Here is a 65,907-nt window from a genome sequence, read left to right as displayed (position 1 = left end):
AAACTTTGGGCAATCAAAATCCCTAATTTGAACATGTATCGCATCTCCCTAGTAATTATGTGTCCATTGTAAATTACAGTGTATATGCATAATGATTTGTGTTAGACCAATTAAAGCTTCTAAATAAGAATATATATCTATAAAACTATCTCTAAGTACCTGGCTATCAGTTGCCAAGAATGCAATACCAAAAAACCTGTTTGAAGTTGGGACATAACAATCCCATATCCTTGTTACTCTGATCTTGACTATCTGATTTTGGCCCGGGGGTTTAAGTTGGGAAATATACTTGAAGCTCATTGCAGGACTTGTGTAAAGGGGAAAAAACAAACATGATTAACTGATATATTATATATGCAAAATCTCATTGTATGAATTAGTAGACAAAGAACAAATTTTGGGATAACATGTCTAAAAGTTTCCTTATTGCAAGAAAGATTTGTTTTTCTAATGACATAAAAACATACCATGTCTTTGTACATAAATTAATTTGTGATTGTAAGAAAAATTATTCTTAATCTTCTCCTATTGGACTTTGCAGTGTCCACTTCAATTATTCATTAATTTGTCCATATATGTGCATGACATGGTATACTAATATAGTGAAGCTATGTTAAAAACAAAAAACAAACGAAAAAACAACCTAACCACCAACTCGCAAATACACATCAAATGAATACCAACATATATGTACACGTCAAACACCAACTGTTAATATAATATCTATCCACATCAAATGATTCCCATAATTGCCTCTTAATTAATAAAAACTATGGACCATTTGATATTTTTCCCTATGACATTTCCTCAAAAGAAAGAAAGCTACACAAGGATATTTTTAATAATTCCTATGGAAGATAATCTAAGTGCAATGTAAAAACTGGGAAAATAACAGCTAATAACCAGAAAAGTAACTTTACCAAACACAAAAGAACAAATCTAAATGTAAATCATGAAATCATCATATTATATATTACATAATAATAATATTATGTATATAACAAATAACATAAATAAATGTAAAACATGCAAAGACCTTGGAATGCAAAAACAAAGAAGTGATGTATATAACAAAAAACATTAGGTAGATAAACACAACTCATGAACATCATCATGTAGGTTATAGCCAGAGAAATGATTTCAATTCATATTTGTGTATACATAGAACAATTGCAACTTTATGAAACATCAGCAGATATCAAACAATTAAAGCTAAAGGCCAATAATAATAAATAGCTGCAAACCTCAAAGCAATACTAAGACCAAGCTTGTAATCAAGAGCATTCAATAATAACCAGTTCTAACATTGAGAATGCTTATTTATAGAAGATTATTACCAAATGTTTTTTTTAGTAAATTATTAATTAGCTTAATGATTGAGCAATTATTGATTGTTACTGATAAGGCTTGAGGATAAATATGCTTGTGTATCTTTCATTCATTATCTTAAATAGCCATTAGCTTCTAGGTATATGTTGAACCTATTCTGAAACAGCATTGAGGAATGATGGAATTAATCTAGAAGAATTACCTATAGCTTGGGTAGATAAATAATATAGAGATAAACAACCACACATCGCGACGCTCACCGTCGTAAGCAAACAGTTACCATCGACCTCCACCTCCCCCTGTGTTCCAGCCTATACCTCATAGATACCGGCGCTTCTCTCTCACTAGGTTTCCTCCAGAGCACCCCATTTGTAAATTCGAGTGAGACGCCGCCGCTGCTGTCTTCAAGCCCAGGGACATCGTCCAAGGCCGATCTTTCCTCCTGCATCGTCACCATGGCCTGCGGATCCAGCAACCCAAACGGCGCCGGCGATGGCTTCAGTCCCTCGGCAACCGCACTGAAGCCTTAAAAAAGCTTGACCAACAGGGTGGAGAGAAAGAGAGACAGAGAGAGAGAGAGAGAGAAATGATCTCTTTTTTAGCAAGAGTGGAATTGGGTTGGAATTGTCAACGTCGCGGGTCCTGATAGGGTAGTTGGGTGCTGGGAACTATTAAATGGGCCAAAGAGTGGGAAAAAGCTGGTGGCCTACGGTGGTGGTGGCTGAAGTCTACGGCTCAGATTAGGTCTAGAGAAGTAAGAGTGGAGCCCACATGATTAAAGTGTTTGGGAAAATGCAATGCTTTTGGACATTTGTTTTTGTAATTTGTTGATGTTTTTTCATTAAAAATTATTTAGATAAATAATATAATATTGTAAAATGATTCATAAAAAAATCTTGTCTAGTTTCATTCTTAAGGTTCGGTTTGAATATGATGGAGGAATAACAGTGGGGTCCACATTATTAAAGAAGTGTTTGGTAAAATTCAATGTTTTGAATATTTGTTTAGGTAATTTGTTGATTTTTATAATTAATAATTATTTAGATAAATAATAAAATATTGTAAAATAATTGTGATGAAAATTTTGCCTACATTCGTTGGAGTTGGTTACTCATGGATTTTTTTTTTGCTTTTGGATAAAACCCATGGAATTTTTTTTGCCTTAAACATGATATATATATATTGAAAAACCAAACCCAATCTTATTATTATATATGTAATATATATGATGAGGTAAAAACAGAAACAATATTTATATTATCTTTATTTTTTTAAAATTTAATATATATTAAGAGATAAAAACAGAAACAATATTTATATTATCTCTATTTTTAAAAAAATTTAAACATACCAATATATATATATGGATAAATCAATCAGTTACACATTTGTTATTTTGTTTTTCAATGTTTTTTTTTAAATTTTTTTAACAATATCTCTATATATATTATATATATAATCTTTAAAGGGGGAAAAGTTCTCATTTTAACAAATACTGACGCATACTTTATTTCATCCTATTGTAATTAATTGAAAAGTACATATTTTCTTCATCTATAAATTTACCAAATGCGTATTTTAACACCCAAGTAAGACTAAACATGTACTGATATTTAGAATGAGCTTTTAAAAAAATTAAACCTTTGTGCTAACTGCTAAATCATGAAACTTTTACCAAAGATTTATAAATCATATAGTTCCAAATGGCATGGCAAGGCTTCCTATATATATGTTTTTTTGAAAAAACAAAAAAAACCAAACCCAATCCAAAAGCATTGAATTTTATCAACTTTATATAATGTATTTAAAAAGTACATATTTCCTTTATCTATAAATTTACCAAATGCGTATTTTAACACCCAAGTATGACTAAACATGTACTGATATTTAGAATGAGCTTTTTAAAAAAATTAAACCTTTGTGCTAACTGCTAAATCATGAAACTTTTACCAAAGATTTACAAACCGGTCTGGTTGATGAACTGGTTGATCAAACATTGATTTTTATCAAAAATCAAACCCAATCATATTGTTCCAAATGGCATGCCAAGGCTCTCAGGGATCAACTTATAAAATGAAAATTATTAACATAAGTATGAGAAATGTCGACAATTTGGGTCATGCATCAATGTCATGTTTAATTTTTCACTTGCAACTACTAAAAACCAAACCCAATCATATAGTTCCAAATGGCATGGCAAGGTTTCCTATATATATGTTTTTGAAAAAAACAAAAACCAAACACAATCCAAAAAGCATTGAATTTTTATCAAAAACAAACCCAATCATATAGTTCCAAATGGCATGGCAAGGTTTCCTATATATATGTTTTTGAAAAAAACAAAACCAAACCCAATCCAAAAGCATTGAATTTTATCCAAACCAAACCCAATCATATAGTTCCAAATGGCATGGCAAGGCTTCCTATATATATATATATATATATGTTTTTTTGAAAAAAACAAAAACCAAAACCCAATCCAAAAAGCATTGAATTTTTATCAAAAATCAAACCCAATCATATTGTTCCAAATGGCATGCCAAGGCTCTTCAAATTATTAACATAAGTATGAGAAATGTCGACAATTTGGGTCATGCATCAATGTCATGTTTAATTTTCACTTGCAACTACTAAAACCAAACCCAATCATATAGTTCCAAATGGCATGGCAAGGCTTCCTATATATATGTTTTTTTTAAAAAACAAAAACCAAAACCCAATCCAAAAAGCATTGAATTTTATCAAAAACAAACCCAATCATATAGTTCCAAATGGCATGGCAAGGCTTCCTATATATATGTTTTTTTGAAAAAAAAAAAAACCAAACCCAATCCAAAAGCATTGAATTTTATCCAAAAACAAACCCAATCATATAGTTCCAAATGGCATGGCAAGGCTTCCTATATATATGTTTTTGAAAAACCAAAAAACCAAACCCAATCCAAAAAGCATTGAATTTTATCAAAAATCAAACACAATCATATTGTTCCAAATGGCATGCCAAGGCTCTTAGGGGATCAACTTTATATAATGTATATATTTTTAATAAAATGCTTTCAATTAATTAATTAATTAAAATAAATAAATGTTGAAGGCACCAAATTGATATTTTCCAATTAAATTATATAATTTTTTTTTTCTTTGACAAATTGGCAACAAACATAGAAAACTACTAGCGGGTGCGGTTATACTAGCACTAAGTACCGGATCCCATAAGAACTCCGAAGTTAAGCGTGCTTGGGCGAGAGTATTACTAGGATGGGTGACCTCCTTGGAAGTCCTCGTGTTGCATCCTTTCTCTTTTGGGGTGTTTCGTGGTGACAGGATGAATCTCTTGCGAAGCCTATGGGGAGAATCCGGCAATGGTGGTGACGGTGACTGCAAGACTCCCTCGTCTCAACAATTTGGTGCTTCATTGGCAAAGGTTTGTTGCAAAGAAAGATGGTGTTATCGTATGCTCAGCTAGTAAGTTCTTCTTCGGGTGAGGCTTCCCCGACGAAAAAGGTGGCCTGTAGAAGCTTCAGCGGCAACTCTTCAATCCAGGTCAAGTTGTCAGGTGCTAAGCAGCCGTGTTCTCCAAAGAATAACTCGTGTGGGGTTTGCTTCAGATCTACCCATGAGACGACGGAGTATCGGCACCAAGTCGTGTGTTTAAGATATGCTTGTGTTGGCCATATAGCAGCTTGATGTCCGGTGGAACCGAGGTGAAGTCCTCACCGGAAGGGGTTATATGTCCGCTCAAAATGTGGGGGCCGCAATCGATCTCGCCAGTGCAACCGGATATTAGAGAAAAAGGATTGGGGCAAGATGTCTTGAGGGCTCATAAGATCAGCAAATCTTCTCTCTCAATCTCGCTATCTCCGAAGTCCATGGAATTGAGAGAAGAGCTAGCTAAGGTTGTTGTGCTATCTCTTGTAGATAGGTTTGCCAATGAATCCAATTTACTCGTCACTATTCTTTCAATCATCAACAGAGATCTTGTTGGGCCCATTACACCTCTAAATGATTACACTTATCTGTTGCCGATGGTGAGCAGGGAGGAGGTTAAGGAGATTTGCAAGATGGGTTCCTTCAAGGCGATGACCAAGACGGTCCTTGTGGGCTAAAACTTTCTTCATGGTCGGTGGAATCGGGGGTGGTAGGCAGAGCTTCGGGGGAGGGACAGTGGATACTCATTTGGAATTTACCTTTGCACGCCTGGTGTTGGTCCATCATCTCGGAGGTTCTTCGTCCGATGGGAGAGTTGGCCGCATTGTCAAAGGCGGAGCTACCTCATAAGCAGTTCATCTCAGCATTGGTTCCACATCGAGTGGGAGTTTCACTGCCATTAGAGTTAGACTTCAGCTTGGGGATGCACAAGTATCAGGTATTATTCACAGGGAATTGAGGAGCTTTCTTGGTTTATCGTTGTGAGCTGGGCCATTATGTTCTAGCAGAGAAGGAGGGTGATGCTGGAGAGGGATCTGTGACGGAGGTGCGGTTAGGGATGAAGATCGTTAAAGCTCCGATGAAGACAGCCAGGTCCAAAGCTAAGGTGGTGGTCGAGCCTTGCTCCCACGCCGGTGCAAGGTGAGAGATAGGTCCCCCGCCGAGGCCCCCTGACAAAGATAGCTTGGAGGTGGTGCCGGAGAAAGGAGCAACTAACTTGGTTCTTAAGGAAACATCGGCGGTAGTCAAGCCTACCTTCCACGTTGGCGTAGAGGCGTGTCCCCCCCAAGAGCCGGAACCAACTCGTCGGACTGGTGGTCCATCTAGTGCTCGGAGGCGGATTGAGGGTCATGGGATGGCTCGGTCTCTCGAGCAAAGACTGTCTAATCATGCAGGGTGATTAATGTTGTAGGGTACGAAAAAGAGACGTGTCGAGCAATGGCGTGCTCGTCCGCTGAAAGCTCTGGACCAAGTTAAGGATGGGACACATGGCAAGATGGCGTCGTCCGAGGTTTTAGAGGCACACGTTAAGGAAATGAGGGATCAGATTAAGGTTACTTCTTTGGGGAACAATGAGAGATCAAATGTCCCGCGGAATCTGGTTAATGATATTGCGTTGTCTTCTCCTGGTGTCTTGAATGTGGAGTTGCTGGAGCATAGTAAGGTGGGTTGTAAGAGGGGACATTGCTTTGAAGACCCAATTGCACTAGATATTGGGCTTAATTTGGGTCTGGGCCATAATTTGCAACCTGATAATGTCATGGAATTAGGAAATCCTTTTGTTAATCTGTAAAGTGGGCCAACATGTGGGGCGGACTCCATCGGTGGGGTTAGTGGTGGATTTAGGATTTAGACTCTGATTATGGGCCCGATGTGGGTCAGGGGTCTCTTGGGAATTCAGTTATGGAGATTTCGAGCCCTATGGTGTCTTTGGGTAATAAGAAGGGGGGTCTGAAGTTTCCATCCTTCAGAGTTAAGGGGTTGAACTTTAGAGATATTGCTGTTATACCTGACTTGGCACCCCCAGATGGTTTTAAGTGGCAATTCTTGGAGGTGGTATGGGCCCTTGTTCTGAGAAGTGTACTTCCAAATGCAGGTGGTAGCAGTGGTGCTGATGTGGCGATTGAGGAAGAAGGAACCAATGCTCGATCAATAGATGTTCTGGCGCCTGACATTGGCAGTGAATCGAATGAGTCGATGTTGAAACTTATGCCAGAGCTCAATGGAGGAACTGAATCTTTGTTGATTAGGCAAGCTCTAGGAACCTAGAAAAGTAAACGGCAAAAAAAACCTTTGTTGTGATTCAATGAGGAGGCGGGGTATCTGCAGAGCCTCCTAAGTCGACTAAAAAGAAAGGGGTTGGGGGTGACGGTGCCAAAGGTATGATCTCTAAATTGCTGCTTATTTCTGATTGATCAAATTTGCAAATTTCTAGTTACTGTGATGCATGTGGCATTTCTTTCTCTGATCCTGTGAATGATTGTATTAATCATATTTGTTCGTTAGAATTGGCACATTCAGTGAACCCTAAGGGATTGGCGGAGACCTCTTTAGTGGTCCGCAAGAATTAGTTTGTTGTTAATGAATATAATTAACTAGAATGTTAGGGGTCTAGGTAGGCCAGCTAAGAGATTTCTAGTTAAGGATTTTTTGAACCTTCATTTCGCTAAAGTGTGTTGCTTACAAGAAACAAAACTTGAGGAGATCTCACCATCAACTTGGCGGGAGATTGGGGGTACTCACCTTGACCAGTTCGCCTTTGTGCTAACAAAGGGATCGGCAGGAGGAATTGCCTTAGGATGGAACAGTGTGTTGTTGACCGGGATGTTGGTACACGGGGGGGTATTTAGCTTATCGGTGGATTTTGTTTCTAAGAAGGATAACCTTATGTGGTGATGTACTGTGGTATATGGGCCTAATGAGCTGTCTCACAGGCATGCTTTTTTGGGAAGAATTGAAGGGCAGCAAAGGTGCTACCGATGAACCATGGGTTATTTGTGGGGACTTTAATGCGATCTTTTATGTGGAGGATAAATCTCAGGCAATCCTAACTTGGAAGATATCCGCCGTGCCAACGCTTTTATGCATGATTTGGGTTTATAGGAGCTACCTTTAGTGGGTAGAAGATTTATATGGACTGACGGGCAAGATGATCCAATCTGGGTCAAACTTAACCGTTTCCTAGTTAATAACAATTGGTTGGCCCGTTTTCCAAGAGTGATTCAGATGAGTCTGCCTAGACTCGGGTCTGATCATGTGCTAATTCATCTTGAAGTGGGTAACCATTCTTCTAGACCAAGACCATTCCACTTTGAGCTACCGTGGTCCATGGTAGAGGGGTTTTAGGAGTTGGTGCATTAGTAGTGGACTGAACTTATACCTGTGAGGTGTGGCGCCTTTATCTTCTCTAAAAAGATTATGGGGGTTAAGGCACTCCTGTGTCAGTGGGCTAAGTTTAACTTCAAGTCTATTAAACTTAAAAACCTAGCCTTGATGTAGGATGTTGAGTCAATGGACATTGCTAAGGAGTCTAGAAGTCTTACCCTAGTGGAGACTCGGGAGGAACAGGAGTTACTAGCAAAATTGAAGGAAATTCTTAAGCAAGAAGAAATCTATTGGAAGTAAAGGTCTAGGGTACAATGGTTAAAAGAGGGGGGATAAAAACACGAAACTCTTTCATGCTGTAGCCAACGGTCGTAAGAATCACAATTTCATTCCATGTCTTAATCAAGAAGGAGTCATGATTGTGGATCTCATGAAATTGGCGTAGTTTTTCACCGCACACTTTTAAGAAGCGCTTTGGTTATAAGTTCAACAGACTCCGGGTTGACTTCCAGAAGCTCTTTCAAAACAAGGCCCCATTTGATATGTCTATTCTGGAAAGTCCTTTCTCATTGGAGGAAGTTAAAAGAGTAGTGTTTGACTTGGGGGTGACAAAGCCCGGGATCAGATGGGTTTCCAATGCATTTCTTTTAAACAGCTCGGGATACGATTTAATTAGACCTCCTTCAACTCTATGAGGACTTCTTCTAGCAAAGAGCCAACTTAGAGAAGATTAGCTGGGCTAACATTGCTCTTATTTCTAAAGTGGAAACACCCGAGTCCCCGGGTGTAGCCAACGGTCGTAAGAATCACAATTTCATTCCATGTCTTAATCAAGAAGGAGTCATGATTGTGGATCTCATGAAATTGGCAGAGTTTTCACCGCACACTTTAAGAAGCAGTTTGGTTATAAGTTCAACAGACTCCGGGTTGACTTCCAGAAGCTCTTTCAAAACAAGGCCCCATTTGATATGTCTATTCTGGAAAGTCCTTTCTCATTGGAGGAAGTTAAAAGAGTAGTGTTTGACTTGGGGGTGACAAAGCCCGGGATCAGATGGGTTTCCAATGCATTTCTTTAAACAGTTCTGGGATACGATTTAATTAGACCTCCTTCAACTCTATGAGGACTTCTTCTAGCAAAGAGCCAACTTAGAGAAGATTAGCTGGGCTAACATTGCTCTTATTTCTAAAGTGGAAACACCCGAGTCCCCGGGGGATTATAGACCTATCAGTCTGATAAACTCTTCCTTAAAAATTATTTCTAAACTGTTGCCGTCACGTCTGAGCATGGTGATAAACTCTCTTGTGGACAATGAACAATCTGCTTTTCTAAAAAGGACGCTGTATTCTGGATAACATTGCAACTACTGAGGAACTGATTTTTAGTATCTACAAATGACGGCTACCAGGGTACATTCCGAAAGTTGATTTTTCTAAGGCGTTTGATCGAGTTGATTGGGACTTCCTCTTTGACTTGTTGAAATCCAGGGGGTTTGGGGATCGTTGGATTGGGTGGATCAAGTGCATATTGTTCTATTCTAAGTCTTCCATTCTGATAAATGGCTCGCCAAATGGTTATGTGCGTTATCAACGTGGGCTACAACAAGGGGACCCGTTATCATCAATGTTGTTTGTGCTGGTAATGGATGTTTTAAGTACAATTTTCTCCCATCTACTACGGTCTAAGGTCTTGGTTGGTGTGCCTTTAGGGGAATTTAGAAGTAGATGCAATCTCCATTATGCGGATGATCTGTTGGTGTTGACCATGGGAAGTCTCGAAGATCTGAGGATCATAAAGCTTATTTTGTATGTGTTTGAAGGGATGTTAGGCTTAGCTACTAACTTCTCCAAAATATGCTTATACTCCTCTACTTTGGGTGTGCTCCCCGATCTGAATGCTGCAGGAACATTAAGTTGTGAGAGGGACATATCTAGGTATTCTGATCTCTGGGTAAAGGCCAAGAAAACAAGACTGAGAGGGGCACGTCTCTAAGATTAGAAGAAGGTTATCCTCGTGGAAAGTGAAACACTTATCATTAGGTGGTCGCCTTATACTAGTGAACTCGGTTCTCTCTGCGCTACCAATGTAGTAGATGTCCTTGTTTAGGTTACCTTGTTGGGTCATCAAGGATATCAATCGGATTAGAAGAGACTTTTTGTGACCAGAACCGGACATTGACGATCAGAGTTGTAGATTGGTCGGATGGAAGAATCTCTAGCATTCTAGTGACCAAGGAGATGGGGAATTTTAGACCTGTATAACTTCAACCAGGCGTTATTAGTAAAGTGGTGTTGGAAATTTATGTCGGAACCCTCGTGGTGTGGTACGGATGTTATACAATTTAATTATGAGATGTCTCATTGGAACATGTTTTCTAGGCAAGCGGGTAGGATCTCTTTTTTCTGGAAAGAGGTATCGAGTTGCCTTCTAGCTCTAAGAGGTTGTGTCTTACAAGGGATAAACTCGGGGACGGAGACATTCTTTTCGAAAGACCGCTGGCTAAATGGATGAGCACCTATGTTCCTTTGGCCTGAGGAATTCAGAAGGACTCAGTGGCCCAATGGCACAGTTCGCGAGCAGAGTTATCTTCTTGATCAGGCCCCATTCTTTGAAGATGTGGATGTATTGCCTTACAGAGAGCGGTTTCGGGGGTCTGGTGGGGGAATTGGGGGATAAGAAATGGTGGAGGCTTATAGGAAACGGTAGATTCTCAGTTAAGTCATTCTATAACTTCCTAAATAATGGTGGGTTGCGTTGCCCAATGGCGAGGTTCTTCTGGCGAAACTCGTGTCCGAAGAAAAGAAATATTTTCAACTGGCTCGCTTGGAAAGATAAGATCCTTACACTTGAAATCCTTGAAAGCAGACGTTGTAATCGGCTTCCAACTGCGACCTGTGTCTTGTGCCATTCTGCGATTGAATCGGTGGATCATCTTTTTTTATAATACTCTTTAGCTAGACAGGTGTGGGATTACTTTGTGAGACTTCTCTACTTACCGAAACCGCTTCGGTCTTTGCAGTTACTTGGGGTAACTGGAGATCGTCTATGAGACTGGCCTGTAGGGATTTAGGGGACTTAGTGGTAAAATCGATTGTGTGGAATATTTGGCTTGCTAGGAATGATTGCATCGTTAACGCTAATATCTTGCATGCACATGCTCTTATGTTGAAAATTGATGCATGTTATTATCACGGTTCTCTATAGTTGCCGAGGGGTCTAGAGTGAAGTTGGAGGACTTCATCTCCGCCATCCGGCGTAGTCTGGAGTTCTTAGGCCCTCGTGTGGAGGCTTTAGGTGGCACTCTGTCTGCGGAGGTGGTTCAAGATCAAAATACGGGCTAGTTGGCAATGAAGGGTCTAAAGGCTTGAGGAGGCCTTCGTTTTCCTCACGTTTGTGCTTCTGTGGGTAGTATCTTGAGTTTGTTGTTGTTTGAGTGTTGTGTTCCACTGCTTGTGGCTTTTTTTTATAGTTTGTTGTTGTTCTTTTTGCCTCTCTCTGATGGGGAGTGGGGGTGTTTTGTAAGCGCTTGTTTTTTAATTGAAGTGGTTTATCCACCTTAAAAAAAAAACCATTCTTTGGGTCCTATATAACTATATCTATATATATATATATATATATATATATATAAATATATTCTCAATTATCTATTTGACAAGCAAATTTTGTTATTATTAATTTTTTAAAATCAAATAAGGTGCAAAGAAAGTGCAATGCTGTACTAGTACTGGAATATTATTGTTCTTGGATCAGTACTATTCAAATGGGCACTTATAAGAGATGCTGTAGAATAGTAAAAAAATTATAAGCTTTGATTTAGTTTTTGTGGACGTGGCAAGACTTTTATCACTTATAAGATATTTCACTGAATTAATAATTTTGGATAAAATACTTGGATGGTCATTCAATTATAAAAAATTTTAATTTGGTCATCCAACTTTGAAATTATGGTTATTAGGTCAACCAAGCTCATGTTGTTAACGGTGTGTTGATGTGGTTATTAGGTCAACCAAGCTCATGTTAGCACAACCACGTGGCATAAAATATTATTTTTTCTAGTCTAAGTTACCATGTGGCTTAAGTTGCCACGTGGACATCCACGTGGCATGAAGAATATTTCCCTATTTTACTTGGATTAGAAAAAATAATATTTGATGCCACATGGTGCTGACGTGGTGAGAAATGAGTGACATGTATCGCCATGTCAGCACATCGTTAACGACATGAGCTTAGGTGACTTAATTGAAGGGTAAAAATTTTAGGAGGGCACTGTACTATGATCGTTTTTCACTTTGCTCGCTGAATTTCAATTTGTTTCTTTTCAATCACTCTATATTGATTTTGTTTCATCTGGAGGTTATCCATATGATTCCGATCAATTTTTGTTGAGCTGGCCATCGGAATTACACTGTCATGTATTAAACTAAAGTCATTTAATCCACGCTAGCTTGGACACGTCAGCAAGGTGTATTAGAAATACACATCAGCATTTCATGAGAAACCCTTGGTGAGGTGTATGCTAATGTATTTCCCACACACCTTGCTAACGTGTGTAAGCCAGTGTGGATTAAATAACTTCAGTTTAATGCATGACGTGTAATTCCAGTGTAACTTCAGTTTAATGCATGACGTGTGATTTAGGTGGGCAACTCAGCAAAAATTGATCGGAATCTTATGGGTGATCTCCCGATGAAACAGAATCAATGTAGGGTGATTGAAAAGAAATAAATTGAAATTCAGTGAGTAAAGCGTAAAACGTTCATACTAAAATTTTTATTCCTTAATTGAACATAATTTAAAGTTTAATGACTAAATTAAAAATTTTTATAGTTGAGTGACTAAAATAGGAGCACTCGAATAGTTCGGCAACTATTCAATTATTTTTCCCATAAATTTTTAAGTGATCAATAAACTATTTTAACTGGTGCAACATTATATTTGTCTTATTCTTAATAATTTTTTTTTTTTAATGTTAGGCACTTGTCATTTTGTTTTTAAAAAAAAAGCAATATAAAATTGTTTAGAACTAAATATTTTTTTCAAATTTAGTAACCAAAATGAATTTTACGGGCTAGGGACCAATAAAGACTTTCACCTTTGTTTAATACAATTAGCATGAGTCATCATCAATCATTGTACATTTGTACATGAATACAACTCTAACTTAATAAATAAAAATATAAATAAAAATAAAATATCTCATCCAGAACTTATTCCTGCTCACTTCGTTTTCACACAAGCATTTGGAGCACCCAAATTCTCACCGAAAACAAATCTGAAAACTCATACATACTACCAAACTAACAAATCAAATAAAGCCACGTAGTCATCTGGTCACAATATTGGTCACTTCTTTCCGTTAGGGTCCCACTGGCAAAGCGCGGGCGCTTATGGTTTGCGAGGATTGCGAAAGATGCCGCGTCGAATCCCAATCACTTCCCATTCTCGCCAAATTCGATAGATAATTGCTCTCGGATATCATGGTGCTTGATTTTTTTGTGGTTTTTTTAGGGTTCTTTTTGAACCAAGAGACCATCGCTGTGGTGAAGGAATTGGGAAAAGATGACTTGGAGTGTTGTTCATGATGGAGATGGATTTCCTAGAGTTATACTGACTGATGGCGGAGGATCCTCTGCTGAGGTGATTTAACAACTCTCTTTTGATTCAATTTAGTTTTTGTTTTTCGTTTTTTGGATTTTTGTTTGGTTTGTTTGGATTTTTTTGATTGAAATGGGATGATACTGGTGCATTTTTGTCGGAATTGCTTTCTGGATGGTGGGATTTACTGTTATATGTTTACTAAATTTATGGGTTTATCATCAACTTGGTTGTTTATCTTGAAATTTATGTATTTTAGGTGCTGGAAGTGGTTGTTCTTACTGAAGAGAAGTGTTTATGATTTTTTTTTAAAATTTTTTTGTTGTTATTTTGTGGATTTGTTTTAAAACTTTGAGTAGTTTTTGGATTAGTGTGATTGATGTGGCAGGATTCATGTTGGTTTTACTTGTCAGGTTTGGAGTTTGATTTTATGGTTGTTTGTGGATTTTAGTATTTTAATAGGAATTTGAAAGTCATAAATGTCTGCTAAATTTATGAGTTTATCATGAGCTTGTTCCTTTACCTTAAACTAATCTACTTTGGTGGCTATAGTGCTTAAGTTCATTGAAGAAAGGTTAAAAGTAAGACTTTATAATATATATATATATTCAAATTTTTTGTAATATTGTTTTGATTATTGTGATTGAGATGGCTTGAACATGCTGTGTTCATGTTGGTTATACTTTTTTTTTGGGTTCGGAATTTTTTTTTCTGGATTTCATGTTGTTTGTTTGTAAGTTTTAGCATTTGAATAGTGCTGTGGAAGTCCTATGTTTGGTAAATTATGTGGTTATCATGAATTTGTCTGTTTACATTGAAATTGATCTATTTTAGTGGCTGAAGTGGTTTGTTGGGGAGATGGAATAAAATGTTTGGGCTAAATGAAAGAGAATTGAAACATAAGAGACTTAAAGCTGTTCCCTTTCAATAACAGCTACTTGGATTTCTTTTTCCTTAAATATTAAAGTCCAAAACACTAAATACCTTTTAGGGCAGAATGATAGAGCTTTTTATTGAATAATTTATAAATTCTAATGAAGTTTTAAAGTTTTGCATACTACATGATGATCACCAGCTTGTGCAATATGGTGTCGTATATCATGCTTTCTTTTAACTCTGTTAAGCACCTTACAAGTATCTCGGATCATGCTAGTCATCAAACAACTTTCACCGCTATGTGTGCTTTTACAGAAAAAAAAAAAAAAACATCTGTTTGATTTTATACAAGCAATTTTTTTATTCTGTGATATTAACACTTCATATATTCATACAAATCCCACGGAATGATCTGATGAAGATTCTCTTTTCAGGTTCTGCTTTATGGTGGACAGGTTGTGTCATGGAAAAATGAACGTCGAGAGGAATTGCTTTTTACTAGCAGCAAGGTACTTTCTATATATTAGTAACCCACTAGGCTAAGTCGCTGCCTTAATACATATGATTGTATTGCTTTTTGATCAACCTGCTCGTGTGTTTTACTATGGTAGACCATTTAAGTGCCAATTGGACCTTTCATTTGTTAAGGTCTTTCTTGCATATATTTTTGCCATCTTTCTAACAAAGATGGTAATATTTCATTATTTTGTTGAATTTGCCATTTAATGACAAGGGTTGTGGGGATGAGCAAATGCAGGCATGTCAGATAACAGGTCCTTATGTGTCAGGAAAAAAGAATAAAGTTGATTAAAACTTTTCACCTGGGGAATGGAACCAATAACCATAAGTTGAGGTTGATGCTGTTGAGGCAGAGCGTGTGCTAGTTTAATTTTTTATTCATAGGGATAAAGTAAAAAATATTTCAAATACTTAATATTTTTTTACAAGAAGAAATTCTCTGGAGGTACCATACAATTATAGCCTATTGGGATCTATTATTTATTATCTATTTATTTATCTCTTGACACTAATTCATTAATCAGATTCTACTTACAAATTGAGTTTCCGTTAAAACATCTGTTTTCTTGTTTATTTAAATAATGCTATATATGGTGTTTTGTTGCACCACATAGGTTTAAACACCTTATTCACATAAGACTGTTTCTTTATGTTTAGGGAAGGCAGTAGTTATATTTCTCCTTGCCAACTCATTTCTCTCAGCGTAGCATACATTTAGGCTAATTCTGTAATCCTTCATATTGTCCTCTCCTTGTTAATTATTTCTTGAAAGATAACTATGCTGATTTTTGCATATTACTTGGCAAGCATCTTTATTCTATGTTTATTTAACTTGCATATGATAGTAGAGTACATGCTGTATCTCTTTCATATTATTCAAATATGAGGATATCTAAATGCATCAGTCATTCTTGCTATTAGTCTACCATTGTGAGGTCTCCTTGTTTTTCCCTATGCAGACTTCCTTCAGACCACAAAAAGATGTTAGAGGTGGAATACCTATCTTCTTTCCCCAGGTTGGTTTTAGCCAATCTTGCAATTTTAGGTTTCATTTTCTTTCTTTGAACATCTTTTCATACTTAACCAGTTTTCTTCTGCAGTATGGAAGTTTTAAGTCTCTAGATCTTTCTGGATTTGCAAGGAATAGATTATGGGCATTGGATAGTTCCCCAGCACCACTTCCTCCTCTCAAAAATCATTCTTCAGTTGACCTCATTTTGAGGTCTACAAATGAGGATGTAAGAATTTGGCCTCGCAGGTATGCTTACAGAAAGCTTCAGCCAGTCTATAGAAATAGAAAAATGAAAACTTAGCTCATACATGAAACACTCATGCTTTTTGATGGTTCATGCAGCTTTGAGTTGCGACTTCGTATTATATTAGGTCCTAATAAGCTGACTTTAATTCCCCGAGTGAGGAATACTGATAACAAGGACTTCTCCTTCACATTTGGAATTCGTAATTATATCTCTGTTTCTGATGTCAGGTATGCAAACAAGACTTAATTTTCTTTACCCAAAAAGAGGGAATATAAATCTTTAGTTATTAAGATCAAGATAAGATCACAAAATTTATTTTGCTATAGAGTATCTCTCATATATGTATTTTTCCCCTATTTCAAATGTGTTATTCCTTGTAGTGAAGTGCGTGTTGAGGGTTTGGAGACACTTGACTATCTAGATAACATAATGGGAAGGGAGAGGTTTGTGGAGCAGCCAGATGCAATCACTATTGATGGAGAGGTACTTTATATGCGTTAAATTACATGGTTTATCAGATCTTGTCTGCAAGAAAGGGTATACTTTAAGATTGCCTCTTTTGGCCAGCTCCTTTCTGATGGTTTTTTTAAGAAATCATATTCTCTTTGCATTCATTATTAGAAAACTTAATGACTAACAACAGCAATTCAATTAAGAGCAATGCTCTAGTAACTTATAGCAGACTTTCAGTTCTGTAACTCACTGATATGTATATACTCGCCTTCAGTACTACTGATAGCTTGCCTAATTATAGTGGACAAACTATCTACCGAACTTCAGATAGAACTTTTTTTTACGTCTATTCTGTTTCATTTCATGTTCCATAGTTTAATTGCAACCATACTTTAGCCTTAGGCACAACTTGATCTTTATGAACAGGTAGACCGTGTGTATCTGAATACTCCTACAAAGATTGCTGTCATTGATCATGAGAAGAAAAGAACCCTGGTTTTAAGAAAAGACGGTTTACCTGATGCGGGTTGGTCTAACATTCATCTTATAATCTTTATAAATACTTGAATGTTATTTGAATTTAATCTTGTAACCACTGTCCTTTACTTTCAGCTCTCTGGAACCCCTGGAATAAAAAGGCAAGAACCATGCCAGATTTTGGAGATGGAGATTTCAATGTAATGCTGTGTGTAGATTCAGCTGCAGTTGAAACCCCAATCAATCTTAAAACATTCCAAGAATGGAGAGGCCATCAAGAACTCTCTACCGTTTCATCTAGCTACTGCAGTGGGCAGTTGGATCCTCGCAAAGTTTTATTTGGATGAACCATATATATATATATGTATGTTTAATAATTCAATCACATTTCCCTGTATAGTCGTTGTTTGAGAGTAATACTAGTTTTGATTTAATATTAATTTATTGGCTGCTACAAGATTTATTATTCAAATCCTTTATGATGATAAGGTGCAAGATTTTATTTGATATCTCCTCAGATGGAGCAGCAGCTGCTTGGAAACTTAGAAGAGGCTGAGCAGGGACGCGCCAAATCTCTCTTTAGCTTCTTTATCAAAAGGATCATCACCCAGGTACATATGGAGGTATGCTCTGCACAGCAACTCGCTCTCTACTTGGCTTATCAGCTCATCTTTCACTGCATTCATTGAATTTCTATATTGAGATGCACAGTATTTGGATATGAATGTACAACTTTTGACCTCTCATCTTATTGGCTTTTGCGTTAAATAAGTCCGTGAAATATATTTGGTTTGCATTTAACATGAGTGTTAAAAAAATAGGAACTCAAGACCCCTCCAATGAAAAGCTAAGTTGTGTTTGGTTTACTTACCCTTTGTTTGCAGCACATGGTTTGGCATTCTGGAGATCTCAATGATGTCTCCAGAGGGGAGTTTGATACTATCCTTTGCATCTCCCATGACCCTTTGATCAATAAACATAGAGAGGTATTACCAATATTGTCCTTATATGGAAAATTTATAGATAGATGAATGATATTTTAATTTCTGATTGTCATAGAGTTTATAAATGTGAATTTGTGAAATATAAATCATAGCGAGATAGGTATATAGTAAATCAGAAAATGTGTTATACTTGTTGATAAGATCTTCATTCTTTTGGCCACCATTTAGTTTCTTAAGTGAAGCTCCAAGCCCCTCATCAAAGTTCTTCCTAACCATGCTCATAGTTAGGCTTCCATAGACAATAACAAGCCTCACAGTCATCCCAACATCAGTGTTGATCACAGCATCATATAATTCTTTGTTGGCCTTTTCTGGTGCCTTTCCAAATTTGGCTTTCAAGTCCTCCTTCAGCTTCATATTATCAGCATATATCCCTGCATTATATTAAATTATGCATCATTATTTAGGAGTTAGGCGTGTTTTTCGGTTGTGGTTTACTTTTGTATTTTTCTTGTTTCATGTCACTTACAAATAGTTGGATGTCAAAATTAGTTTGAGAAAATTTGAATATGATAGTAGCTATAGATCTCGGCGGGAAAAATGTTTATTATATGACAATGTAGTTTGTTGGATGGTTTAAACCAGTCATATATTTGTATTATGATAAATGTATTAAATGACTCAGTATGTCTATTAAATAGTCTAGTAAACAAGTAGGACTAAACTTTGTAACTAAGTTTGTTCAAACTAAGAAAAGTTTCTTTTAGTCTCTGAATATAAAAATCATGACTCTTAAACTAGGACTTAGTTTAGAAATCAAAATGACATGCATAAACTATAGTTTAGGATCAAAAATTTATTTTTGATCTAATTATATATATACATACCAAAAGCATATATGTTGACACCAAGAGCTAGGATTTTCTTCTTTCTGATTCCCATAGTGTTGAGCTGCTTCCCATCATTCAATTTCACAGGGAATGAAACTCCTGTTTTGATCTCCACCTCCATCTTTACCTCTTCTTCTATTTCATCATTCTTTTCATCTATCATTTTGGTATTCTCTTCCACTACATTTTCATTCATAGTAATTTTCCCAACTTTGGTTGTCATTTCCTTTCTTGATTTGTCATCTTCAATCTCATAGTCTTTTCTTCATTCAGTGTGACTTCTTTTGTAACCTTTGCCATCTCCTCCCTCTTCACTTCTTGGTCTTCTCCATTTAAGCTTGCCATTTTTTTTTTTCCTTTAAAGAAAAGAAAAAAGAAAAATTTTGTGTGGAATGAGGAATCACTAGCCAAAGAGATGAAGATGAGTGTGGTGGAGTTTGAGGTATTGTATAGCTAGCTTTATATAGAGAACTCACTAGCAGGATTAGAATATTGTTACAGAGTAATGATATTTGTATTAGATTTGCTTATCAAAAAGGCTTTTTAATTCATGGATTTTCATTTGAGAAGTTTATTTGATAGGTTTCATTCAACTTAGTAACATGGGTAATATGAAAAAGTAAATCTTAACATCATTATATTTATGTCACTGGTTATTTAACTTGTTGAGAAGGTCTATCATTTTAATATTTCTCTTTGATATTGATGGTTAATTGGTTATGGTGTGCTGATTTTGCTAGCAAAAGCTTAAATAAAACAAAAGTCCAAAACCATATATTAAAATCAAGATGTAATTAATTAATTAATTAATTGATGATGTGTGGATAGGCAATGAATTGATTATGAATATACTTTTTCAATGCCATAACTTGGTTGATTTGTATTTTGTGTTACATTGAATGGGTTTAGAAACACTCTAGATAAGAATTAAAGTATTTCATCAATGTTGTTGACCCATTGAATGCACATTTAAATAATTTTTTTGATCATGATTAATTTTTCTGACAAATTCAAATTATTTCCTAATTCTTAAATTTTATGAAGTTTATAATGAATTTTTTTAAGATCTAACCATACAATTAATCTATCAAATCTCTAGTTAAATAACCATTCTATCTATATATGAGAATGATCCACACACACACACACACACACACACACACAAATCAATACAATTAATCTTATCAACTTTAGGATATCATTGGATGGTGTGACAATGAATAGCCTTGGGTAGTACCAATCTTATAATTCAATGCTCCCTATCTTTTTTGGCCTAGTTTTGTTGATATGTTCTAAATTATTAATTTACTTTACATTATACATGTATTATTGAGTTCATTAATTTTAAGTTAAACACAGTGCAAAAATTTAATGAATGTAATAACAGACCAAGTAACCAAAGTTAGAAGTTATTTAATGAATGAGTGAGGAATTTAAAACTTGTTGATCTTCTTTTTAAATGAATGAAAATTTATATTTGACAAATAATCAGGATTTAATTGGTTTCCTTAAATGGATTTTGATTATAATGTAAATGATTTTGAGGATAATGACTATATTACCAATGGAAAAATTTTTGTATTTGAGAAAGTATGGACAATTGAAGATTTTTGAGAGGCCTGAATCTTATATGGTATTATTAATTTTTATAAAAATAATTTATTTATGGTAAAAAGTTTAACCAATTCTCGGCAACATCGCATAGTTAATTTTTCTTGAATAGAGATTTGCCAATATTTAAATAAAATAAAATAAATGATTTTTTTTTTATGTGTAATCGCAAATAAAACTACATCAACCAATTAATTGTATTATTACGTTATACTTTAAAGATAAAAGAAACGAAAAATATTAAAGTATAGATTTTTTTATTCAATTTTAGGAATTTTGGAAAGTAAGGGTGTAATATTATATAGATTTGATTAAACACAATTCTTTGGGTGCCAAAAGAATCTTGGTCTATTATCATTAAATTCTTCTATATAGAGTATATATTTCAAAAGAGAGGATATTAAACTTTAAAATCTACACTGAGCAAGGAAATGTGTGTCGAAGGTTTAACTCCACACCTGTGCACTCTCTTATTTTTTTTTGGATGGCTTTTGCTGTCTATTTATTAATAAAAAACTCAAAACTTAAAATTTTAGGTTGACCTGATTAAAAACGTATATTTATATATTCACATTTATATTTTTCAATTAACAGATTTTAGACTATTAGTTACTCCAATAACAATCAATTTTTAATTCAATATAGATTAGAGTAAATTTCTTTGGAAGGCAAGGTCTTGTGGATTTGGATTATGTTGATATATTAGATTTGGAGATATATTTATGATGTAAACATAAAGAAGGCTACAAAGATTTTGTGTTTTTTTATTTTTTATTTTTAATTTTTAAATTTTAATTTTTTATAAAGAAGTATTCACCTTTCACTTCCTTTTCTCTAGAGTAATGATTTGTATTTTTGTTTCTTTAAAATTTTATATTAATATTAAATATTTATATAAATCATTTCATCCAAAAAAAATATTATAAGAACTATGTGGCGTATTATCAACACCAACTGAGAGCAAAGGATAGTTGAGAGATCATTATGTGAATTTTACTAATAATTTTAATTTAATCATGTTATTGTATTTTTTATTACATTTATAACCATTAAAAAAAGTGAAAATTGCCAGAAAAACCCCTTAAGTTTGTCATATTGCCAAAAAACCCCCCCTAATTTTGTAATCTCCAAAACCCCCTTCCTTTTACATTCCATAATTTTGAAACCCCCAAAGTATGTAACGGTGGTTAACGGAGTGATTTTTAAATTTTATGGATGAAAATACCCTTGCACGGGAAGTCGTGGCTGCAGCCATTTCGACGGTGTGAGAGGAAGTGGAGGGGTTTTTGTTAGGGCTACATCCATTTGAGCCATTTGCTTGTCTCTCTCTCATCTCGGCGTCTCGACCATTTTGACATCCTCCGTAGAATTCAGTTTTCCCTCGCCACGAGTGTCTCGAAGGAGAAGTCCCAGCGCAAGTATTCGGGACATTTCATCGAGTTTCGATCTAAAGTATTGATTATGGTTTTATGTTAACTATTCTGTTACAAAGAAACATTTTTCGGTTTTGTTTTGTGATTTTGTTTTTATTGGAAGACATTGAAGCCTGCAGGGGGATTTATCGGCTAGGGTTTTGTTAGTCTGCAGGGAGATTTCTCGGCTAGGGTTTTTGTTTTGTTTTACATTTTCGTACAGTGTACACGATCGAAATAGTTTTTCGATTGTTGTGATTTGTGTAATGTTTATAATACGCATTTCCACTTTCGAATGATATGGTTGCATGGTTATACAAAATGAGGTCTCCGTTTAAAGAATGAGCTTTTACCATTTAAGTTTTGTCATCATGCTTAAATATTGGCATCCCTATTTAATAATCACGAGTCTACGTTTAACAAGTGATATCACTGTTTAAGGATTGAGGTTCTAGCGTTTAACGACTTATATTTCCGCTTAATAATTTGTGAATACTGGTGGTCGAATATGTCTTTGTTATTGTCATGCGACTTGTGATTATGGCGGTCAATCTAGTTAATGGGAGATGCTACTTGACACGTGTATTGGAGACCGTGGGTGAATTGAAAGTTCACAGATCCCTCGACAGCGGAGATCATCCAGAAGGACAGCCGTCTGCGGCGTTATTTTCAGAGTTGGAAGTCTGTATTCGAAAGCGGGCCCTTCTTGATTCTACGTTGTAAAAGGTCGATAGGGCGTACCAGATAAATTCGAGGATCGGGGAAAGCATCTTTGAATTTCGCCGAAGATATGGCCCTCGTTCTTGGTACGTCGTTGCGATGGAGGCAGCGATCGTGTTTCAGAAGAAGAAAACACGCTCAGCTTTCGAAGAGAGGTATTTATCCAAAACCTATGAGAGACAAAGACTCCATCAGAAGCACTCTTCAGCAACTCGTTGGACAAAGGGGAGAAGAAGAAAATTTTACGAAACTACTGATGGTGTACCTCATGGGTACAATCCTCTTCCCAAATACCTCCTGCTTTCCATTTCTAAGCTGGATCGTTGATTATGTCGATGATCTACGGCATGGGGCGATACGCATGCGAGCGCGTGACGCCGAAGTGGCTTATGGAGGGCGAGTCCACGAAAGCGTCGCTCGAGTCGCAAGCTAGATGCGGCGGAGAAAGACCAACACGAGGGTATATCAAGGGTTGCGGTCGCGCTTAACATTTGGTTTCTGGTGGCCAGAGCCGGAAAGAAAGTCCGTTTCAGCGAGATCCCAAAGGATCTTTGTCTACGGTGAAAAATACTTAGAAAGCGACCGAGCGATAGAAACCAGGTTTGTCGTCTCTCGAAGGAAAAAGAGGTAATAAATCGTGAACAATGTGTTTTAACGATGAAACGTTAATGTTTAAACATATTATTTACCGTTTAACTTTGTTCGATTTACCGTTTAAAAAGTATCTTCGATGTTTAAAAACTTTTTGTTCTACATTTACGTTTATGTTATAATGTTTAAATATGTGAAGTTCGATGTTTAACTATAGTTTTTATTGTTTAAAGAAAGCCGAATAATTTTGCTAAATTGTTTGGTTTACACGTATTAGTTTTTGATGTGGTTCTGCGAATCGCTTGATGAAGATATATTTGTTGGCAGCTGACCGTCGGTTCGATGTTATTTCTCACGGGCAAACCACTTGCCGAAGGCGAAGATGAGAGGCGACCTCTTCCGTCTGCGTCTTTGCGGCGAGGGAGCCCTCCCCACCCGATTAGTGCAACACTCCCCAGCGAGGGCGCTGACACATCGGCGGTCGCCCCGATGAGTGGCGGCCCACGGCGGCTAAGCGAGGAATGTCGCTTTGCAACTTTTATGCGAGCTTGCGGATATTGATGATCCCGAGTTCCCTCGGCACGCTCGAGTTGAGGCGTTTGGAAGGCCGGGTCACGATCGGCTGCGTCGTCTCTCGGACAAACTGAAGCACTCTCGGGACAGCGGCGTCGGTTTCGAGACGACGACATCATCCGGGAGGCCGTTCGAAAAAGCGAACTCATTCGAGAGGCTTGCGAAAAAGAGGAAAACAATAATGCCTAAAGTCTCCACTGCCGGTGATGATAAAACAATAGCGGCTACCATCGGTGGTGATGGTGTTCCGATTGATACGTGGCCGTTATGGTGGAGGAGATCGCGAATGATGTTGCCATTGTCGCGGTTGATAAGATCGATGACTCCGTCGTGAACCAGTGGAGCAGGCGAAAGTGGCGGTCATGCAAAGATGGATACAATCCCTGAAGAACAAGAACCAGTTAACATTGTGTCTCCAATTGATGTTGTTGCCGTGACCACGGTTGAGAAGGTCGTTGATTCTATTGTCAACAAAATCGCTAGATCGCGAAAGTGGAACCAGCGGCGACATTGCAGCATCGCGGAGACTACAATCCCACAACAGCACATAGCGAATGGCATATAAACTCGCTTGATGCTGACGTCGTGCCCGCATCGAAGGAAGAGTGATGATGGTGCTAGACACTCGACAGCCGTCAACCAACGGTCGTGACATGACTGATCCCAAAATGCGCGTACGTTGGTCGAGGGAATCTGCGTCGAAAATAACGAAGCAGAGAAGATCAGATGCCAATAAAAATTAGGGAGAAGTTCGGAAAGTCTTTATTAGAAAGAAGAAAAATCGTTGGCGATCGAGGCCTTAACAAGTCCGAGCAGGGAGTTGATAAGGATCGTCCTCATTGCCACTATGGACAAGTAAGTTTGAAGTTTTTATGGTATTGTTTTAAACTATTACATGTTACCCTTTAAGTTATATATTTAACATTTAACTATTCCAGATAAAATTTAAATTATTATATTTTACCATTTAATTTATATAGTAACTGTTTAAATATTACGAGCATAGAATTTAAGCGGTTGATGTATCGATTAAATATTTACAATATTATTCGTATCTACGCATTCTAGTTTAGCGAGCAGCATAGCGTGTGGAAGAATGACTCGTCTGACCTCACACGGGTCCAGTTATTCGATGCAGCGGGGGAAGGAGATGAGTCGCGAGCGATGCGATGAAACGCTTTCGTATGTATAATCAAAATTGTCGACGATAGTGCCATATTGTTATAAAAGCCGCCTCCATCCACGCGACCAGCTGGCAGCATGTTATCGTCGATCGCGGAAGACACACAGATACCACTATGGCTATGATCGGAGGATGCGCGCGCAACTTGCATGATGTTGAAATTGCCATACTCCGATAATTATGAATGGCCACTTCCATGTCGTGCGTCGCCATGCGATGACAAGCAAAGAATCTGACGCATTATTCTTCATGCGAAAGCAAGAGAATACGATAAAGCGCAGCTAGATATGGTAAGTGCTTTAATAATTTGTGTTTGAGTAATAGTATTTGGTAAATAACCTGGGTATTCTAATATGAACTTGTATACCTCCACGGTGGAACCTATTCGACCTTTGTATCGACATGGAGTTGAGTCGGCTGACACTGAAAGTGACCCACTTGTTCAGTGACACTAAAACGCAGACAAAAACAAGGGAAGTGTCATTGCTGCGTCTATGTGATGCAGTTTATTGAGCAGTTACTCGTAGATGAGAAGCTACGGCTACTACAGATGGACGTCCCTTATTTCCGATTAAAGTATGTTTCCGCGCATAGATAGGGAGGCCATGAGCATCAACGCCGAAGGAAAGTGTTCAAAGCGGGTTCGTAGAATCGTTGTCTTAGTTTCAAATGTAAAACCCGTGTTTAAATTCAATTTATTGTTTTCGAAAGAACATGACAAATTTTTGTCAATGTAAATTTACATGTATCTATATTTATATACTTGACTCTTTTTAACCTTCGATGATCATTGTTTAACTTGCGCTTTCATTGTTTAATTTTAAGTTTAATTGTTTAACTATCGATAATGTCATTGTTTAAATATCCATATTCTGTTTAAGAAGAACTAGTCACTTGTAAAAATAACTATTTAACGTTTAAAATAATAATATCTCTATTTAAATACATGTGTTAACTGTAAGAATAAGATTTTCTCTGTTTAAAAATGAAAAAGTTGGCACCTGCAATTAAGTTTGTTTCTTTTTTAAAAATTAGTTTGTTTTACTATGGCTGAGTCGGTGACGAGTTTTCGTTTCAAGAGATCTGCAATTGTGACGGGCCGTAGCGTGTGCAGCGTAACTGCGGACCTCGAAAGGCTTGTGACTCGATCCTCTGTCACTAGGACGCCCATGTTTGCTTTCGTCGTCAGTGACGCGAGTCCACGATTTTTACGTCCGTAAAGCTTGATCATCGGGTATGGGGAATATAGCTTCTTTACTACGCTGGTTTGTAGTTGTGAGCGGTGAAGTAGCCGCTAATAAATCGGTGAGCGTTGGTGTCATCATGCATTATTGCGGCGCAAGCATGTTTACGGGATACCATAAACTGCCACCTGCGACACGAGCGTATTACGATGGCAAGATCTCTGAGTATGCTATGCGGTCAATCGCTCATGCGATCGTACGACACAACGACCGACACGAAGATTTCGGCTATCCTCACAAGTATCTCCACCTTCGAATGTATGTCCGGGCACAAGTAGGTCTCCCATTTGTTCGCTTGCTCATGGCGATTGCATAACATGCGCATCAACTTGGAGTCGACCATCTTTGTTACTGGCAAATGCCGAGCTTCTTTGATCTAAGCATTGAACGATTTCGCGACATTGGAATACATCTCACTGAGCGTTCGCCTCACGAGCGGATAATTCGAGCCAGATGCTCATATCCGATTTATTAATCAACGGTGATGGGACGACGGTGATGTGACTGCGATTCAGTTCACGATATCATCGAAATCTTTAGATGCGTGGATGCCCGCGCAATACGAAAAGTATACTAGACCCGACTCCTCTTTCGATGCGCTTCCCTAGTGCGGCGTTAGCTTTTCGTAAAATTGGCCTCGAGAAGGGAAGACTCTCGTAATAAGCGTTCACGAGGCCCTTGGACTGTCGAGGAAGAATGTAATTATCTCGCGATAATCTCCTTCCTCGTGATAAAGCGTCAGCTAACTTGGATATAAAGCCAAAGTCGATTGGTATCGGTCTGGGTGTCGGCGATCTTTCGAAGGCGGCGATGGAAGAAACCAGTTGTTTCCATCTTTACTCGTGGCACTTTCTCGGTAGAGTACCCCGATACTTTCCAAGGAGGTGGGTACTATCGACAAACAGCAGCGTCCTGCAAGCCTTCTTGAATCTGATAATACACGCTCTGAAAGAAAAGAATGCACGTTTAAATCGCTCACCGTCTCTTTCCACAATCGCAATGCTGCCAGGGTTTGTCTCAACCACCTTATTTACATACCAAAGCAACAAATCTTAGCTGGAGATGTATTGCCAGCTGAGCACCACCGGGCGATGCTCTTTTTCCCAACCAAGCACTGCTTGTATGGAATGTGGACACCATGTTCCTTCAACATGTCCTACGAATGTTCGATGAGCATGTCCGAGGCGGTCTTTGAGTTTTCGAATCACCGATGCGCTTTACCCATGCGGTAGCTTTTGGGTGTAGGTCGTCAGCTCCACCACCGCAAGAGTGATGTGAGCGAGTTCATTGTCTTTATTCTAAAAAGTATTTTTATTATATTCTTTTTCGATGAAGTGTCATTGATGACCAATGGTAGCGCATTCCATCGATGCTTACGGTGTTTCTTGTTCTTTATGAATTTGAAATCGAAATTCCGTTTGATTGCAAAATTTCGAAGTGCGTCCCTGAAATGTTCAATGCCTTCAAAACTTTGTCCGATATCCAACGACAACACTTCAGAATGATCTGACGAGGAATTAAGGCATCCCACACCGTCAGGTTCACCATGGGGTTGACCGGGAGCCCTCGCAGGAATCGAATTCACCTTGACACTTCGGTTTTAAGCGAAACCATCCATAAGTTAAGCAGAGACATAGCGTGCTTGAATGATAAAATCATAATTTAAAGCGTTAAGTCGAAAGGTATCACGATGAAGATAAAATTTAATTGCAATTAGAATATATTTAAGTAGAGCATGTTAAACTTAAACCGTAATGAACTTATACAACTAGATAAACATAAAAGAGACAATCTTACAGCGAAAAACTGCGTTTTCGATAGGATTCGACAATGCCACATCATCTTTCTCCTCGACAAGATCGAGCTACGAGGCATTTTGAAGATTGAGTGAGCGATGACACATCCATTTGAAGTCGACATCGTTTTCTATTAGATCGAGCGTTTTTATACCCGTCGGGTGTGATAAACTTCACCCTCACGGGAAACATCGAGACCCCATCACTCACGTATCTCGGCTAACATGAGCTCCCAAGAAGTCGGTAGCCGTGAACATTAGCACTCTTCCTCTCCGGATTGTATCTAAAAATACCACAAAAACTATCCATAATATAACTCTTTGCAACTCGAGATCGAGCAAACTAAATGAGAAAGAAGAAGAAGAAGAAGAAGAAGAAGAAGAAGAAATAGATGATGTAAAAGAGCACTCTACAAATGTGTTTCACAAAAAGTGCATAACTATATGCATAAAGTCAGACATGATATGATTGGACGGTATTTTTCCCACCATTTTAAAGGGCAAAAAAGGTATTTCATTACATGGACCCACTTAAAGTGGCCAAACGAGGTTAATCCTAGAGCGATCATTCATGGCTCCTTTGTACAGTAATTCTTCTTCGTTTTCCACCATTGCCGTTTTCAACCATTGTCTCGAAGTTTATCTTCGCTTGTACAGAGATGATCTTTGCGGTATGAAGTCCTTGCTGAGCGGCCAGTCGAGCTCTGAAGCGGCGTCGGGAAGTAAGCAAGTGACGATAGAAGCGACTCTGTCATCACTTGAAGGAAAGTACTCCACTTATCATGATTCTCTACGTTTAAATATCAATCTTTAATGTTTAACAAATATGATATAGTGTTTAACATATTGGTTCACTATTTACCCAAAATCATCTTTATATAGTTTAAACAAATATGTAAACCGTTTAAATATTATCATTTCACTCATTTAACAATATATGTTATTGTTTTAAATTGAATGCTTTTCTTGACATTGTGTTATTGACAGGAGCCTCCATGAAGAAGAACACTTGAGCGACTTTTGCTTGTGTCTTGCATTTAAAAATAATTCTTAGCGTAGTTTAAACCAATATGTAAACCGTTTAAATATTTTGATTTAGCGTTTTAAAAATATATGTGATTGTTTAAATTTAATGCTTTCTGCGACATCGTGTTAAAGATGGATATTTTTCTAAAACATTGTGTTACAGGCATTCCATCAATCCTCTTGCGTACCTCGTGGATCTTTGTTTAAAGCGATCAACCTTTTTACGTTTAAACAATTATATATTTTAAAATGTCGATTCACTATTTAAATAATTTGTATACTCGTTTAAACATATTTATGTTTAAACCGTTGTCCTCTATTCACATATTTATGTTTAAACACTTGTGTTAAACTCATTTAAGTAGTAAAGGCGTTTTGTTTAACATTTTGTTTGTTTACAATGCCCTTTTTATTGCTAAAAATGCTTAAATATCCAAGGTTGGCGCTCAAATAAGTTTGTTTCATTTATAATATTTGAACATTAACAATGGCCCTCACGATTAAATATCAAAAGTTCACACTCGGATACATTTGCTTCGTTTCAAATAAAATATTTACATTTCAACATCTCAACATGTTTATAATGTCTTCACCGGACATCAGGACACTTGCGAGTCCCATCTAGTTAGGTCTATTAAGATTTTCCAGTTTTCCTCAACAAGTATTTGTACCTTCGAATACTCACGGCGGTTGCATAACATGCGATCAACTGAACACTGCCTGACGACGAGAACACGAGCAGTTAAAAAGACAGTTAAACGAGTTAGCGAAGACAATAATATTTTGCCGCACTAAGGAACTTTGTTTAAGCGGCGAGAACAATTCTCAAGTGATAAATATCAATTTCAGTTTTTAAAGTATGTGTCGTAGCCATCCTCTCCGGGAGAATTCCTCCCGCAATCAAGCGATCGTGAAAACTTTCTATGCATGTCGAGTCAAAATGCCCTCTTAATTGCTTGCCCATCATCCTCCCGCATTCAAGCAATTAGGGTGGGCATTTTGACTCGAAATGAAAAAGAAAGTTTAACTTGTTGCATGATCGATTCTCCGTGAAGAGGATGATCACGACAAATCCTTTAAATGAATATCCTGGACACATGAAGATGAAACTCATCCTAGAAGAAGCAGAGGAAGAGAAGGATGGGGTGTTCGTGGAAAGTGTGATCTCCTTCCTCATTTATGGTGTGAAGTCCGTAAGCCGGTTGAATAAATTTATTCTTCCTTCAGATTCGAGAAAGAATAAATTTGCTATAAATTCTTGTGCACGGGATACCATAACGAGATATAGAATATAATCTGCGTCATTAATTTTTGTGCACTTGATGATCACTAAATTTGCCATTGGCACTGCGACAATACTCGAGTTTAAACGGAACATAAAAATATTTTTAAGCGAGGACATAAAATGTTTAAACGATACATTAGTAGCAGGGTAATGCAAATAGTTAAATACTAACAAATAAATTAAATGAAGAAGACAATTGTTAAATATAAAAATAATGTATTTAAACGAGAGGGCATGTGACGTTAGCGGTAATAAACTTACTACAACTAGATAAGCATAAAAGAGAAGAATCTTACAACGAGAAAAACTCATTTTCAATGGTGATTCGACAACGACACGGGCGTCTGTCCCCGACAAGATCGACGATGGCACGTCCACTGGAAGTCAACCTTATTTTCTACTGACAAAACTGGTTTTATATCCATCGGGTGTGATAAACTTCAGCACGGCGATAGGGAACATCAAAACCAATCGCTCACGTATCTCAAATTAAGCTAACACCAATTCCCCAAGTCGGTAGCCGTGAACAATAGCCTCGAATCGGAAGAAATTATAACCTTATCAAGAAACCGGCAGAATTTAAATATAACAAACCAAATGAGGAGAATAAGAAGAAGAAGAAGAAGAAGATGTGATGAGCCTTCTAAACTTTGTATGACAAAAGGCACAAAAAAAACCAGTAAAATTGTATGTATAAAGATTGGACATGATGTGAGTGGCCGTTTTTTCCCGTCATTTTCAAGGGCAAAAATGAAATTTCATAACATGGTCGCATTTCAAGTGAACAGTAGGAGGTAAAAGGGAAGTTAAATAATAACAGAAGGGTTGTCTGGGGTTTCCCAAAATTGGAGAGGTTGTTTGGGAATTTTTGAAATTCACGAGGGGTAAACAGTAATTTTCCCTTAAAAAAACCATATAAGAAATACAATATATATTTTGTTTTTTTTTTCATTATTTATACATCTCCTAGGATAAAAATAACACATTTATAAAAATAAGAGAGATCAAAGGCTTTTCTCTTAAACTTTTGACACAACCAATACATTGAAAAGGAAAATTTGGGAATTTTTATTATCTGCTTACTTAAATTGACAATTATAAGCATTTATATAATAATGTAAACCATAAAAGTGCAATATGGTCTTTAAAAAAAGGAATAATATGATTGTCAAGTATTTTAGTGACAACTTTAGACTAATGCTAAATATGCTCAAAAAATTTAGTATTCATATCAAAAGTTGCCACCGTAAACAATGCTTTTGCTTTTTTAATGGAGTCCTTACCATTCATGAAGAATAGAAGAGTCCTTACCATTCATGAAGAAGGAGAACAAATTAATTCAAAAAAAAAAAGAAAGAAGAAAAAGAAAAAGAAGGAGAACAAACAAATGTTGGTGTCTTTCCATGTTTGATTACTTATAAGAGTACTATTAATGACTCGAGGGTGTTAAACTTTTGATATCATGTGAACACCATGCAAACGGATGATTTATTTAAAAAACAACGTACTTACCTCAACTTCTTGGAATGTATTTATTTTATTTTTGTTTTTACTGATGCAGATTGATAAATGTACCTTTTAGTTTTGACTTAATTATTTTGTTGTTAAATCTTCATAAGTCTAGTAAAAATAAAAATCAAATAATATGAAAGCTATAAAAGAAAAAAAAAATCTTCATCCGTCTGCATCAATTAAATGTTATTTTTTTCTAAAATGACATATTTCATTCTTTGTAAGATTGCAATTAAGGTGAGGTAAATTATTTTTCAGAAAAATTATTTGTTTGCATGGTGTTTCTAAGACGTTAAAAGGTTTAACACCCTTAAATTGTTAATATTACTTTTATAGGCAATCAAATTATTGAAAAGACGCCAATATTTTTTTTTGTTGTCTTTCACGAATAATAAGGACTTTGTTAGCATTTTAACTGGGATATTAAATTTTTTTGAGCATTTTTGGAATACTTTGTGTAAAATACTTGACTCTACTTTGAATTTTAGTAGTACCGCTTACCCGCAGACAAACAGACTGTCATATTGAAGTTGTCAATAAAATAGATGTCGATTGTATTTACATTATATGCGGAGATAAAACCGAAACAATGAGGTTTGCTATTACCACAAATAGAATTTGCTTATAACAATGCAATTCATAGCACTGCATGAAGTTTTTTTATTTTTATAGGATTTTAGTTTATTTTATGTATGTTTATATTATAACTATTTTTTAAGGACTATCATACACTTTTAGGATTTGTATTATTAAATAAATACTTATGATGGTCGGTCTCAACAAATAAATAATAAATATTTCCATTTTTTTTTAATGTATTCCCTGCGTCAAAGAGATAAAAGCCTTTATTCCTCTTGCTTTTATAAATGTGTGTCGATTTATTCTAGGGATATATTATATGTAATTATATGTAACAATTATCTAATTTTTTTACAAGTGTTTTTTTTCAATTAATCTATTTTTAAAATTTATTTATTTTTATTATTAAATTATATTATGTAAGTCATGCCAATGACTTTTTAAATAAAAAAGAATTAGATGCAGTTACACATCACTTCTTACACAAAAATAAAATTTAATTAATTAAAAAGAATTCTAATATTTGGAAGGGCAAAGTCATCATTAAGTAGAAAGAATTGCAACTTATAGTGCAAGAAACCAGGATAAATGTCAAGAATAAAATCTTCCCTGGAGATATTCAAAACAATTGTATAATTTATTTGGGGGAAATTTTCCAATTAAGTTTTTTTAAACAATTTTTTTATTGTACTCTCTCAGTTCTTATTTAGTTGTCACATTTTGGAGCTCTTTTCTATTCCTTTTTACTTGTCACATCAAAAATTTTGTATAGAATTAAATAATTTTTTTTTTCCAAATTTAGCCTTTAATTAAATGTACTTTTACAATTTTCAATAAATCACAATCAACTTAAACATTAAGTTATATACTTCACTAGCTGGGTTTTAAATAAAGGTAGTTTTAGAAAGTAATGGAATTTTTTATAAAATATAGGTGAATTAGGTAAATGTGACAATTAAAAAGAAACGGAAACAGTATTTAATTCTTTATTTATATTAAATATGAAATTAGTAATGGACCCATTTAATTTCATTTATTTGTTTGTATAAATATACTCAATTAGATATTTCAAATTAAGTATAATTATTAAAAAAATATTTTTATTTTGTGGGGGAAAAAGTATACTCACAATGTCAACTTGTGTATTATTTGGAGTATAATTATTAGAATTAGCTCAAACATTAAACCCTTCAAGGTTCTTAAACCCAGGTTAAATAGTTCAAAAGTCGGGTTATCCAGGTAAATACTAGGTGATAACAATATTTTTAAATATTATTCAAGAATTACAAATTATTTTTTTATATATAATATTGTTACAAAACACTGAAAGGGCTTGTTTGGATTAGCTTTTGGAAAACCCAGAAGTTTTTTTTTATAAGTTAAACACTTCTGGGTTCAAAAAAAGTTATTTGTATTGTCTTTTCTACAAAAGTTGTAAAACCAAGCTGAAAAAATGTTTTTTCATAAGTTAGTCATGTCAACTCAGAAAAATTGCTTTTTTAACTTATTTTTACGAACATCGCTCTATAAAAAGCTAATACTAAACGCATTATAAAACAAAACCAAATCAAGGAAAATTGTCAAAAATAAAAGTAAATTAAATAAAATACAATTATATGTATCTATTCACAAGAAAAAATTAATTAAAAAGAATTCCAATATTATAAAGGGCAAAATAGTCATTAGATGGAAAGGAAGGAACTTAGTGAGCAAGAAACCACGGAAGCTACGAGAATAATTAAATTAAATACAATTACATGTCATCATCCACCAAAAATATAATTAATTAAAAAAAATTCTAACATGGAAGGGCAAAATCGTCATTAGCTAGAAAATAAAGGCTACTTAGGGACCAAGAAACCAGGGAAATTAGCAAAAATAAAATAATACTAAATGCAAATTGCATTTCATTATCCACACAAAAAAAATTATAGGAAGGGTAAAATTGTCATTAGGTAGAAAATAAAAGCTACTTTAGGGAGCAAGAAACCAGGAAATTTCCAAAAATTAAATATATTTAATGCAATTGCATTTAATTATCCAATAAATAAATAAATAAAATTTATGCAATTGCATTTTACAAGTTTTCAAAATTAGATTAGATTGTTCAGACTGGGTTCAACCTGACTTATAATCGGTCCGGTTCATCCTAGAAATCTGGATTTAGAAAAAACCAATGTTAAACTGGTGACATGATCAGGTCATTAACTCGGATTTGTATTTTTTTAATTATTTATTTATGTTTATGTTTTAGTTTACGGAGATGTGAAGAATTTTATGTTTGTAGATTATGGATATTTGAATTATTTTTTATATTTATGTTTTAATTTGTAGAGATTTGAACCAAAAATCAGGTTATATTTTTTATTATTTAATATTTAAATTTTTTAAATATCTATAATTAAATATAATTTATTTTTTAATAAAATTATTGACTCTGGTTTAACCCGATTGAAAACCTCGAAGCCTGACTCCTCTAACTTTTTCCGGTTTAAAACAGGGTCCGATTTAAAAAACCTTGGCATTTCATTATCCAAAAAATAAAAATTAAAAATTAAAAAAATTAAAATATATATATATATATATGTTGAATATAAGGAAGGGCAAAATCGTCATTAGGTAAATAGGAAAAGGGTACTTGGGGAGGAAGAAACCAAGAGAAACTTCAAATAGCGGACGGCGTACGCGATCGCTCACTCCTCCACTGCGGCTCACGGCTACGCTTTCCATTCATCCATTGGATCCCTCTTCTCCTCTTCTCTCTCTCTCTCTCTCGCTAGGGTTAGGGTTTCGATCATCGCGCGCGGCTTACCAGGCACGCTGTCTCAGAAGATGAGTTACCAGATGAATTCTCCTTTCTTGTTCCCTCCCCTGCAGCCGCAGGGCATGGAAATCTTGGCAAACGACTGGAATTTGGTCATCAAAGTCAGTATTATCAATCCGATTGTTCTTTGATTTTATTTTATTTTTCCTTTTTGGTGTTGTGTTTATTGATTTTGCTGAATTTTGTTTCTAATTGGGTTGGAATTTGATGTGATTGTGAAAAAATTAGGGTTTTGTTTTGGGATTTTTGGGGGTGAATTTTTTTTAATTTTTATGAGCATGAGCAGAAGGGTTGGAGTTTTTTTTATTGCTTTTTGGTTTATTTGATTCCGATATTGATTTTGTGGTCTTTGGCAAGTGTAAATGTTCTTTGTGATTGTTGCGAATGTGGTATGAGTTTCTAGTTTGTGATTTGTGCTTTTAAAGATGATAATTTTTCCTATCTGATATGTTTCGATTAGGGGCTACTTTCATGTAATCGAATGTGTATACTGTTTCGGGGCAGATTTCTTTGTCTCTTGATATTAGTATGGCCTTAACAATAGTAATACTTTTTGATCCGTGAGAATATGATATCCTTGTCTTCTAATCTTGATCCTGGCCTTTTAGTTGAATCAACTTGCAATGAATCGGTTCTTCTTGGCTTAAATATTTTCTGAGCAGCTAAAGTAGCCCAAATTTTCATAATATTTTTTTCTTTTTTCTGCATACTCTATTAAAGAGATTATTTTGCCTACTCTTTTTTTCCCCTAATTGTATGGGCGGGGTTTTCCATTAATTTCATCCTATGACATTGATAGACAGGTTAAACATAGTTGACGTGGTTTATGTTTTAAAAAAAAAATTAGATTTTTATATGAGATGCTTAAAACAAACTTTGTGTAAGTCACTGGAGGCTCATGAATAAATTATCCTTTAGGAGGTATATGCTAGCTATCTATCTATGACGGGAATAAAATTAAAGAGATTATTTTGTCTACTCTTTTTGTTACCCTAATTGTATGGATGAGGTTTTCCATTAGTTTCATCCTATGACATTGATAGACAGGTTAAACATACTTGCGTGGTTTATTTTTTAAAATAAAAAAAAATTAGATTTTCATATGAAATGCTTAAAACAAACTTTGTGTAAGTCACTGGAGGCTCATGAATTAAATATCCATTAGAAGGCATATGCTAGCTATCTATCTATGATTTCTTTACAGCTTGTATTGCGGGAATAAAATTTACTGTTCCATTACTACCATATTAACAGCAGAAGAAAGCATAGTTTAGTAAAGAGAAAGTGTAAGGTTTCTGTTTTATTTTACTAAGAGATAATAATGCAAATTATGGATGAAGGACGTTACGAATGGGCCATTCTAGGAATCCACACAAAGCAATATGGTTTGAATGGATTTGTTTTTGTCTCTCTTTTTATCACAACATGCATAATTGAAGGACAGCATCTGTAACATGTGAGCTTTTTTTTTTTCTCCTTTGCTTGCAAATCTTCCCTTGATGTCTCCCCTTAAGCCTTACTATTTTCAGCGTCAGTTCTGAATATATAAGTAATGATCACCATATAAATTATTATCTCATAACGTGTTAGTGGAGCCTTCTAGTGGTTGTTGAATCACCTTTGTCTTTATCCGTTACTTTCAGTAGAAATATTTGGAAAATGGTAGATTTCTTGATTGAACATCATGAACAGTGACCTGGAAATGGTGGAAAAGTAGCTTTATTCGACTGTGATTTTTAAGTTGTTCATAATTTTGATAAATAAAGTCCACAGTTCAGATAACCATTTTGAGTCGTGTTTTCTGCTTATATTGGTTTGTCTTCGATCTAGATTCCTATACTCATTTTTGAAATTGTTCTTTAGGGGCCTGTTTAAAACCAGTTACAGCCAATCTAAAAGATCAACGAGCAAGGTTCTTATAATGAGACTAGTAAAACTTCAATGAGAAAATTGTTGAGTATGATGAGGTTGATGTTAAACATTAATAGTTACGACTGAAAAGGTAGATGTTCCAAAATTCTTGATTTCTTTGACACTGAATTTTCTGACAATTTGATACTGAACAAGAATCGAGAAAAATAAACTAAAATTTATATTTCATTGTTTCGTAATATTCAAGTGAATCTTTTGAATGCCAGCGTGTGAGTGGGAGGTTGTTATAATAACATTTAAAAACTTCCTTCCCCACTTTCTTTTTTTTTTTTAGAACTTTTTTATTTGTGAAACATCTAGAATTAAAGTGATATTTGGTTAAACTAAAAATGGAACCAGATGATTTTTCTCATTGAGATTTGCGTATAAATTGATTTGTTTACAGAGACTGGTTTTGCAAAGGAATGGCCCACTTTTTCCTCAGAAGAAAGAGGCACATGCTTGTGCTAGGTTTATGTTTTCATAAATTCTGTACTTGTGGTAATCTTGAGTTTTTTTTTCTGTGCATAGTGAGTTTTGAAGTTCAGAAGGCCTTTTGCCTTATGTCAATTGTAGCATGTCTTGAGTTCCTTTATTTTTTCTGCTTTCAAGTTTGCAAAACCTTTTCTCTTCTTTCAATTCTCTTCTTTCAATTAATGGTTTTCTGTTTCCACAGGTGAACTATCATGACACTCTCAAGAGATTTGGTGCCCATGTCTCCGGGAAAAGGCTGGATCATGACATGACTAGGCTGAAAACAAAAATAATTGACCTCTTCAAGTTCGGACCAGATGATAATTTCACTCTCACTTACTTTGATGAAGATGGTGATACTGTAACACTTGATACTGATGACGAACTTCATGATGCTGCTATCAGTCAACGATTGAACCCTCTTAGGATAAATGTTATTATGAAATCTCATGCTGATGGAAAATCTGAGCCAGCTAGCTCCACCCCCTCAAACTCACCAAATATCCAGACTAAGCAACTTCAAGCCAATGTTATTACTGAAGCATTAAATTCTCTCCCTGAACCACTTCGCAGTACACTATCAAAACTTTCTGAAGATTTATTGTCAAAAGCTACATCCTCTTCACCTGCTGTTGCTGAGTTTGTGGAGTATTTTTCAAAGCTTGGGTTATCCAATGTTAATCAATTTTCCCAAGGCACTTCTGGTGAATCGTCAGGCGCAGATGTCAATGCTTCAAAAATAGATAAGCCATCGAATGATTCTCCTGCTGGACATGCCTTCTCTTCTCCTCCCAATGCTGTTAGTCACATTACAGAATCTTCTCATGGGAAACATGGGAGTGGTAATGTAGAAAAGGGCGCTGGGGCCAAGCTTTCAACATCTGCTGACATTAATAGGGATAATGTTCCTCAGAACCAACATGCTTTAGGAGATCCTTTTGTTGATGATTTATTGTCTTCCATTTGGACTAGTGCTAACATGGAGCCAGGGAGGGAACCCGGTCAGGTTCTTTATGATGGTAAATCTGCAGGTGGCTCTCAGCCTGCGATACCTGCTGCCCGTATTTTGGAACCTACTTCAAGTTCAGATAGGCTGAGGACACTGGAGCCATCTTTTCAACCCGCAAATGTAGCATCCAAGGGATTTATTGGTGGTGCCAACTCACAATTTCACCCTGGAACTACTTCCACAACACCAGTCGGTTTAAATCCCTGTCCGAATAGGATCAATATACCCTCACATGGTTTTCTTCCAAGTTGGCTCAATCCCAAAGCACATCCATACAGAAGGGGCCATTCCTACATTGACAGTGCATTTCGTACTTTCCACAGAGGTGTTCAATGTGATAACTGTGGAATGCATCCTATCATGGGGCCACGCTATAAATCAAATGTGTATGAATATCAATGATCCTTTTTTTCATTTTTTTTTCGTCTTTTTTTGTTGATATCATTAGTTATATACATCATGACCACTGCCAACTTGGTTTTGCTTTTACAGGAAGGAAGACTATGACTTGTGCAGCATTTGTTTCGCACAGATCGGTAATGATGCTGATTACACCAAGATAGACCGTGTTCCTTACCGTTCTCCAAGGCTGTTTAAGGAATCGTACAACCCGGTAGGCTTATATCTTTCAAGAGGATTTATTGTCAATCATATTTTCTGTTTTTAGTTGACTTCTCTTCTGGAATCTCAGCATTCTCGATCTCGGTCTTCATCCCATGGTTTCCATGGTTGTGGGTCCAGATCATCTAGATCAAAACTTGATAGCCGCTTCATTCAAGATGTGACAGTCTTGGATGGAACCATCATGTCCCCGTCTACTCCTTTCACTAAGATATGGCGGTTGCGTAACAATGGAACCATTCCATGGTTTGTTGGTACTCAGCTTGTGTGGATTGGTGGTGATCGACTTGGCAATCAAACTTCTGTTGAGTTGGAGGTACATGTGCATTCATTTTTTAGTTCTATTCAGTTGCTTGGTGGCTGATGTTCATTTCTTTTTCTCTATGATTGAGATGTACCTGTTATCACTTGATCATTGCTATGTAACTTTCCTGATGTGCAGATTCCCGGGGAAGGATATCCTGTGGATGCAGAGCTTGATGTTGCAGTTGACTTCACCGCACCGTCAAGTCCTGGCAGGTACATCTCATATTGGAGGATGGCCTCACCTTCTGGGCAGAAATTTGGTCAACGAGTTTGGTTGCTTATCCAGGTGATTCTTATAGCACCAACCCTATGGTCTTGTTATGTATTAACCCTCTGGCCTACTATTGCTTATCAACTATGCTTTTGCATCTACAGGTTGATAATTCTCGACCAAGTTCTTCTTCTAGTTACCATGCAGATATTAACTTGAACCTGCCTCCTGAAAACAATTACGGCAATGGAGCGCGAGTGAACATAGATGTGAATGCCCATCCTGCAGATGCTGTATCTGCTGGACCTGATGTTACCAATATGAATACCGTGGAAGATTTTGCACCATTCTTCATTCAAATACCTGTCCAGAATGTGGAACCTGCTCCGGCTGCTGCTGAGTTGCTCGGTACCTCTGATGAGCCAACACAGCCCATGCCCAAAGCGTCCTCCCCAATTTCATATCCCATCATTGAGCCACCACCACAGCCCATGCCCAAAACACCCTCCCCAATTTCATATCCTATCATTGAGTTCCCTTCACCGTCATCATCACCACCACCTGTTCATGTTGGATCCTCATCCAAATTGGATGCCGATGACAATCCTGTTGAAAATACGCTCTTGAAGGAGTTGGAAGAGATGGGCTTTAAACAAATCGACTTAAACAAGGAGGTTCTCAGGCTAAATGAGTACGATCTGGAGCAGTCTGTGGATGATCTCTGTGGCTTTTCCGAATGGGATCCCCTTCTCAAAGAACTGAAGTTTATGGTAACTGCACTTACATTTTATGTTTTTTTATTCATTGTATGTGAATGGTAACTTACAGAGGCCGATGTATGGCTTGTCAGGGTTTCTCCGACGCGGAAACAAACAGGAAGCTGCTGATAAAGAATGGTGGAAGCATCAAACGAGTTGTGCTGGATCTCATTTCTGAGGAGAAAGCTGAATAGAGAGTGCTGCATTTGGGTTTCTTCTTGAAATCCAAGAAACAAATCACAAAAACTCTGGTGTGTCTTTTAATCAGTCTATTTTCTTTCAATTGCACTGTTATGCTTGGATGTGGCTTGGTGTTTGTGTTGAATATATGGTGCTTTGTCCTGAGGGCAGGGAACCTTTACTATTCTGTTTGTCATCTGTGATCGTATCACTTTGTTTATAAATAAATGTGAGTTACTAGTGACTTATATAATTGGGTTGTGTTTTGATTTTTTGCATTAATTGTTTTGATATTTTCACTTTTGATGACTGATGAGTGGTAATCTTTAAATTGTATTTTGGAGTTTTTAATAAAATTGGGGAGAAACTGTTTAACTAGTTAGAGTAGGGCATATAATTGCATTTTGAATGCCTTTGATAGATTCACCTCCAAAAATTTATTTTTAACAAAAACACTTGCTTCCTATTTAAAATTTGTAAATATATATATATATATATATATCCGTGAAGATTTATTTATTATTTTGTTAGTCACAAGTCAAAAAGCAAATCTATTAATTTAAAAATTCAGTTAAATTTTTTTTTCAAGTAAAAGTTTTTTTTTATAAAATTTTAATTTTTCAAACAATAATTTCCCTCTGGTCCATTTTTGTCAGCTGCTACACCAAAGTGACTGCACGCCCAATGAGTTGATGATTTTGACTCTGCACGCTTCAGTGTTTAAATTTTTTTTTTCCAAATTTTAATATTTTCTTCTTAATTTTTTTTTAAATTTCCATTTATTCTTTTTCACTCTTAAAAAAAAACATTTCTTTAATTCTTTTCCCTCCTCTCTTTCTCTTCCATCAGCACCCAAGTCTCAAAAACCCTTAAAAAAATACAAAATAAAAAAATAAATATAAATATAAATACAACAGTAACAAAATCCACAAAAATTCCCAAAAAAAAAAAAGGGAAAAAAACCCCCCTAAAAATTAGAACCCTAAATCCCCCTTTCATCTTCTCCACGCCTTCGAATCAAAAGCGCAAAGAAGCTCAACGCTGCGCACACGGCCGCCGCGAGATTCCCCTCTCTGATCAACACCATGAACGCAAACCCCATGATATCCGCCGTGATCCTCCGCCCCTCCCTCACCAACGCCCGCCTCGGCTTCCCAGTGAACGCCAGCAACACCAGCACCGTGATCCACGTCACCAACGTCGCCGGCACCGCCACGGCCAACGCCGCCCCCATGGCGAGCAAACCGAAAACCCCTCCGTAGAGCAACGAGGCGTAGATCGTGGGCCAAATTGAAGGGTTCGGGCGCTGTGTTGAGGGAGAGATGGAAGCGTTGTACCAGGATCGGATGGAGATGATGAGGTTCCAGGAAGAGGAGAGAAGGAGGATGTAGACGATGAGGAAGAGGGTTACCCAAGTCCTTCTCTTGCTCATCAGCTTGGAGAGGAACGAACTCCACTGGAGATCCGCCATGGATGATGATCGCTTCGAAGCTCGATGGTTGTTGGTCTCTGAAGGTGTGCGCGTGGTTGGAATAGATAGTGTGCAGCTCGAGACCAATGATCGAGAGTTTAGCGAGGGTATATAGTTTAGTTATTTTTTTTTATTATTATTTTTAATAAAAAGTTTGTTAAAAAATAAAAAATAAAACTGTCTTTTTATAATTTCCAAATTAAAAAGTTTTACCAACAGTATTAGTCCCACTACTTTAAAAAAAAAAAATATTAGCATTAAACATTCAAAAAATTCAGAGTTCAAATCATAATAGAAGCAATGATAGTATCGAGTCTTTTGATTGTAGTTGTAAGATTTTTTTTTTGAGAAAGGTGACAAGCGATGGAATCCATGGACGAACACGTGGGGGAGCCGCGCTCACTACCAAATCGTACCTTCACCTTGCGCAAGATAGGGATCAAACTCCGGGAGCCACGCTCGACATTCGAGGCGAACACCCTACGCAAGGGACCCGATGCCAATAGATCAAATGGTTGTTTGACCCCGGTGAGGACACGTGAGCTGAGCGTATAGAATGCACAAAAGAAAAAAAAATCTCAGATTTAAATAGTTTTTAAATGGATTTATAATTCCTACTTGGATTTGTAAACTGTTCCCAAACTTGTTAAATCGTCTCATTTAATATTTAAAATAGAAACAATTAATTATATATATAATTGATATTAATTTATTTCAAATAATCATAGTAATAATAACTTGAGTAAAACTTAATATATATTGATCTTCAAAAATATTTTTAAAATTAACTAAAAATTAATGGATATATATTAATAAACAAAAAAAAAATCAAAAGGATATAAGGGTTTATATCAAGGTAATATAAGGAAAGACATTCAAATAATAATAGTAATTAATTAAGTATTCAATAATAAATATAGTTACATGTATATAAACACAAGCACACACATATATATTTATACAACACTTAATTACTATACATAAAAACGTTTTTACTTTTCAAGGTGCCTAAACCCTTAAGAGAGTTTTTAAAATTGGCCCTACCAGGGTTTGGACAGATCGGATACAAATTAACCCATGAAAATTACCCCCCAAGCCACCAACATTAGTTTTGAATAGTAGGTAATTATTATTTCATAGTTAATTAACCTGCATCATTTTTTAAGATCTTATTAAATATAAATTAATTGGAAAATGCCATATGAATAACTGTTTGTTCATAATCCTAAAATATGGTTATTTAATTCATTCTAATTTAGTTAATTGTTTGTTTTCAATCATGAATTTAGCCTTCAACCCCCTACCTCAGACTTGGTGAGTTTCCTGAAATATATATATATATATATATATAAGGGAATTATGTATGAGAAATATGGATTTTTCTTTATTCTAGTAAATGTGTTGCATTGATTAACGTGCAAAACAAGATGCTCGGTTGGGAAACTCACATTAATTCAAATTAGAAACATTCATAATACAAGTTGGTTCAAACATACTCTTTACACAGATTAGTTTAGATTCCATATTAATTAGACTGACTCAAAACTTCACGCAAGCAAAAAGAGCTAAATTAAGCAAAGACCACAAAGTAATTGAACCTGATATTGTTTCAATGTTTCTATAATAAAGTTCTCGGAAAGAAAAGTATTAGTATCATTTGCATAAATGCAAGAAAACCATCAAATTGACTTCACATAATATGACAGTTGTTATTAACAAAGTAGAAATGGTTCAACCAATTCGCAAGCAAAATGGCTAAGATATGCACAAGTTCAATTTGGCATAGTCAAAAGAAGCATAGGAACAAATAACACTTCTTCGACAGAATACTCTGCCTGTACATGTACTGTTATCTGATATGAAGAGCAAAAATAGTCACAATTCGATCACAGCGACTCATCGAGGCGAGGATCTCGGTAGGATTTTTCTCCAGCTCCCAAATACCCAGAAACACTGCTAGAAACACCAGAAACCCAGTTGTTCAACCATGAGGCGCTTCGTGTCAGCCAGCCGTCCTGTGGCGGGTTCTCCTCGAGCATGCTCTTCCTTTCTTCCTCCAACAAAATTTCCAGCCATCGTTTCGACATATAGTCCTTTACTGATTCAACCCCCATGTTCACCACATCCATAGGAGGGATCACTAGAGGATTCTGATCTATGTTCAGTTTCTCCAGTTTATCAAGTCTACCGAATGTGTCGGGTAACACATGGATTTGATTGTTGCTTACGTCCAGCTCTTTGAGGTTGAGCAGATCACCGATTGAAGCAGGGAGTTCTTGCAAGTCAGCGAAGTTACTGGCAACATTTAGAATTTCAAGATTCCACAACCTGCCAATAGCATAGGGTAGGCCTCGGAGTTCATTGAAGTGGGCGTCCAGAACTTGCAAAGATTGCATCTCACAAATAGATGATGGAAGTGAGCGGAGCTTGTTGAGGTGGACCCAGAGCTTTTGTAGCTTTACTAATTCATATCCGATGTTTGTCGGCAAATATGTCATTTCATTGTAGCTTGCATCCAGTTCTACCAGGGATCTAGGATTAAAAAGCTTAATTTAAGTAATCACCATAAAAACAAAAGTGAAAGTCATGATATATCAACTATCAACAAGAACGCGAAAAATACATGGACTGCTTGAATGTGAAAGTCTTGATATATCAACCAAAAGTACCTATAAACATAACACAACAAATCTGACAAAAGAAACATTTTTCATTTGTTAACGTAGCAGTAATAAATAGTTCAGCCCTTCTTTTATTTGCAAATAACATATATGCCCACGCAAAAGAATTCTTGTAAGCAACTTTGTTAACACTTGCTGATGATATGATTGCATTACCACAGTAGTGTAAGAAACTATCAAGGTCTCAACATATAAAGTAACAAGAATGTAAACATGAGAACTGATGACAATTTTTTCTCAATTCGACAAATAATAGTTACACATCATATAAACACTAAGAAACTATCTATTTACTACAATCATAGAAAGAAAAACAATACAACATAGGCTTCTTGAACAATCAATTAACTTGCATTCAACTAAGCTATCTCAGATATGATACATATTCAAATCAAAAAAGGCAACAAAACACACAGACAAAAACCATCTCGAAGCACTGATATGATAAAAAAGGAAAATAGAGGAGTTTTGTAGTCACCGTAAAAACAAAAGTGACCCTTAAAGAGAAAATTACCATAATAATAGTCTATGTAGATGACTGTACCTGCATTTTGAGATGCTATCGGGCAGTGCCTTCAGCTGGTTACCAGATACATCTAGAATCTTAAGATTGCTGAGTAGACCAATAGTATCAGGCAATGAGACCAAAAGGTTGTTAGAAAGACGAAGTTCCTCTAATTGTTCAAGGCCTGCTATTGCATCTGGGATGACCTGTGATGGAATATAAAGATATAAAGAAGCTAGTTAAATGGACAAAAAAGTAGCAAACATGATACAGTCACTAACGATTTCACAAAAGTTAATTCATCATTATATCATTTAAGCATGGCCACAATCAAATTTAACACAATTGTCCAAAAGATTATGAACATTGAAAATAACTTGAAAATCAGACTGAGTTCATAAATATTGACAGAAAAAGATGTTGGTAGTCCATCATAATCAACAAAATACATGCTTTTCACAGGTCAGAACAAGGAACTTAAAAAACAAAAGCTAGGGATGGCCATATCATAACTCAAAAATCAACTGGCAAGCTTTACTACTAAATCCATCTATGCAATATTGGCAATGGGGCAATAGTGTTAGGATACATCCTAAACCTAATTCCAGCCATATTTTCACAAAGTTAGGTTATCACACACGAAGTATATATCACAATTCACCAAAAATTGAATAGAATTAAACAATTATTGTAGAGAAACCTCTCCAAATGCGATGGATTAAAGGCAGGGTATACGAACAAACCTCAAGCTGATTCTTGGAGACATCCAGTGAAACCAAACCACGCAGCCGGCCAAATGCCTCCGGGAGGAACCTTAACTGCCGGCTCGACAGGTCGACCCTCTCCAAGCATTTCACCGACCCTTCGTGCAAAATCCCGATGACCTCTTCATTCACCTGCTGGTCCTCTTTCACAGAGCCTTTCTCAGTGTCCGCTGCGGATCCATACATCTTCACCAGCCGATCCTCGGCGTCCTTCAGCAGCTTCTCATAGGCATCGTGCATCTCATCGAGCTGGATAACAGCCTTGTATGCGATCCTCTCCCGCTCGGCCATCGCGCGACACTCCTTTTCCTTCTCCGCTTCCTCCGCACGCCACTTCAATCGGTCAACGTCTTCCGGCCTCGGAGAGCGCACGATCTCCTCAAGCTGTGCAGAGAGGGCAGCCTCAATCTCAGCGATGCGGACACGGGAAGCATCCACGGCTTCATGGTCGGGGCGTTCACCTAGGGTTTGGAGGATCGATCGTGTATGCATAACATCGGAGATGGCGGAGGACATAGCTGAGATGAGATCGGGGTGATTGAGATGCGGCATCCGTTGTACGAGCTCGAGCTCCTCGGCGGCGGGTGGAGGCTGCTCAATGTCATGGGAGGGAGCTTCGGGGAGGTCGCCGATGGAGGGTTTGTTGAGGTGGAGTCGGGCCATGACGAAGGAGAGGATGGGGAACCTCTCGGGATTGGGCTCCATGAACAAGAGAAACGAACAGGACGATGACGATGACGATGACGGTGGCGTGGAGAATAACTATGAGAGGAGTATCTATATATATATATAATTATAAATAAAAGAGGATTATTTATTTATTTATAGAATGATTTAATTTTAAAAATTATTTTAATTGTGGTTAAATTGGCTTATGGAAAAAAGAATTTATTAATTAAATGAGGATAATTAATTAATTTATTTATTTATAGAAGAATTTATTTATTTGCTTCTTTATTTTTATTTTCTAGCTAATATTGGAATCAGTCCTCGTGTTGCACCCCATCTCCATTTTAACTACTCACAACAAAGTCATTGCTGGCTGGGCGGATGAAGTTCCTGGGCGGCGCTCGGGACTATTACGGCGACGTTCGAGATTCTCTTGGTGACGCTCGTCCCGTCCGAGGTGGAGCTCGTGGTGGTGTCCGGTTCTCGCAGGGTGGAGCACGTGGAGGTGCTCGGCTGAGCCATGGTGGGCTCCGTAGGGATCTCCGATCATCAGCACCACTACAACAAATCTCATCCTCCGAACACTTGGCTCCTCTTCCTCAATCTCAAGTGATTGAACCTCAGAAGAACAAGAACTCTCCTGTAAAGGACGGTGTTTCCTTTGCAGATGTCGCTCGCCTCCCCGCATCCCTAGAGAACACCACTTCATCTTTTAACACCACGTTGAAGCGTCGTCGATCTCCGGAGACTGACGAGATTTGCAAATGCTGCCTTAGACCGGGTCACAAAGTAGATGACTGCCGTCATCAACTCACCTGTCGCCGCTGCTTTGGAGTTGGGCACTTTGCAGCTCGTTCTCCTCTCAAGCATTCTCATTCTGGTTCCCATGCTGCGAACCCTAGCTCGACGAGAAAGCTATCTCACACCAAGCCTCTGCTTCATATTCCTGTTCCTCGACTTAACTCTGAGATCTCATCTCTTAGGGTTTCTTTGCCCATCTCTGAGGCCATTATCCATTCCAAAGAGAATCTTAAGAGACGAGTGATTGTCAAAATCCTCTCTGGAAACGCCAGCGTTCAATCGCTTCATGCTGCACTACCTGATCAGTTAAACACTGATCAATGCGAGAACATCACCCCGTTCGGAGACCATTTCATTCTCACTCTCTTCACAGCTAGAGCAGCTCTTTTTATAGTTAAAAAAAATCAGATCACCCTCTCTACCAAACACGGCCCTCGCACTGCCGACTTCTCCCACCGACGCCGAATTTGGTTCGCATGCCGTCGCCGCTGGGAATTATAACTGGATCAGATTATCTAATCTCCCTCTCCATTGCTGGAACTGGGATTCAATTGTGGAGGTTCTGAAGCCCCTCGGAGACCTTATTTTCGTTCAAAAGGATGAAGATGTCTCCCTTGAATTCATGAGAGCCCTAGTGAGACTCAAATCTCCCACTCGTTTCCCTATTGAGATGATCGTCGATGTGGGAGTAAGAAGTTTCAAAGTTCGACTCGAAGATGATGGCAAACCGATTATTCGTTCGAAGTTGATTCACGGCTCGGCTTCTGTGAAGAATCCAGTCGCGTCCTCCTCTTCCCGGCCACCGGAACCTCCGGGAAACCTGCAACCAACCGCCAAGAGCTCGGACGGCCTTTCCTTGGTCAAGGAAAGCCGGAGCTCCGGTGACTGTTCCGCAGCAGTCCCCCAGATTCCTTTGGTTTCTCGTGAGAGAAACAAGGAAGGGGATGTGTTGTTCATGCACAATGCTCACGTGGAGAAGGAGCTCACAACGGCCACTCGTTTGCCGCGAGATCAGCTTTCTTCGGATCATATTGGAGGCTTGTTGGTGGCTGGTTCGTCTCGGGATCCATCTCATTCTGATTCCTTTAATAATTCTAAATCAAACCGATCCCTAGGCAACCAAATGCCATCCTTGGTCTTCCAAGATCTTTCAGTTCCTCGAGATCCGGTTGCACCCGAATTCAAAGATGATCTATCAGCAGCGTTGGGTTCACCTCGAGATGGGTTTGATTCTTTAAACACCTTAATTGATTCAAATCAATCAACCCATTCTCATTCGAGCCCAATTATTCAAAATCCGAATCCGGATTTGCCTCCTAATTCGGCACCTATTCAAACCACTTCTTTATCAGATCCTTCAATTAAAATCAAAGGCAAGGAAATTGTTATTCCAATGGAGATTGATTCCAATAACACAGATGTATTACCTACACATCTTAAATCTTTACCTCCTAATATCCCTATTCCTGATGGATATAATTGGATCTTTGTTCATGGTGGTTGGACCCTGGTCCCTACCATTAATTCAGAGAAATTCTATTCTCAAGATCCTAACCCACCTGTCACTCCCCTAGATCATTCCGATGATGAGCTGCTCGACTGGGGGGATGATGATGACATTCTTATTGATGGGATTGTAGATGATGAAATTATTTTGAACGAGGAGAATTTACATCGCTTGAATCGAAATTCTCCCGGATGACCCGATTTCTAATATCGCCCTCGTTCTCGGGAATTCTCCTATCAGGGATATGGGTCGTAATTCAGACACTATTGGAATAGAAACTCATGACACCCTGCCTAAGGAGAAGCTTCCTGCCACTATTACCATTCCTAACCAGGCTCAACAGCAAATTAGAAGAAGTGATCGGCAAACGAAGCCCTCTAGTCGTTGGAACAAAGAAGCCGGCTTCATTCCTAACCCACCCAGATCCTCAAAGAAGAAAGTACCTGACGATCCTAGAGACGGTACGCCTAAATCTATTAATGCAGTTGTTTTTTCTTCTTGGAATGATACACAATTCTTTAATTACAGCAACGCTTGTGGTATTAAATTCCAAGGTTCCCCAAACCATAAGCTTAAATGTCTTGATAAAGTTCGCAGCCTAGAAATTTCTAGGGCTGGAACCTTTTCTTCCTCTACTGGATCTCCTTCGAGATCTGACATTTAGACCTTATCTGTTTTGATGATTAATCTATGTTGAATGTTAGGGGTCTTGGCGACCCTCTAAACGCCATTTAGTTAAAAGACATAATTTTTTTCTTCACGAGCAGATATTGTTTGTTTACAAGAATCTAAACTCAATGAAATTCATAGCTCCACTTGGAGAACAATTGGTGGATCGAAACTGAATTCTTTTGATTATCTTCCGGGCATCGAGTCTGCTGGTGGCATCATCATAGCTTGGGATAGTTCCATCATCATGGGTACCTTAATTCACAAGGGGACCTTCTCTATTACTTTAGAATTCACAAATACTTCACTCAACATTAAATGGGCTTGTACAAGTGTTTATGGCCCTAATGACAGGACTTTAAAAATTGAATTCTGGAATGAACTTCGCACTGTCAGAAATTTACACGATTTACCTTGGCTCATTTGTGGAGACTTCAACACTTCTTTCACTTTTAATGATAAAAATATTGGAAACCCTAACCCTAGGGAAATTGCTAATGCCCAGCAACTTCTTAGAGATCTCAATCTTATTGATCCTCCATTACATGGGCACAAATTTACTTGGACTAATGGACAACCCAATCCCTTATGGGTTAGACTGGACAGATTTTTATACACACATGATTGGCCATTATTTTTTCCTAGAACAATTCAAAGTTCTTTTCCTAGAATTGGCTCCCGATCATTCCCCCATTTACTTGGATTTCAGCAACCACTACACTCGTTCTAGAATATTCGATTCGAAAAAAATCTTGGTACTCCAACGATCTTCTAGAGAGCTTAATTCAAGGCTGGTGGTCTGATCAAAATCCTGTTGGTTGTGGGGCCTACATTATCACCAAAAAAATTTGCCTACTTGAAATCTAAACTCGCCTTTGGGCAAAAGAAAATTTTGGTGCTTCTAACATTCATAAAGAAAGTTTGCTCGCTGATTTAAATTCACTTGATACCACACGTAAAAGTAGAAATCTTTCTGAGGATGAATCTACCCGTTTCACCCACATCCAATCTGAACTTCACACTCTACTAAAACAAGAGGAGATTTACTGGAAACAACGCTCTAGAATTACTTGGCTTAAAGAGGGTGACGCAAATACTAAATATTTCCACCTTCTGGCTAATGGCAGGAGGAATAAAAATTTTATTCCTAGAATTTGAAGTAATGGGAATTGGATTGAGGGTAACCAAGAAATTGGAAAAATTTTCACTGATTACTTCCAGAACCTTATTGGTACCCCGATCCCTCATAGATTTCTTCTCAACTGGCACCATCTTTTTAATTTCAAAGATAGAGTTTATCTCTCCTCGCTAGAACTTCCTTTTTCTTCTGATGAAATCAAAATTGTTGTGTTCGATCTTAACGCAGATAAAGCTCCAGGTCCAGATGGTTTCCCTATATTCTTCTTTCAAAAACATTGGAGTTTTATTCAGAGAGATTTATTTCAAATCTGTAGTGATTTTTATGATGGCACTTTAAACTTTGAACGCCTCAATTGGGTTCACATTGCTCTTATAGCCAAAACCAAATCCCCAACTGAAGTTTCTGAATTTAGACCCATCAGCCTTATCAATTCCACTTGCAAAATCATCTCCAAAATTCTTGCCTCTAGATTAAGCCAAAAGGTTGGCTTACTAGTGGATAATTCTCAATCCGGATTCATTAAGGATAGATGTATCGCTGATAATATTATTGTCTGCTCAGAAGTGATTTTCAATCTTCAAAAAAAGGAAAATTCTTGGCTACGCTCTTAAAGTTGATTTCGCTAAAAGCCTTTGACTCTTGGACTGGAATTTTTCTACTTGAGATTCTAGAAGCTAGAGGCTTTTGGTAATCGTTGGATCTCATGGATACACACAATCCTCAAATCCGCTAAAACTCAAATTCTCATTAATGGTACTACTCAGGGTTACATTCGCTGCAAAAGAGGTCTAAGGCAAGGTGATCCTCTCTCTCCTCTTCTCTTTGCCTTAGCGGCTGATACCCTTAGTGCAATGTTCTTTCACGCGATTCACTCCAAAGTACTGATTGGGGTACAACTTGACCAATCTAATAGCATTTGCCATTTACAATATGCTGATGATCTTATCATTTTCTCGGGGGGTGGACATGAAGATCTTAAAATTGTTAAATTAATTCTTTACCTCTTTGAAGGATGCTCCGGTCTCTCTATCAACTTCTCAAAAAGCTGTCTTTACTCCACCTTTTTCGGTTATCAACCGAATTCCTCCTCCGCAAGAATTCTTAATTGCAATAGAGATTGTCTCCCCATCACTTACCTAGGGGTACCCTCTCCGTAAACGCCCTAGAAGAGCTGACTGGGCGATGTTGATTGAATCTGTTCGTACTCGACTCACTCCATGGAAAGCAATTTACCTCTCTTTGGGGGGTCGCTTAACTCTTATCAACTCTGTGTTATCTTCCATCCCGCTTATTGGATGTCGGGTCTTTCAAACTTCCTCACCGGTCATACATGATATTGACAAAATCAGGAGAGACTTTCTTTGGAAAGGTCCGGACCTGGGATCTAAGGGGATAAGATTAATTGCTTGGAACGTAATTTGTCGACCCGTAAGCATGGGTGGTCAGGGCATCCTTAATCTTCGTGAATTCAATAAAGCCTTACTTTTGCAAATGGTGGTGGAAATTCATTATCGCACTGTAATCATGCTTTCGGTCCATGATCATTAAAGCCAATTATCTATATAGTGACTCCCCCAACCTTTCTTTTTCTCACAACCCCCGAAATAAATCGTTCTTTTTGGGGGAATTAATACCATACTTCATTCATTCCGCTCCTGCCTAACCAAATCAATTGGCAATGGTGAAAAAACTCTATTCTGGTTTGATAGATGGTTAGAGGGCGTGTCACCTAGAAACTATTATGAATCTCTTTTCTCGGACTCGTCCTTACCCTTGGATTACCTTAAAACAATTTATTCTTATTGTCAACTCCCAGGGTAATCTCTTTAGATCAGCCACTACAAATGATCTTACCATACTTCTAAATTCTTTATCGGATTGTTCCAATGATTATGATGATTCTTACTCCTGGTCATTAGAAAAGAATGGAACTTTCACGATCAAATCTTTTTTTACAATTTTTCTAATTGATGGAGGACTTCGCAATCAACTTTATTCCAATTTCGGAAAAACTAAGTCTCCTAGCAAAAATCACCTTATTCCATTGGCTTGCACGGGATAACAAAAATTCTAACTCTTGAGAACCTATTCAAAAAAAGGTGCAACCCTTCCGCTAGTCGACACATGTACCCTTTGCCATAATAACACTCGAATCGGGTGGACCACCTTTTCTTAAAAAGCGTATCTCACTCCGAGCTGAATTTGGTCATTCTTCAAATGTTTATTCGATATCGAAATTCTACCCTCCTCGATGATATAACATTTGGACCAATTGATTCCCTCTATTAATTCTCCCTCGAAATATCTCGGGACCTCGTTCTCGAGCCATTTTCTCGAACATCCGGTCTGAACGCTAATAACCGTATTTTTTTAACCAAAAATGTTCACAAACTTCTGTTATAATTTATAATACGGCTAATATGATTCTTTCTGGGATTACTGCAGATTCTGACTCCCACACTTTGAAGGACTCGGAGGGTTCTCATAAGATCAAGCGTTCCCTTAAACTTCCTCGGCTCCGGATCCTCCTGCCTCGCATGGTCGGGCGCCCGATCGATCTAGGGAGTAGTCCGCTTCCTCCTCCCTCCTCGAGTGACCTGTGTCTCCATATGGTTGACTTTGCCGGTTTCAGATTGCTCCTCTTTTATCTTTCTTTTTGCTTTCCTTGTTCTCTGCTATTCTCATCTCCGGTGAGGATAGCAGCACTCGCTCTACTCCAGGTGTTTGTTGTACTTTCATTTGTACTTTGTTGCTTCCAGTTTACTTCTTTTTAATAAATTTGTGGTTTATCCACTTTATTCAAAAAAAAAAAAACAATAAAAAAGACACTCCAACCATTCTCATGCTTATCAAAGGGAAAATAAATAACACCCCAAAATTCCTAAAAAAAAACCCTAATTTTTGCTCAATCACAAGAAATTCCAATCTGCTTAGGGAGATAAAATTAGCAAAACTCAATAAACACATCACCAAAAAGAAAAAATAAATAAAATCAAAGAGCAATTAGAAAGAGAGAGAGAGAGATTATTCAAAGAGAGAGAGAGAGAGAGAGAGAGAGATGAGAAGAGGGATCCAATGGATGAATGGAACGCATAGCCGTGAACAAGAAAGGAGTTAAAATATAATTCTTTTTTTTAAATTAAAGTGATTTTGAATTATTTTTTTTCTTGCAAATTATTGTTTTCTCAATAACTCATCTAAACATATAGAAAACATGAATAAACTTGCTAATTATTTAACTGAGAAAATGGTTCTTCATATGGAAAATTCTTTTCATTAGAGAAATCATTAAAGAGTCACTCACTCTGTATTTTTATTCTAATCATCTAGTCTTTGTAAAATTTAAATTTTTAATTTTTAATTTTTTTTAATCCAGTTATGTATTCTACATATTTAACAGAATATTGAAAGCATTCCTGGCACATGAGTCATGAGAACTCAGGATATAGCTAGAAATTCTAAGCAGAAAGGATGAACTATAAATTTAAAAAAAAATCAATTAATAAAATTTTTATAAATTAATAATTTAAAATAATACAGTAAACGTAATATTTTAAAATATTAAATATAAATATCCCTAATGATATATCTTTATTTAAATTTAAAATTTTACTAATTTATAGATAAAATGTATTTGATTTTTTTCATTTAAACTTTTATTTAAATTAATAGTATTTTTTAATAGATAAACTCCTTATTTTTTTCATTTATTACTAAATCATCAAATTTTTTTTAATATTCCTCACATCCCAAATCAATCTAAATTAATCAATCACAAATATTTCAACAAAATTCTTCAATTTTTAAAAATTACAAACTCAACATTTTATTAAAAAAATCTTAAAAATAAAAAAAAAATAAAATCACTCAAATCACAAAAAACAAAGAAAAAGAAAAGAAAATAGCTTTCACCTTGGAAAAATAAGGGTTTCCATCGGGGAGAGATAAGAAAAATCATCGAGATTATTCTTGATTTTGTATTTTATCATGATCAAGGATTCATTTAAAGTTATAACTTATAAGTATATATATATATATATATATATCTTTATATTTAAAATCCTACGAATCTTGCTCCTCGAGACTTGTCCCCCATGTTTCTTTTTCCATTGGGCCAAACATCAAATTGATTAATGCTTAATCGTGCTCATTGGCTTTCTACACCAAAAGTTAAGTGGATCAGGATCCGAATTTGTTAGCACAAGGTGTGTTTTGTGATACCGTGGCGGCATGAATGGATTACTCCCTCGTTTCTTTTTATCTCTTATGAATAACCGAATCTCACATTGTTATTTCACAAAATTTAATAAAAAATTAGTTATCTTTCCAAAATTACCCTTAATTTATATTTTCACATTTCTTTCTCATATTAAATTTTAAAAAAAAAATTGAATAGTATTAGAATAATTTTGAAAAAAAATAATAATAAATGCTTCTTGATGTTTAAAAATGATAGATAAAAAGGAGCATGGGTTTATGATAGATAAAAAGAAACATAGATAGCATTACGGATGGGGGAAAAGGGCCCAGGGTGAGGAGGAGGCATGAGGGGGTGGGGGTCAATGGACCTGTGCCTCCTCCCTTGAGTGAGCTTGTATAGGGACAATTTTATAATTATAATTTAATTTAAATTTTAAAACATTGTAAAAATTAAAGATTCTTTGGACAATACTGTAGCATTATTGTTTATATAGTATTTCAGAACCCCTCTGGGAGGTGGTATATCTCCCCACTCTAGGTTGCATGATATGGGGGTCTTTCAAGTCATCTTGTCATTAAACTACAATAACTGATGTACTTCCATACATGTTTGTTCCTTGATAGTACTTTTTGCTTTAGTAAAAAAAAATATTTTTAAAAAATTTGATAAATTAGAACAACTTTTTGAAAAATTGAACTAGTCGAAGGGTTGTCCTGTTATTTTCTTCTTATTTGAATTAATTTGTATTGTTGCTCATGTTGGTAAGAATAACTTGCAGATAATCCATTGCTTTCTCTTATTTAATATTTAATTGAGTTTTCAATTTATTAAAAAGTTCTTGTATTGCACCTATTTTTTATTTAATTGATTTTAAAAATAATATTTCACTCTTTTTTTTGTTATCCATGTGACTTTTCAGTTTTTTCATAATTCATTGGAATATGAACAAAAGGACTATATTCCATTCGGATAACTATGAATGGTCTGCATTGATGTCTTTGCACTAATTTAGTATTAATTGGCTTTTTTTAGTTATACGAAAAAATTTACAATTTTAGAATTCCATTTGGATGTTTAAATTTTTAATTTTTTTTAAAATTAGATAATTTTTTTTAAAAAACAAGGGAAAATAGAAATAGATCTCTTTATGACATAATCGGGAAACTAAAACACTATAATATATTCATGCCAATTTTAATGGTCAACATGCCACTTATTTAATGATTCAAAAAAATATAAATAAAATTGCTAATGGCCAAAACTTTTAATTCGCATTAACATATGTCTTAAAGGATGTACCTTTATTATTATTATTATTATTATTATTAGTGGAAATTGCCAAAAAAACCTTTTAAGTTTGTAAAATTGCTAAAACACACGTTAGTTTTGCAATCCCCAAAAACCCCTCCTTTTAAAGTCTATGTTTTTCAAACCCCCAAACCACATGTAACGGATGTGAGCGGAGTGAGTTTCAAATTTTTTGACTGAAAATGCCCTTGCATGAGGGGAGTCGTGGGCTGCGACCATCTCGGTGATTTGAGAGGAAGTGGGGGTTTTCAGTAGAGTAACTCTAGAGGCAATTTATTGGAGCCGTTTAATTGCTTTTTCTACGACTCACGTCTTGACTTTTCCATTTCAAAGTTTGTCTCGAAGTTGTCTCTACGCGAAGCCTCCAGCAATTGGCATTTCATCGACTTTTCCCCTTTCCACGGTATCTCGAAGGAGAAGTCCCCAGCAGACTAGTTGGCATTTCATCGGTTGCAATCTAAGGTATTGAGTATGGTTTTATGTTAAGCTGCTACATTACAAAGAAAGATTTTTCGGTTTTGTTTTGTGCTCCCTGTTTTGTTGGAAGATATTGAAAGTCTGCGAGGGATTTCTCGGTGGGGTTTTGTTAGTCTGCGAGGGAGATTTCTCGGCTAGGGTTTTGTTTTTGTTTTGCATTTTTAGTATGTATACACTATCGAAAATAGTTTTTTTCGATTGTTATGATTTAGTGTAATATTTATAATGTACATTTCCCGTTTCGTTTGATATGGTTGCGATTTTACAAATGAGGTTGACGTTTAAGAAATGAGATATTCTGAGTTTAACATTTGTTGTCTCTGTTCAAGTATTCTCGTCTCTGTTTAACAAAATGGGTCTCTGTTTAACATTTTATATCTCTGTTTAATAAGCGAGAGTTCTACGTTTAAAAACCTTATATTTCCGCTAAACTTTTGTCAATCTGCATGTTGAATGTGTTGTTATTATCGCGGAGCTTGTGATTATGGCGGTCGAAACCTAGTTAATGGGCGTTGCTATTTGAGCACGATTGTCAGGAGACCTTAGGCGAATTGAAAGTTAACATGACCCCTCGACATCGGGAGATTATTCGAAGGACACCGTTTGCGGCTTATCGAGCTGGAAGCCATATACCAAGAGAGGGCCCTTCTTGATTCTCTTTTTTGCAAAGATGCGATGGTCGCACCAATAAATTCGGGATCGGGAAAAGCTTCTTTGAGTTTCGAGACCTCGAGATGTGGCCCTCGTTCTTGAGTCTGCGTTGCGATGGCGGCAGGTGGTCTTCGAAGAAGAAAACCGGTCGGCGTTAGAAGGGCGGTATCTATCAAAAGACCTACGAGAGCACGGAGACTCCATCAAGAGCACTCTGGTGCAACTTGTTCGACGAGAGGGAGAAGAAGATAATTTTGTCAAACTCCGATGGTGTACCTCATGGGGGACGATCCTCTTCCCAAATACATCATGCTCGGTTCGAAGCGGATCGTTGATTACGTCGATGATCTACCGACCATGAGGGCGTCGTAGGCGCGGGCGCGCGCACAAGTGGCTTATGGAGGATATTCCTGGCGGCTGGCCCGAGTGCGAGATAGATGCTGTAGGAAGAAGACCAACCACGAGTGCGTTAAGGGTTGCTTTCGGTCGCGCTTAACGTGCTGGTTTCTGGTGACCGAAAGCAGGGAAGAAAGTCCGTTTCAGCAAGATCCCGAGGATCTTGTGCTACGGTGAAAGTACTTTACGGAAGCGGCGGCGGTGAAAGCGAGCTTGTCATCGCTCGATGGAAAAGAGGTAATAAATCATGGACAATGTTTAACATAAGTATTTAATGTTTAAACATTTTATTTAGCGTTAACTTTAGTATTTACCGTTTAACTCTTATTACATACTTGGTTTTAAATATTTTTGTTCTCCGTTTAATTATATTCTATAACGTTTAAATATATAGTTTTTTATAGTTTAAAATGAATGATCTCATCTGAAATTGTTTGGTTTACATATATTAGTTTCACGAGATGGTTCCGGCGAATGCTTTGAAGAAGAAATATTTGTTGGCCTGACCCAGGCGGATGGATGCCATTGCTCGGAACCACTTGCTCGAGGCGGGATGAGAGGCGGCCTCATCGCATGCGTGGCCGGGCCTGCGTTCTCCTACTTCCGGCCCAGCCGCGCACAGCGTTCCTCGGCCGGAGAAGCCCTCCCCTACCCGGCGATTGCAGACAACCCCCTACCACGACAGCAGTCCCCGACCATGGCAGACCCTCCGGCTGGTAAGCGTCACCCTGGGTGACATTTGGGCGAAGATGTCACCCGCAACTCTTATGCGGGCGTACGAGATATTGATGACCGAGTTTCCTCGGCTTGTCGCTCGTGTGGGCACTGGAAGGAGCGTTACGACAGTAGCGCCATCCCTCGAAAAGACTGAAGCACCCGGAGACGAGCAGGCGTCGAATTTGACGACGACGACATCATCGGGAAGGTCGTTTCCAAAGGCGGCCACATTCGAAGAGACTTGCGAAAAGAGGAGAACAATCTGCCTCTGTCTCCACCGAGGGGTGACGATGAAACAATACGTAACACCATCGGTGATCGTCATTCTTGAGTCGTCGCCGTTGATGACATGGCCATGACGGTGGAGGACATCGTAGATGATGTGGCGTTGCAGCGGTTGAGAAGGTCGTTGACTCTCTTCTCGATGAAATCGATCGAGCCGGTGGAGCCAGGGTCTGCCGAGATGCGGCGTCAAAGATGGACACAGATCCACGAAGGTCGAGAACAAGTTAAAGGGGTGTGTCTCCCAATGATCTTTGTTGTCATGGCCCGCGGTTGAGAAGATCGTCGAATCCGTTCTGCGTGGCCGTGGCCCGGCGATCTGCATGACCCAAGCGGGACACAATCCTACCACAACAAGAACCGTGTAAGGAAAGTACTGCGGTTGATCTTTGTCGGCCGTCGTCCCGCGTCGAAGCCGGACACGATCCCACAACAAGAACAACAATGTAAGGATGTGTGCGCGAGTTGATCTTTCATGTCGCCATCGTCCCGCGCATCGAAGGAAGATCGTCGATGAAGACCCCGACCGAGCAGCGAGAGAGATGATCGAGGCCCGATCAAAAAGTGGACGGGAGCGGCTCGGGAAGCTTTTATTCGAAGAAGAAGAAATGGGTTGGCCTGAGTCGTCTTAACAAATACTGACAGGAGTTGATGAGGATCTTCCTCAGCTGCTCTATGGACGGAGTAAGTGTAGCGTTTTTTATGATATTGTTTAAAGGGTTTCTTATAGTGTTTAACTATTACCTAATAGTGTTTAATACCATTATGTTATCATTTAAGTTTTTAGCCTTCTCAGTTTAATTATATATAATATCATGTAACAATTGATAATATCATTTAAATATTTACAATATGGTCTTCTAATATACATTATCGTTTAACCTCGGCCTTGTCGTGTGGAAGAATGACTATCGACCTCACAGTGACGGGTTATACACCGCTTGAGGGGAAAAGAGATGGTCAGTCGATGATGTGATGGACGCTTTCTTATGTATAATGCAAAAAGTCGATCGACAAGAGCCATATCCTTACAAGAAGCGCCTCCATCATCGGACCGTCTTGTTGTTTATGTCAAAGCGGGGACGGCGCACATGACACAATTATGGCTATGATCGGGGATCTTTGTCATGCGCACTGCATGAAGTTCAAAATTGTCGTCCTCCCGATAATCATGAATGGCCACTTCCATGTCGTCAGTCACGGACGATGATAAACAAGAATACGAGGCATTATTCTTCATGTCCGAGATGACGATAAGGACAGCGTTGGACATGGTAAGTTCTTTAATTATGTCCGATTAATATCATTTGGTATTTAAATCGGTATTCTAATCTCGACTTGCATATCTGCGGTCAGGAATCTATTCGACCTTTGTGTCGATATGGAGTTAAGCCGGTCGGCGGCAACGAAAGTACCCGGCTCGTGCACGACACGAAACCCCACGCCAAAAACAAGGAAGCGTCGATTGCTGCTGGCCTACGTCATGCGGTTTATCGAGCAATTCTTGTGGGGTGAGAGATTCACGACTCATGCAGACGAGGGCGTTCCTTACCTCAGTTACGGTATGTTACCCGCATACTTAAGGAGGGAGGCGCGTACGTCCATGACAAAGGGAGTCGTCGCTAGCGGGTTAAATTGCATTTTTGAATAACATGTCTTGTATATCGATTGTCGATTTTGTTTTTCAAATGTAAATGCGGACAAATTCAATTCATTGTTTTCGTGTTCGAAGAACATGACTTGTATATCTTAATGTAAATTTTGTTTGTTTTGAATTGTAAAAGCGGGTTAAATTCCATTCGGTTTTTATTTCATTGTTTAATTTACGTTGTAATTGTGTACATTTCACTTTCATTGTTTAAATATAGTATATATCGTTTAAACATCGGGTTTTAAATATTTCAAATTACGGTGTACCCGTTTAAAATAACACTTTCTACTGTTTAAATAATGCACTCATTGTTTAACTAAATATGGAAAAGTTGCCCATCAATACACAATTCAATTCATTGTTTTTTTGTTTTTCGAAGAACATGACTTGTATATCTCAATGTAAATTTTTGTTTGTTTTTCAATTGTAAGGCAGGGTTAAATTTCATTCAGTTTCATTTTCATTGTTTAATTTCACGTTGTAGTTGTGTACATTTCCGTTTCATTGTTTAAATATACCATATATCGTTTTAAACATCGGGTTGAAATATTTCAAATTACGAGTGTATCCGTTTAAAAATAACAATGTCTCCGTGTAAAATACATTCAATTCGTTGTAAATACACAATGTTTCCACAATCATCGTCGGTTTATTAACAATGCCCTAGTCGGTGACAGTTTTCATTCAGCAAGATAAAGTCGATTGTGACCGGATCCTTGGCGTGGCACTGCGATGTAACTCGCGGACATCAAGCGCTCTGCGACTCGATCCTCTTTCGTCTAGGCCGCCCGAGCTGCCTTCTAGTCACGACGGTCGCATAAGCGAAAGCTCACGATTTCCGTCGAGGCATCGTCATCGTCGGGTATGGGGAATATAGCTTCCTTGTATGCCGGTTTGTAATTGTCGGCGGTGAAGTACCCGCTAATAAATCGATGTCGTTGGTGTGCATGCTGCATTATTAGCTGCGCAAGCATGTTTGCAAGGGATACCATAAACTTGCCACCTTCGACATGAACAAGATTCGATGGCGGAGATCCACGGAGATTCTTTGCGTTGGTCGATCGGCCGTAGCGATCAGTCGACCGACGACCAACACGAAGATTTCGTTTGTCCTCAACAATGATCTCTAACTCGAATGTATGTCAGGGCGTAAGTAGGTCTCCCATTTGGTCGCTTGCTCACGCGGTTACATAACATGCGCATCAACTTGAACGCAGCAAATAAGGTTAAACAAAGGCGGTGATGGTTAAATAATTCGTCAACATGTTTAAACATTATTGTAATTAAATAAACGAAATGATTAATATTTAAAGTCAGATACTAAATGTTAAGTGTAAATCAACATTCGAGGCGATGCGCGTGATGGCGAAGAGGAAGACTCTCATGATTCGCTCACAAGGCCCTTGGACTGTCCGAGCCAGGTAATTATCTCGTGATAATCTCACCCTCGTATAAAGGCGTCGGACCAACTTAGATATGAACAAAGTCGATTGGCATCGGTCTCGTTGTCGACTATACAGAAGCGGCGTGGAAAAACCATTGTTACCATCTTTCCTGTGGCACGCGATGGTGTACCCCGATATTTTCAAGGAGGTGGGTACCATGCAGAAAGCAATGACGACTGCAAGCCCTCTTGAATCCCACAATACACACGCTGAAAGAAAAGAATACCGTTTAAAAGCGATCAGCGTCTCTCTCACGATCGCCTAGCTGCTAGGGATTTGTCTCGACCACCTTATCCATACCAAAGCAAGCGATCATAGGTGGAGATGTCGACTGCAGTCGAGGACACACCGGGCGTGCTCTTTTCCCCAACCAAGACCTGCTTGTATGGTATGTGGACACCATGTTCCCGTAACATGTCCTTCACGAATGTCGATGGCCTTGTCAGGGACGGTCGCTTGAGCTTCACGAATCACTGCGTCGCTAACCCATTTTTGGGCAGCTTTCGGATGTGGCACTTGAACCTATACCACCACCGCAAGTGTGTAGCGGGTTGATTGTCTTGATTACGAAAGTATTTTTGTTATACTCTTTTTGATGCGTGAAGGCGCCGGCAACGACCATCGGACGGTGCATTCCCGATCACTCCGATGTTTTTCGTTCTTTATGAATTTGAAGTCAAAAATTCCTTTTTGATTGCATGATTTGAAAGTACATCCACGAAATGTTCGACACCGTCAAAAGCGTTGACCAATATCCAGCGACAACCGAGAATGATCGGCGAGGAAAGGAAGCATCCAGCCGTCGAGAGTCGCCCATGGGGATGAATGGGAGCACTCGCGAGAATCGAATTCCTGCCACACTTGATCGAATGAAAAGATCAATATGTTAAGCGGAGAATATAATGTTTAGCGATAATGACAATAGTTAAGCGTTAAATTAAATACTTAAACAATTAACTAATAACGTAAAGGACTAGTCTGATATGTTAACCAGTGACGGACATATTTAAACAATAATGACGCCCCGAACAGCTGGAATAATTAAAAAGAAAAGGAACTTCTGACGAGTAAACCTCGTTTTTCATTAGGATCGTGCAATGGCACATTTACGTCTCGACGACAAGATCAACTACTGACACATTTGAAGATGGAGTGGGCGTGACACATCCAGTGGAAGTCAACATCGTTTTCTATTAGGGCGAGCAGTTTTATATCCATACGGTGTGATGAACTTAACCACGACAGAGAAACTTGAGGACCCCATTCGGCTCACATATCTCATTAACACTGATTCCCGAAAAGTGCGGAGCCGTGAACATTAGCACTCTTCCTCGTTGGATCTATGATACCACAAAAACTCTCCATAATATATCGATTGAAAACTACGTCATTACAAACCAAATGAAATGAAGAACAAAAGCGAAGATGGCGAAGAAGAAGTAGAAGATGTAAAGAACAAGCGATCGAGAAAGGCAAACAAAAAGTGCAGTTGTATGCATAGAGGTTAGAGCCCTGAGGCGTGATGTGATTGGGCGGTATTTTTCCCTCCATCCCAAAGGGCAAAAGGAAATATATGTCATTGTCGCGAGGAAGACATATTGTCATCGTTCGAGATGAAAGTTCTCGACTCAACATGAGTCTCGTGTAAAGCGTCGAGCTTTTTATGTTTAAGCAGGATACATATAGTGATTTAAAATAACGGTTAGCTTGTTTAACTAAAAGTCTATATCATGTAAATAATATGTTATTGTTTAAATTGAATGCTTTCAGTCGACATCAGCGTTGCTAGATGGAGTCTATCTGAGTCCTTTGTTTAAACATATTTCGTATTTTTCTTAAACACCGTTGTCATTGTTTAAAGAGTAACGAGTATTGTTTAACTTTTTCTATTGTTTACAATGAGCGTTTTTGTTTCCCATTGTTTTACTAGGTCTCGTTTAGAATTTCGGAAGTTCACGAGTCCAAATCGATTGTTTCGTTTTATTTATAAAGATTTACAACATTTGCAACATTTACAAAGATTTACAACATTTCCCAACATTTACTGACATTTTACAGCGTCCGCTCGGACTTTGGACACTCACGACTCGACCCTCGTATACAGCGAAACAAGTGTACATGCATTCGAATGCTCCACCGGCGGTTGCGTAACAAGCGCATCAACGAACACGCAAAGCGTGCAACATTAAAAAAGGTTAAACAACACACGTTCATGAAAAGCGACTATTAATCAATGTGTCGTGGTAGGACTTAAGCGGCGATCACGATAGTTAAACGCGAGGCGTACTGATTGTACAGCGGCGTCATTTTCTTAAGCGTTAACGAGAAGTCTCAAGTGGTAAATGTCGACCCGTCTTAAAGGATGTTTGCATGATCTCCCTCCTCTACAGAGAATCCTCGCCGATCACGTTGATCACGTGACAAACTTTCTTTTCTTACCCCAAGTCGAAAATGCTCTCTGATTGCTTTCCGTGCGTCCCATTTGGAGAATCCCTGCGCATTCGAGGGCAGTGTGAGAGGACTTCGACAGGCGGGGAGATGGTTTAACTGGTCGGTGATTACGGCTGAGTGATTCTCGAGATAAGGGAAGAAGGCTCAGCGATCGTCCTTTCGAGATAGAAGTGGTTGTCCGTGGGAAGAGGAGGAAGAGGAGGAGGATGATGAGGGCGGCGAGTGGTTGTCCATGGGGAGGGTTCTTCACAGTTGTTATGGTGTAGAAGTCCACAAGCGGTGACTCTTCGTGTCCGAGAAAAAGTTAAACGCATACGATGGCCGACATTGGTGATGAGAGCGAGCGTGTGTTCGGAAATTTATGTTCCGTGCGTCACTAGAATTAATGCCGTCGTTAATTCTTACATGCGAGATACCTGTTTCTTACCACGCCACGTGCCACATGCCCAACAATTCGGATCAAGCGAAAAAGATCACCGTTTCTGCAGAGACTTTGAGAATTTACGTTTATGAATAGTTATACATGTAAAAGATAATGTTAAGCGGAGATGGGAAGTATTAAGCGGATATGACAATTATTAAACATATTAGTGAAAAATATTTAAGCGGATAATAGCAAATAGTTAAACATTATTTAAAATATACAAATAGATAACCATAAAGCGAGGAAGAACTTTACAACAGAGAATGAACTCGAAAATCGTGATTCTTTCGTTCTTCTCGTCAGTAATACTGAACTTCTACCGTAAGCGAGGAAAGGCGACAATGGCACATGCTGCTGCCTCGAGCAATAAAATCGACGTGCGACTCGTTTTGAAGATGAAGTGCACTTGACCAATCGATGGAAATCAATTTCATTTTTACATTCGAAACCGTTTATATATTTCGGGTATGATAATGAGGAGAAACAACAAGATGTAATCGACTCCTTGGCGTTGTCTATGCGAAACCAAGCGAGAAAGCCGCTTGAGTTGAAACATGATGTGATTTTGGCGGCTTTCCTTTCCCACCCGTTTTCGAGGGCCAAAAATGGGATTTCTAACGATTGACCCATTTGAAGTGAGCGGTGGGGGTAAAAGGGAAGTTAAACACTAACGGAAGAGGCATCCGTGGTGTGTAAAAGTAGGAGGGGTTTTGGGATGTTTTTGAAAATTACGATGGGTGAGCAGAGTAATTTTCCTTATTAATATTATTATTATTAC

The 65,907-nt window shown here is 37.5% G+C and overlaps 6 protein-coding genes and 1 non-coding gene across 9 annotated transcripts; 3 read left to right on the top strand and 4 right to left on the bottom strand.

Moving 5' to 3' along the window:
- Positions 1–27: 27 nt before the first annotated feature.
- LOC120270158 lies at positions 28–1,959 on the bottom strand. Its single transcript, XM_039277180.1, has 2 exons — positions 1,590–1,959; positions 28–307 (listed from the first exon to the last, which is right to left on the bottom strand). The coding sequence occupies exons 1-2, from the start codon at positions 1,784–1,786 to the stop codon at positions 49–51; spliced, it is 456 nt and encodes a 151-aa protein (XP_039133114.1). The 5' UTR covers positions 1,787–1,959; the 3' UTR covers positions 28–48.
- Positions 1,960–4,506: 2,547 nt separating this feature from the next.
- On the top strand, positions 4,507–4,624 carry LOC120271002. The gene has a single exon (XR_005539744.1). It is a non-coding gene; the product is annotated as a 5S ribosomal RNA (ribosomal RNA).
- An 8,970-nt stretch (positions 4,625–13,594) lies between these two features.
- On the top strand, positions 13,595–18,246 carry LOC120270597 (putative glucose-6-phosphate 1-epimerase). Of its 3 annotated transcripts, XR_005539643.1 has the most exons (10): positions 13,595–13,717; positions 14,986–15,060; positions 16,030–16,086; positions 16,171–16,328; positions 16,425–16,556; positions 16,710–16,812; positions 17,209–17,308; positions 17,395–17,623; positions 17,778–17,882; positions 18,144–18,246. XR_005539643.1 is itself a non-coding variant. In XM_039277651.1 (9 exons), exons 1-8 carry the CDS (start codon positions 13,640–13,642, stop codon positions 17,604–17,606), a joined length of 915 nt encoding a protein of 304 aa, XP_039133585.1. In that variant the 5' UTR covers positions 13,595–13,639; the 3' UTR covers positions 17,607–17,623; positions 17,778–18,060. The 3 variants fall into 3 exon arrangements, 2 of the variants coding, with proteins under 2 accessions (XP_039133585.1, XP_039133584.1); XM_039277651.1 differs by lacking the exon at positions 18,144–18,246 and having other exon boundaries at positions 17,778–18,060; XM_039277650.1 differs by lacking the exons at positions 17,778–17,882; positions 18,144–18,246 and having other exon boundaries at positions 17,395–17,725.
- Positions 18,247–18,250: 4 nt separating this feature from the next.
- LOC120270598 (fatty-acid-binding protein 1-like) lies at positions 18,251–20,106 on the bottom strand. The gene is made up of 2 exons (XM_039277652.1): positions 19,091–20,106; positions 18,251–18,637 (listed from the first exon to the last, which is right to left on the bottom strand). The coding sequence occupies exons 1-2, from the start codon at positions 19,314–19,316 to the stop codon at positions 18,264–18,266; spliced, it is 600 nt and encodes a 199-aa protein (XP_039133586.1). The 5' UTR covers positions 19,317–20,106; the 3' UTR covers positions 18,251–18,263.
- Positions 20,107–35,288: 15,182 nt separating this feature from the next.
- LOC120270439 (protein NBR1 homolog) lies at positions 35,289–41,191 on the top strand. The gene is made up of 7 exons (XM_039277443.1): positions 35,289–35,549; positions 38,036–39,228; positions 39,335–39,455; positions 39,534–39,779; positions 39,906–40,055; positions 40,145–40,750; positions 40,831–41,191. Exons 1-7 carry the CDS (start codon positions 35,457–35,459, stop codon positions 40,930–40,932), a joined length of 2,511 nt encoding a protein of 836 aa, XP_039133377.1. The 5' UTR covers positions 35,289–35,456; the 3' UTR covers positions 40,933–41,191.
- A 595-nt stretch (positions 41,192–41,786) lies between these two features.
- On the bottom strand, positions 41,787–42,516 carry LOC120270695. The gene has a single exon (XM_039277769.1). It carries the CDS (start codon positions 42,387–42,389, stop codon positions 41,901–41,903), a length of 489 nt encoding a protein of 162 aa, XP_039133703.1. The 5' UTR covers positions 42,390–42,516; the 3' UTR covers positions 41,787–41,900.
- Positions 42,517–44,055: 1,539 nt separating this feature from the next.
- On the bottom strand, positions 44,056–47,088 carry LOC120270725 (plant intracellular Ras-group-related LRR protein 3-like). The gene is made up of 3 exons (XM_039277798.1): positions 46,319–47,088; positions 45,615–45,781; positions 44,056–44,921 (listed from the first exon to the last, which is right to left on the bottom strand). The coding sequence occupies exons 1-3, from the start codon at positions 47,042–47,044 to the stop codon at positions 44,276–44,278; spliced, it is 1,539 nt and encodes a 512-aa protein (XP_039133732.1). The 5' UTR covers positions 47,045–47,088; the 3' UTR covers positions 44,056–44,275.
- Positions 47,089–65,907: the final 18,819 nt, after the last annotated feature.

The sequence above is a fragment of the Dioscorea cayenensis genome, chromosome 10 (assembly GCF_009730915.1).
Source record: "Dioscorea cayenensis subsp. rotundata cultivar TDr96_F1 chromosome 10, TDr96_F1_v2_PseudoChromosome.rev07_lg8_w22 25.fasta, whole genome shotgun sequence".
In the NCBI taxonomy this organism is placed as follows: domain Eukaryota; kingdom Viridiplantae; phylum Streptophyta; class Magnoliopsida; order Dioscoreales; family Dioscoreaceae; genus Dioscorea; species Dioscorea cayenensis.
Note: the sequence above shows the minus strand (reverse complement) of the source record. Positions and strands in the feature narration are given on the sequence as shown.

Bases quoted from the DNA above. Each gene is read 5' to 3' on its own strand.
- LOC120270597 (XM_039277651.1), top strand. From the start codon at position 13,640: ATGACTTGGAGTGTTGTTCATGATGGAGATGGATTTCCTAGAGTTATA. The intron at 16,813-17,208 runs GTACTTTATATG...CTTTATGAACAG, and splicing joins CAATCACTATTGATGGAGAG to GTAGACCGTGTGTATCTGAA. The intron at 17,309-17,394 runs GTTGGTCTAACA...CTTTACTTTCAG, and splicing joins AGACGGTTTACCTGATGCGG to CTCTCTGGAACCCCTGGAAT.
- LOC120270439 (XM_039277443.1), top strand. From the start codon at position 35,457: ATGAGTTACCAGATGAATTCTCCTTTCTTGTTCCCTCCCCTGCAGCCG. The intron at 39,229-39,334 runs GTATGAATATCA...TTGCTTTTACAG, and splicing joins CCACGCTATAAATCAAATGT to GAAGGAAGACTATGACTTGT. The intron at 40,056-40,144 runs GTGATTCTTATA...TTGCATCTACAG, and splicing joins GAGTTTGGTTGCTTATCCAG to GTTGATAATTCTCGACCAAG.
- LOC120270725 (XM_039277798.1), bottom strand. From the start codon at position 47,044: ATGGAGCCCAATCCCGAGAGGTTCCCCATCCTCTCCTTCGTCATGGCC. The intron at 45,782-46,318 runs GTTTGTTCGTAT...ATTCCATCACAG, and splicing joins TCTCCAAGAATCAGCTTGAG to GTCATCCCAGATGCAATAGC. The intron at 44,922-45,614 runs GTACAGTCATCT...TTTTAATCCTAG, and splicing joins GATAGCATCTCAAAATGCAG to ATCCCTGGTAGAACTGGATG.
- LOC120270598 (XM_039277652.1), bottom strand. From the start codon at position 19,316: ATGACAACCAAAGTTGGGAAAATTACTATGAATGAAAATGTAGTGGAA. The intron at 18,638-19,090 runs GTATGTATATAT...AATATAATGCAG, and splicing joins TGTCAACATATATGCTTTTG to GGATATATGCTGATAATATG.
- LOC120270695 (XM_039277769.1), bottom strand. From the start codon at position 42,389: ATGGCGGATCTCCAGTGGAGTTCGTTCCTCTCCAAGCTGATGAGCAAG.
- LOC120270158 (XM_039277180.1), bottom strand. From the start codon at position 1,786: ATGGTGACGATGCAGGAGGAAAGATCGGCCTTGGACGATGTCCCTGGG. The intron at 308-1,589 runs GTGAGCGTCGCG...CCTTTACACAAG, and splicing joins GTAACTGTTTGCTTACGACG to TCCTGCAATGAGCTTCAAGT.